Here is a 72,089-nt window from a genome sequence, read left to right as displayed (position 1 = left end):
AGGATAAAGGAGGAAAACCACAAACATCATAGCAGTGTATTCGCAATAACCACATTCCCTGCTCCTCTTGCAGAAATACACCTGACTGAGTAAAGGAGTGGTACAGTGCCAGAGCTGCCCCAGGTGCACTGGGACAATCTGTGATTCCTCCCCAGAGCAGCACAACATTGGAATTCTGCTCATGCTTTTCCAGGCATTCTTCACACCACTGATTTTCCCTGTGGTGTCTGTAGATGTTTCAAGAGAGTTCTTCCTCTGGAGCACCACCACGTTCTGGCAGTGAGGGGGCTGCTCATGCAGGTTTTTTCCAATCCCTGTGTTTTTCATGGTGTGCTACTGTGACAGTGCTGACAGTGTCTGATAGTCTCAGCCTGGCTGCTCTTTTCCCAGTTCTGTTGCTAATCCAAATTGCAGTCTGTTTCCCATCACCTCTTGTTTGTAATGGCTTGGTTAAAACCCTGATTACAAGGTCTTTTACCATGATATATTTTCAAAGACTCATTTGTTCTCTGAGCCGTGGATTTGAGGACAACCAGTTGTATATTCTTGTTTTACAAGCAAGCATCTTAATAAATCCTTACTCCCTTTGGATTCCCTCTTAATTATTTAAATTGTTTAGTAGACAAAGATGTGGTTTATCCAAATATACAGTTATATTGGTTTATAGACTCTACTTATTTTACCCAGTAACTATTTTAAAATACTATTAGGATGTTGAAGCTATGTTGCATCTACAATCAGAGTAGGCCTGCCTCTTGTATGTGTTCATACAGACATCAGTCTCCAATTAAACTTTTTACCCACTAGTGCCACTGCTCTTCTGGATAAGCATTTGTATCCAAACTCCATAAAATAAATACTTGTTATAAGAGAAACATGCAGCAGTTCCTTCATGAGCATCTCAAGGAAATGTTGTGCCCAGATTTGGTTGAAACCAACTCCACTTTCCAAGTGGATGATTGATGCCATTGTTACTGGTTATAGCATTCAAATAATATCTTAGCCATCACTACAATATGCTTTTATATATAGCAAAAACTGGATTGCTTTTTTTTTTAATAAAAAATTCAGACCTCGAATCACTTGCACCTGCGTGCTCCTTTTAAAAGCTGTACAGCCCACAGGGCCTGAAAGCCAATAGATGTTGAGAAGGAACACATCTGAAGAGATCAAGCAGCAGTGAGAGACCAAGTCAAGAGTTATTATGCTTTTTTTCTATTTATTCCCTGAGCAAGTGAAATATTTTTTTCTTGTTCAACTCTGCCATGGTAAGCTAGTTAATGGATCATTCACAGAGAAAACATAATTAGCAACAATTAATGAAGAGGAAATGGCTTGCACTACCACATATATAGGAGAACATCTTGCCAAGAGACTGCTTATGAAGCACCACTTACTGACTCCATAATTATGACTATCTGCTACTGCGTTGTATTCGAAGGTTTAAGCTCCACTGCATAAGCTGTGTACAAAATTACTGTAAGATCAAACTCCTAGCACTTGATAAATAGGTCTAAAATTTTTGGATGTATCCCTCTAGTAACACTGTGCACCACTGGGTGCTGCTGCATGTGCTGCATGAAGAGCATATGGAAACAAATTGCTGTGCCCGACAGCTGTGCCAGCGGTGGGTGCTGGCAAAACCGCAGCACGGAACAGAGCAAGTTGAGGTGGTTGAGATTAATTCAGTGGAGCAGCTGCAGCTTTGAGGCAGTCCAGGAGGCTTCTCTGAATTTATGCAAATAAACAACATTTACAGGATGGAAAGGAGACACATAACAATTTAGGGTTTCCACCATGTCTTGGCAGCAGCCCGACTCTCATGTCTGCAGTTTGTGGTTGCAGAGCATTTTACACTGAGGTCGTGAAGCGTACAATTCATGGACTGTGTAGAGCCCCTGGATGTGTGCAGGTGGCCTGATTTAAGTACCCATATGCTGCACAATTTCAGCTTTCAGAAAGTAAAAGAAATTCAAGGCAAAAATAAGGATTAGGCAAAGTGGTTAGAGGGAAAAATTAAACAGAAGTCAGTGGAAGAGGAAACAGAAGGAAATTGGGAAAGGAAGAGAGAGGTAAAGCAGCTCATGAAAAATGGGTTCCCTCACAAAGCAACTTGGTCAGACATTAGGCTGTTTGATGCTGAATTGAAGACTGGCATCCTCTGGGATGGCTGTGCCAGCACTGCCTGAAGGACCACACTGAAGATTGCTATAATCTCACATGTGAACGGTTACCAAAGCCAACAGATCACACTGAAGCCCAGAATTCATCCCTCTTATTGGAGGACTGCAGTCCTCAGCCTTGTTCTCAGACCATTTTAACCACCTTGTCCTGAACAGACATGACAGTTTGGATTCCAGTCAAGCAGCATAAGTGCATGGTCTGTTGCAGCTGAGGCAAGGGAGAAGCTGGCAATGCAGTCCCTATTGTTTGCACAGCAAAGGTTCTGGTTTTGTTTCAAAACACAATAGGTTGATTTGAAGGAATTTTCCCCCTCATCTAAATCATATGACAAAATAGATTTTGAAACAAAAACTAGTTTTCCAAACCTCACAGCTCTTTCATGAACTAGAAGCTTGGACAACATGTCCCATTTAGCACTGGTGAGGCCACACCTCGAGTACTGTGTCCAGTTCTGAGCCTCTCCATTCAGAAAGGACATTGAGCTGCTGGAGCATGTCCAGAGAAGGGTAACAAAGCTGGTGAAGGGTATAAAGTCCTGTGAGAAGCAGCTGGGGGTGTTTAGCGTGGAAAAGAGGAGGCTCAGGGGTGACCTTATCACTCTCTACAACTACCTGAAAGGAGATTGTAGCCAGGTGAGGGTTGGGCTCTTCTCCCAGGCAACCAGCAACAGGACAAGAGGACATGGCCTCAGGCTGCACCAGAGGAGGTTCTGGTTGGACATTAGGAGGAATTTCTTCACAGAAAGGGTGAATAAACATTGGGATGGGCTGCTCAGGGGCATGGTGGAGTCACCACCCCTGGAGGTGTTTAAGAAAAGACTGGTCACGGCACTTAGTGACTAAGTCACTTAGTGACTTAGTACTGTCTAACAAACAAGACCGTACAGTGGGGTAAACAATTCCCAAGGCATTCACAGAAGCAATCCTAGTTATTTATTCCCAAAAGAAACTGTGTCTGCTGTCTGCTATCTACTAACATACCTCACCCACCCTTTGCACAATGCAAGTGACAACAGCATCACCTTTAGAGCAGAGTCTATTATTGGTAAATCCTGAATTCCAGCCCTCTCTGGTATGTGAACTTATGAAAAGCAAAACAAAAGCAACTGGATATTACTCTGCTAAGTATTTACATTTCAGCAGCACCTGGAAACATGACCTAAACCACAGAAAGGCAGGTGCTCCATACACACTGAAAAGATAGTCCTTGCCAAAAAGGGTTTGCAATATCAGCATAATATGGGGTCTTGGTTAGGACTATTCACCTACTACTAACATCTCCAAGGGTCAAAGACCTGATCGTCCCTATGCCAAGGGAGGCTTCAGTGAGTGCAGGGTCTCGTCAAGGGTCAAATTCCTGCACTATGCTCAGCTAAGGAGCGTGTGGAGTAGCTGGGAACAGGCTGCTGCAACTCTTCCTTCACAAAGCAAGGTCTGCATGGGGGGGGCAGGAGCAGTACAGGCCTTAACCCACTTTTGTCAGAATAAAGAGCAAGTAAAGGAATATCTCTAATGCACTTGCCCACATTGAAAACTGCCTGGATGGTTCCATAGCTAAAACAATTGATTTAAGAAATTCAGCTACTACATAGAGATCTTCTGCATCCAAGGTACCCAGCACGTTTGCAAAGACTGACTCACATTACTCACCAACCAGGATGCATCTACAGCACTCAAGCAAGGCAGGCCACAGAAAGCATGCAGGTTCAGCTGTGAATTCAGGTCACTACAGACTCCATGGTGACGAGGCAGGTTTGAAGTCAAACCAGGAAGCCAACCCACAGGTCATATTCAGGCAGATCCACAGGAGCAAGGCACATCCAAGGTCAGGGAAGGAAGTCAGTCTGTGCATTAAGGTCTGAACCAAAAGGGTTCACTGCCAGGAAAGCACACAGCCAATCTGCAGGTCAACACACTCCTGCACCGTACCTCAGATCAGAGCTCCATGCCCCAGGCAGAGCCCTGGGATCCCTGGGTCAGTGAGTGAGGGCTGTGGGTGGAGGTCCCAGGTGAGGCTCATGAGGACAATGAAGAGCCATTGGTACCATCAGGGCCCCAACACCTGTGTAGGAGGACCAGCTTATGGACTGTGATGGCACTTTTGTCAGCAGTGCCACTGGCTACTAGAAGACAGTGATGGAATTATTCTGGGATCCTGGAGAATCTCTGCAGCCTCCTGCTTGTTTGGTGCCCATCCATATTAATCTATACTAGAGAGAGGTTTCTACAGCTGTGACTTGAACCATAAACAGTTGCCTTTGTGAGATAAGTGGAAAACTCAAAGAAATTAATAGAAAACTCCTTTCCTCTTATTGGAGTGGACTTCGAATCATCATGCAAGAGCACAGCAGCACCTATTGTACTGGGAGCCACAGGGACAGTGTGCTGAAAAAATCATTCCCACTACTCATCTGACTGCTGAATTAGAGGTTTATTTTTGCCACTGCTCCCTCTTCAGAATTCCCATTTCAGTAGTTACACCCATGTTGCACATTAGCCCCATCGCCAGCACTGTCTCTCAGTTGGTGACATACAGGAAAACAGCTCTGATTAATTTTTTTCCAAATCATTTACCCAAAATTGTATTTATTGTTCTGATTGATTTCAAATGGAATTTGTTCATACTTTTCAATGCAAAATGAGATTACAGTTCATTATTCTGACATGTTGATGAAATGCCAAATGGAGATCCACTGGGTACAAAGGTCTACAAACTAGTTACATACTGTTTGAGCAGCAAAATTTGAGTTCAGGTAAAGGAAAGACAAGTTTGATTTGAAAAAAAACAGTGCTCTTAATTCCAGAAATACAAAGAAATGTTGGAACCTGAGGGAAGAATCCTCATGATGGCACTGCCAGAGTAAAGGAAAACTGACTTGACAAGACTAAATGTTCAGCAACACTCAGCTTTGGGGGATCTACTCCACAGCTCAGCTTGGAGGTGGGCTAGGACCTGCACCTCTACCAGCTTGACACATGGAGAGACACCAGTGACACATTGCAGGTGTGCTGGCCCAGATATTTTTGTACATGTGTCTATGTGTTTACACAACAATGCAGACTTCCATGAAATTACAACTGTACTCCCTTTTCCTCTGGTGAAACACCTCTCTTTGACACATCCCAAAAGAACTTAAAAAGTGGAAAATGGAGGAGGAAATACCTAGCAAAGCAACCAAAAGCCATTTCACCTCAAAGATGTAGGGCAAATTATGGACCTAGCTTGCAGAAGATGATTTCCAGTGTTAAATTTTTATTTTCTTATTAAAAGAATCACTGAGAACTTTAGTCGAGTATTTCTTGTTTCCTCTTGGTAAAAATGTTTCTCTGCTCCTTCAGTATACTTATATCACTAAGTTTTTAATGCTGTAAAGCATGGGATGATGACTTTCACTCGACCTCCTATTTTACCAGCCAAAAATTCACATGAAAACCCTGTTGTATTTGATGCAATATAAATAGTGAACACCATCCAAGAGCTGTAAAATCTAAAAGGGATTAAATACATAAAGAAATGGATGACAGAAGTCAAAGAGCAAAGAGATGGTGCTGTACAGTGTATTTCTTATTGGTAAACATGGCTGTGGTGTCCAGCAGCCTGAGGGCTGACAGCTGAACTGCTGGGACCATTGGCTCTCAGAGAGACCAATCCTATTCAATTATATTCCTTTTGCTTGCTGTTTTGTCTGTATTCATCTTCTCAGGGCTTTTCCACTTTTAGCAGAGTGAAACTGAATTTCTAAGAGAGGTTCAGGTCTCCTTGACTAGCCACAGCACCCCACTCACACCAGTAGTCTCTGCTCTTGTCCATTAGCAAGAGAAGATGTGTGGGAGATCTGCTGTGCAGGGCCTGGGTCAGAGAAGGAAAGCACTGCTAGAAGCATTTGGAGAATGAGGACATGGAAAATAGCCATGAACAATTTCCAGAAATGTCCCAGGAGATCATTGCCTTACTCAATGCCTCTCATTTCTGCCAGATTATTTTTGTCTCAGCCCTGAATGTGTCCGTCTCAGTATGTGCAGCTCACTTGGTAATTTTTAACTCATGGAACTAATTGAATTGTTATTGAATGTGATTAATTAGAACTGAAACAAGCCTCTAACAAAGACTTTATCAGATCCTTTTTTGCTTCCTCCACTGGCTCACTGCTTCCCAATGGCTTTGAAACTCGCAAATGGGACGTGGTCATACAATCCTTGGCAGGTCCTGGGTACCTGAACTCCACTGGAACCCTTTGCCTTATGGACATGATGCCAATGTAGGCAGCCTGGCCCTCCTCCACACAAATATGAGTCACTGGGTGGACCAGGTTTTTTGTGTGCACATTTTCAATTCCAGGAGCACTGAGGCTGCCCCAGCAGACCACTGCTGGGAGCTGCAGCCCTCCAGCCAGAGTAATTGAGCTGGAATAATGCACACACCATAGCAGGACAACAGAAGGATCCTTCAGCCCATCTGGGCTTCTAGACCTCAGTGGGAACTTAGATCTTAAGCACAAATTAGGGTTTAAATATTTTTGTGTCACAAACACAGTGGCAGAAAGTTTAATATTACATGCAAATATCTTAGAATGACTTATGATACCTCTGGCAATATCTGTGTGCGTACATGAGGAGGTACAAGCACATTCATCTCAAGTCCAAGACTTTTCATATATCTTGTGGTATCCTTGACCACAGTGATGCCAAAAAACACTGATTTCCCAGCCTGATTGTACCTGCAGTGGAAAACATTGTTTTAATTAGTTTTGACCTTGGCATATTTTTTTTCCTTGGCCTTGTCTTCCTCTATTCCCCATGAGAGTAAGCAATGAATAGTTACTTCAGAGGTCCACAGGCAGGAAAATTGCTGTTCTTGTGCTGACTGGCAATACTTTGAGTGTCAAAGAAAGGAGCCCTCTGGTTGCAGGAGCTGCACATCTTCCAGACTATGGACTCAGGATACAGGCTCTGCCTGGCCAGATCAAGGTGATGGTTTTGATCTTGTTCCTGTACCTCCTGCTGAGCATGTCTTGTACAGGAGAGGAGCATAAAGATAACCAGAGGGGAGATTTTAACAGAACTGCTGGTCAACCAAAATATTATTTTAATCTAGATCAAAAAACAGTGTATTAAAGCCAAAAATAGAATTCTATTTCTCTAAACTATTGAATAACTTTTAAATGTGATGCTTTATTTTCTTATTTCCAAGTGATCTTTCAAAATGAAATAATAATTGGGTTTTTTACTTATTTCAAGGGAAGTCATATTTGGTTTTAGTTCAAATTATGTTGAAAGTACAACTTCTGAAATGTTCAGTTCTGCTGTGGGACAGCTTCAGGCCAAAAATCAGTTAAAAACTGGGGAGCTATTTGACTTTTCTATGCTGGAAATTATTTTAAGCACTGAGGTATCTCTTATGCATGCATAAAATTGGGCTTCTTTCAGGTGGTTGCATGAAACTGAGGCTTCAAATAAACTTACTTAGGGAAAGTCTTCCATCTTCTCTGAATGTAGATGAAAGAATTCAAGTCCTGGCTCAAGCAAAATCAAATTTATTAAGCTAACTCCAAAATATGCCCAGGGAATTGCTAACTCACAGAGAATTATGGCAGTTTGGAAATTAAAAACAGCAAAAAACTCCAGACAAAATAGTAAAGCATGACAAAGCCTTATTGTTGCTCTGTTTAGTGCCCAAGCAAGACACTAAATCCAGATGCATTTCACCCCTGGCCCAACCATGAAGTGGCAAAAAGTGGGTGGGTGGCACATCAAAGCTTTGGACAACACCAGACTCAAGTGCCTGGCCAAGTACGTGCTGCTTAGGAATTCTAAGAGAAGAGAGATGCAGCCTGGCATCAGCTCAGCTCAAGTACTATTTTAAAACATGAGGTACAGCACACTTAGACAATTGGACTGAAAAACAAACAGAAGTATGTTGATATGTATTTACACTAGATATAGAGTTCTCTTTTTTGTGATGTCTCAACTTACAGAAAATACACATATTTAATTCTAATTTTCCAAGACCTTTGTATATTCATCATCATGGTACTGTGCTTTGGCACCTGAGTCAAAACGAAAAGAAATGAGGATAGACAAGTATATTCTAAGGAAGTCCAGTTCTACCCACTTACTTGAGCTAATCGTCTCATGTGGACATGCTCAGCAAACAAAAGGTGATCCAAATCTGCTGTCCTCCCTGATTCACCTGAGGAATGTAGAGCAGGTAGAGCATGTCACCCAGGGGGGTAGTTCATCATCATGTCTCCTGCCAGCTCACCAGAAGTCCTGTTTTGGAAGCATTGGGCTCATGTGTGGAATCAAGGGAAAAAAAGACACTTGCTCTTAAGTCATCAAGTTTGGAATTAAAAAAACCCTCTTGTTCTTTCACCAGTGGTATGTTTAGTGGATGTTGTGGAGCAACCTGTAACACAAACTGGCAGCAGTATTTGAGCAGTCTGGGCCTTGGGTCCCCATCTGTACATGTGGGATACCAGCATTTTTCTGGCTCAAAGAGGTTTTGAGATGATAGAAAGGTCAAAGCAGGGGGAACAGGAAGGGGAAGTTATCAGATGGCATGAGATATTTTCACTGCTGCTCCATGTGCAGACTACAGCACTCTTCAGACCAGGTGGTGACAGCCCTGCCAGCAGAACAGATGTGCCACAGGGAGTTCAGGGCTCTGCCTTGCACTGGGGACAGACGCTGAGGAAACCAGTCCTCACTGTCATTGCCACACTAACAAGTGAGAACTTACCCATCTCTGGATGTGTGTCTCACAAGTTTTGGGGGTGTTTGATTTTGCAGTGCACTGTCAAGAGCTCCAATTCTCTTTTAAGGTCACAAGATGCAACTTCTGGCCAGCATGGTCAAGATCTGTCCTTAATTCCAATATGCTTTGAGCAGGCAGTGGAAGAACGTTTGCTTACTACCAGCTACTTAAATTCCTTTTTCCTTTCCACCCAACAAATATTTCTCCAAGCCAAACACAAAGAGTTATATTTTACACAGTCTTTGAAATGCACACTTCAGTTTCAAGGAGCCTGCTTCAAGGAGGGCAGCATACTTGCAGGTATTTTGAAGTAGCAGAAGAAAAGGAAAAGGATAATGCAATGGTGGAGAACTGAAGCATGACTTTTCTGATGTTTGGCTTTTTTCTGTGCCAGCAAAGATTCAATATTGTGGAGGATTTGTCTGCAGAGTCATTCTTTGCCCTCCTTCCCTTTCGTTCCATTTCGCATCCCCCCTGGCTCCCCTCAGCTCTGGTAGTTCTTTATTCTCATGATAGTTCATGAAATGCCTCATTTGCAAAATAAAGTATCACCAGCACCTGTTAGGTAAAAGAAACCATGGCCAGCATGCTGCTGTAACCTCTCCACAGGACAAAAACAGACCAGAGAAGTGCTCAGGTGGGAAATCACCCAGGATACAGAAGCTGGTGGGTGTTGAAAGATGTATTTCTCCTCTCAGTCAATTATAAACCACTGTGTTTGCAGAAGTAATACATAAGCTGCAAACACAGAGGCTGTGACTATTCATAATCACTGAGTCGCTTATTTTTGCTAAGTTTGAACTTACACCCTTAAATCCCAAAGCTCTACAATGAGTTTCAAGGTCTATGTTTGTATGGAATTTCCACATGCAGATCTCATGTCTGTAAGGACAGTTGGCTGATTAATTCTCTCTTTATCAGTTTTCCTTCCATAAAATCTGTGTCCACAAAGGCCTGGTAAAACAGTTGGCAAGAAGAGGGCAAGGCTTTCACCAACACTGCCTGAGAAAGGATAGATTCCCCAAATTCAAACATCTACTAAAGAACAATTGCAGTTACATGCATCAACCTCTGCAGATTACACCAGAGAGGGTATAGCACGAGTGTGTTGGGTGCTTATGGCACAGCATTTCACTGTATTGGGCCTCATAGAGGTAAAAATGAAATAGAAACAAGTAGATTCAGTAGGTTATTATTTTGTCAGGGTTGTTGGCAATCCTTTACATTTTATTTGTCCATAATTTCCCTAACAGTCCTGCAAAAAGAATGTTTAAAACTTTGGGTTGTTGAAGAAGTAACACATCTCAATTGAAAGCAAACTTTCTGCCAAAGGAGTGTCTGGCAAAAGATGAGGACTATTGATGTTTTACAGGACTTTTTTTTTTTTCAAATTACAAAATATTTATAAAAAACGTAGATCAGATCTAGACATCAAATTTGGTCCTGATTTACAGCACCATCATGAACCTCCTTCTAAGTATTCATGGTAACTGGATTGTTTATGAGTAAAAAAATTGCAGATAAATTGATTATCTCTTATTATTCAGGTGGAGGTGTTGGCACCTGAGTGCACGTGTCTGAGAGAGAGAAAGGAAAGAAGTTTGCATTCAGAAGCTTTATGGAAAGTCCCATGGAACAAACAAATAAACATTTCACAATCTGCCACTGTAAGCTCAGAGATCTTGCCAACACTTAAACAAAATTTTTCACCAGCTCACTTCTGAGGGATGTTTAATACTTGGGGGCGTGAGGTGGCAGAGGTAGCATCTGCTTTTTCACCTCCACATCCTCTGACTCGGCTTGGAGCAGGACACACTGTTTGTCAGTCATCACCTGTCCACCCACCTGCACAGCAGCTTTGTGAGGATCAGATGTGTGTCAGCCCATCTCACTCGCTTTCTCTTCTCTCCCTCTCAAAAGAATCAGTCTCAGTTGATTTAATTTCATTTCTTTGTCACGAGAAAAAAAGCAAAGTGTGTACAGTCAGGTCAGAGTGTGGGGTGCACAAATATCCAAGTGCAGTGGCAAGGAACACTTAATCCCACTCCCAACTGCTCAGCCTCCTCCACACTGCACCTCTCTGTCCCTGTAACACCAGAGTTACTGCACCTTAGGCAGCTCTGATGAATTATTAAATAATTAAAATCATCAAAAGGGGCAGTTGAGACAAAGGTTGTGGGAGGAGATGGGGTGTGGGGATTTGCACTTGCGTGATGCTCAGTGGGTCATTGTCCCCAAGGCTGAAGGACAAGCCATCAGCAGTGCTGGGTGCTGGTGCTGCAGGTGGCAGGATCACACCCTAAAGGACAGATACCTTCATGATAAATGGATTTCTAGACACGTGGAAAATGTTTTGGTGTGGAATCTTGTACAATGTAAAGCTGCCCTTGAAGTCCCATGGCACATACAGGTCCATCAGAGGACAGACAGGTTTGTTCCCTTTACAGTGAGATTTTCCCAGTCCCAACAATTCAATATATTGTAGAAATAAGAATTTTATTCACATGGAAATAAAAAAGGATGACTGATTTTTTTAACAATTGCTATTTATCACAGCAGAAAAAGTTGCATTTCACATACCTTACAGGGAGAGAGGTGACACACAACACACCTGGACTCATTTAATTTTTACATTTACTTTGTGATTATGCTGGAAGTGCTTAGCCATGAAGCCTTCAAATCCATTGAGGATTATCTGTGGATTTTCTGAGACTATGTCTGCATTAGCAAGTAGGATGGACTAAGAGGCACAGAGCCAGGGACCATGAAGATTTTTGCTGAGGACTTGACATTCTCAGTAAACACATTTCATGGTTCTATCGTTTGGGGCTTAGTTGTTTGGTTTTTTTCCTCTTTTTTAATTCATGTCATATATACAGCGTGGTTCTAGGGACTGATTTCCCAGTAGTGCCTGGAATGGATAAGGGGAACACATAATGCAGACACATTCCCTTCAAAGGGACAGTAATCCAAGCATCCTTAAGATGGCACCACAACGCAAACCAAACTACTTCTACAGGGAGCTGATCTGAACTGAAACACTAATGCAGACACACATTCGGGGCTTCACAACGATTTTAGTTAATGGATCTGTAATCTCAATTGATATTTAGGAAGCAAAACACAGTTAGTAGTACTAAAAGAAAAAAAAGTAAGCACTCAGCGTTCCTCAAGTATTTGTATTCTCCAGGATCACACCAGATGAGGCACTACAGTTACTAAGGTTGTCAGTTTATTAGTTTTATCAACCCTCCAGCTGCATATAAGGCTAATGTAAGAAACTTCCCATCTAGGAGGGAAAGGGGAAAAAGCAGGGAGAGAGGACTGATAAAATAAAAAAATAAATAAACAAGAAATTAAGCATAAGATAAGATCAACACTACTATTCATTTGTCTTAAGTATGTGAGATAAATTAAAGAATAGAGATCTCTATCTGGGCAAAATGTGCATCCAGAACCCTTCTTCCCCTCCACTGAAGTAGGAAATATGTAGTTTATGACCAGCTGGGACAATCTCTACTGAATAGCTTTAAGGCAATAAATCACAGAAGCTGGTTTGTCCACATTTCTTTCTTTTCTTTGGACTGTTTGGCTAAATCTCCCACAGAGAAAGTTACGCCATGCAGGAGATTCAGCAAAATGCATGAAAAATATACTCCTGTCACCCACAAATTCCTCAGCTCTGGCCAAGGTCCAGTTGTGGCTTTAGTACAAGACAATGCTTTACTGCTCACCTTCCCCGAATCCTACAAGGGCAGCTGTTTAAACATTTATCATTAAATGTTTCAAAAAGGAGAGCTCACTGTAGCACAATGATGCTATTTGAGCCCTCAGGTTTGTTTCCGGGACCTATAGAACACATGCGGGTTTGGGTGGGGTCACCCCATAGTCACACAGTTGGCTTATTTTGCTCACATTCATGCTAAATACATCTCTAATATTTTTTATCTGTGTGTTCCTGATTTTTCACAAACTGGTTCAGCAAATCCAAAGCTGTGGTAAAGACTCGGCATGTTGGGAAAAGGCCTCCTTACAGCTGCATCAAGGAGGAATTGAGCCAGAAGAAAGCTGGCTTGCTTTCTCATGCTGCTTCCAACTGTTCCTCATATCCATTCTCTGTAATTCACTCCTTAGATTCATGTATTCCTGTCTAAGGACACTGTGGATGCAACAAGTCTATGTGAGAACAAGGAAGACAGAGAAACTTCATGAAATAGAAATGTATAGAGTTACTAAAGACAGAGAAACTCCTGGATCTGACCCTCCCTAAACAAGGAGAGATATATGTCCTTGCCAAGTTATCACGTTTTCCTGTGGATTGCTTTTGTCACTGCCAAACACAGCACATCGGGATAGCTGGACCTTTGGGCTGAGGTGACCATTCCTATGTTCACAGGAGACCACTTATATGGGGTACCAAGGTCTTTCTCCTATGGACAATTAGGTTCCTAAAGGGACAGAAGTCAGCTCATTCCGCAGCAGGATACCAGGAGCCGCTGTTTGAATGACCTTCTGACCTGAACTAGGCATGAGTCAATGATCTAAAAATGAAAAGCTCTGATTGCCACTTCCAAAGGTCCTGCAGGGTTGTGGATCTTGCTGTGTTTTGGGAACGTGGTTTCAGGAAAGTTTTGGTTTCCCTTGAGAAAGTGGGTTATTAAATGCCAGTGCAGACCTCACGGCATGTGTTTGAAGGTTCCCAGGTTTCTTGTGCTGTTGCAGTGCAGCAGGAGACAACAGCATGGCCAGCCAGCCTGCACCCAGCACTCATCTGAGCCTCTGTTTTCCCTGCAACTGCCAGATTTCTTCAGCCTGGGTAGCTGAAATGAGACAGCTAATGCTATACTTAATGACCTATTTAATGGCCCATTTTCCAGAAGTGATGAGAACTTACAATTATCCCTGTGCTCAGTGTGAGTTGTGGCTGCTTTGCAAACAAAAAGTCCAGATTAAGGCATTAAACCTCATTTTAAGTTGACAAAAGTAAAAAATTAAGTATTAGATCCTTCTCCTTCCTGCAGTAACACCAATCATAGATACATCAAAATGAAATACATCCTCCCATTGACTTTCTTGGGACTCTCCGTGTGAGCTGGAAGAGTTGGTCTTTCCCAAAAGCACAGTAGCTCTATCCAGTGGCTCAGCAGCTGCTGCATACTCTGGTCTCACTCTGCACCATGTATGCTGCTCACAGCTTGTTCACCAGTCTGCTGAGAGTGCCAATTGGAGCTGGCACACACTGGTGCAAATCTGTGGACTGGAAAGTCCTGGCCTTTCCAACCTCCTTTGGGTTGTCACAGACTTCCCTGACCATTACACCCTCTCTGCTCATTTCAGGGATTTCAGGGTAACAAAAGATCTCAGCTAAATGGCTCAATGTTAGACATGTTCACAATTCAAAAAGCAACTATCATTTCTCAGCAGCCAGGCCTGAGCATAGGCTTTGTTGATTCTGGCTCAAGGCTGAGAATACTGACTCACCTGAGGTGATGTTTGTGAGCTCACTTGCCGTCTCATCTGTGGACTGAAAAGCCTTTCCTGCTCAGGAAAATAAAAACCATGCTGGCCCTCTGGAAAGGGAAACCCTGTTGCTCATATGGAATCACTTGTCAACTCAGTGCAGGCTCTTTCCACCCGGAGCTCAATCCACTGCTGTGGCACCAGGGACACCTGCCAACAGCCAAACTGTTTCTGCCATGTAAGCTGGCCCATAGCGACCTCCACCCTCCACATGAACAAGACTTACTAAGTGGCAGAGCACAGCATGAAGGAGGCTGACTGCAGACATTGATTTCAATCTTGGCGCTCAAAAACTTCCAGCCAAATTGGTTGAAAAATGGGCTTTCAGGTCTGTGAAAACAATGGAAGAGGTTTTTAAGGGTTTCACCCAAATTTGGAACACTTTGGATTAAAGCATCTTTCAATCAGCAGATTTCGAAGCCCAATATTTATTTTAGGAACACCAAAACATATCTGTTCTTAATTTCAGAAGCCTTAATATTCACCAAGATGCCGAGAATCAGAAGTCCGAGAATCAGGAATCAGCAGCACAAGTCTCACCTTTAAAGAGTCGGGGCTTCTTGCTGCATAAGCACTCTCCAAAGGCCTTTTAGTGCACACCATCATGAAAACAGTTTACTTGTGGAACAATGTCAACAGATTTTACCCCTACACATGAGGTACTTAAGGCTTCATTGGCACCTCTTTTTATCCTGATTTAGATGGGTTTTCACAAGCTTTTGAGGTCACAGCTAGGCCAAGAAAATTGTTCTGTTGCCCTGGAGTTGTCATCTCCAGGTTTTGCTCTCCAGGTGTTCTCCTATGCCTTCTCAATGAGCTTTTCCCTGGTTAGCCTCACACTGACTTCAAGGGGTGGTTTCTGATCTGTCATGCAGGATAAATGACTTAATGAATGTCCAAACCGCTGCATACATTGGGAATTTTCACCCCAGAAGAGAAAAAAAATACATGAGAACATGGCAGAGCTACTTTAACTCACAATGAGCTTTCTGAGGATGAAAAGGTGGCTGCAGCTTGCTGTTTTTCTAATACCAATACAGGGGGACATGCAATGAAATAATAAGGCAGCACAACCAAGAGGGGTTTTTTCACTCAGTGCCAAGTGGCCTTTTGTGAAAGAACACTGCAAGTAACTCAGGGCTACTGGGATGCAAAAATTATTTCAAAATTCAGGAAGAAAACAACATGTTATCTACAAAGGTCTGAGCTCTGCATCCAGAATCTCAGCCACAGTTCACTGGGAGGACGTTCTATGAAAACAGCTCAATATATTTTACCTTTGGCATCTTCTAGTAGTGGATGCTGGATGGATGCTGGACCACAAGGACCCTGATCTTATAAGATGCTTTTATAAAAGCAAAACAATATCATAGATGCAAACATTGTCCAAACCAGAAACACACAGGAATTGCAGTCTCTGGGCAAACTTGAGTATGTCCCAAATCAGCTAAGTCAGCAGTCAGGCCTGGACAGGGACTGTCCAGCTCTATCCCTGCAGGCAGGAACCCACACCAGAGCCTCATGAGACAAAGGTGAGAGCCAGGGAACCTCTGTTGTGGGTTGCAGGTTTGCCTTATGGAGACCTGCTTTGCCCTCTAGTGACTATTAAGCATAAACCAGGAAATTTTCTATTCCAATTAATAAAAATCAGGTCCAGCTACATCTGATGGCTGCTAGACAAGCAGTGAGGTTGTTCTGACTTTCTTTGGCCCAGTTAAGAATATCCCTCTCCCAGGGCAGCCTGTCACCACTGTCCATGCAGGATGGAGCAAGGGAAGGAGATGCTATTCTGAAAAGCTGAGAACAGACACCCTAAATTGGGAAATGAATGTCCAAGAGATTGGTAAAGGAAAATCCCCCAGGGCTGATACTATTTCTAGTCTGCACATGCCTTGGAACTGAAAAGAGACTATTTGGGGGAAAAAGGAATGGATGAATAATGGAAGCAAAAATAGTCGCTCCACATTCCTTTCCAAAGCTGTGTTGCCTACAAACTCTTTGCAAACAATTGACAATTCATCAGATCATGAGCTCATATTTTGTGATCTATGGGGCTATAGACTTTGTGAGCTACAGTCTGTGTAAGTGACTATTAAAAGAGCTCTTAGTTGGAAAAATAACAACACCGATCTTTGTTTAAACAGTAGCAGGGGAAGAGAAGGATTAAAGTAGACATCTAGGATTTTGCAATTACTGTGCTGTACGGAAAGCAAATTCTTGGAAACTATTGTATAAAAAAAGTTTTGCTTTAAACTTAAGAATAAATACTAATATTTTTTATTTTGAAAATGCTAGTCTGTCTTTGCTAAATTAGAGACACTTTTGGTACAGCCCAAGATAATCCAAGAATGCAAATGGAGTTAAATTCCTTAGTATCACAGAAATGAAAAAAAAAAAAAATCAAAATTCTATTTGGAAACTCTCAAAGAGCCAGCTTTTGTGATCAGAAAATAGGGTTATTATCATGTGGTTGAAAAATACTTTTCAGTGTTTTTCCGTATAAATTATTTTACAGAAACTCAAACAAAAATAACCTGGGGACCACAAATTAGTTTAACAGAAAAGTTAAACCCAGAAATAGCCTTGAGCTTTTATGCCAAGGTTGATTAACAGGAATACTTCAGGCAGGTTGGAAGCCATTCTCTCATACCACTGACCAGAGTGAGTTAAAAAACCCAGCACACAAAACACAACAACAAAATAGGACAAAGTACATCCCAAATAATTTGTGAATGAAAGAGGAGAGGCTGCATTAGATGATTTGCTCAGTCACTGATTTCTACACATATATCATTAGGATATTATGATACCTACAGTTGCACCTAAGAACTCAGTCCTAATTAGGATTTTTTGCAAAGTGTCATCAGCTGGAACATTGTTGGCAGGGGAAACGTATTTTTACACCACTTAGATGTGTTGCAGGATTTGGAAGAAACTGGGAAAGACTCACAGGAAGTCTGTAATCATGTTTGAAACTGCTGCCTGTCTGTCAGCTCCATGTCCATGCTGCACACCCAGAGCTTCACATCAGCATCTGCGTTTTTTAAGGATGTTCTTTTTCTGTGTTTTTCTACACCAAATTCACTTTCACAAATGGTTTTCTGTTAGGCTACAGCTGCCCAAGCTCTGCTGACCCCTGTCCGTGCTGGGCTCTACAGTGGATTCAGTGGCTTGATTCATACCAGTATATGATTAAGAGTTGTCTTATCTCATTTTTAATTTTATTACTCCAAGAATAACCATAACTTGTAACTCCCTTATCCAAAAAGATTGTTTGTATAGAGTCTGTGTTCCTGTCGAAGAGCTCCTGGCCCAGCAGCCACCAGGTGGCATCGAGGGAGGTGAGGTACCAGTTCAAGCATCGTCCTGCTCTTGACAAGTTTTAAAATCAGGTTAGGTATACCAAAAGGCATCTGTAAGACATGGGCTGCTCTCCGATGGGCAAACTGTTAACCTGCATTCACGGTCACCTACAGCACATGCAGGTGTCTATCCATGCTTGGCTTTACCATTCCAGAGGACTAAACACTAATGCAGACAGTCCTTCAAAATCAGATCAGCTGGAAAATGCTGATAGGCTAAAACAATGATTGAGGCTTTTAAAAACTGCTTCCTGTTTTTTGACCCTTTAGAGACATAGGTGTGACTATTCCATAACCAAGTGTTCAAGATCTTGCTTCTGATAACAACCAAGTACTTCAGAGGAAGGAAAACCACAGCAGCAGATGTTTGATAGTCTCTTGCCAATGAGTTTGTTATTGCATGTTAGTTTGCTACTGATCTTAATAGCTCATAACAGATTTAGATGGGGAAAACTAGAATGGAATCACTTGCTTTTCATAGATCATAGCCCTTAGCTCCTCTTGACAAGAGGTAGAAAAAGCATTAGGAAAAGAAATTTGTAGTTCTTTTCTGAACAGTGAGAGCTGACAGCCACCCTGCAGACCAATTTAGGAATGCCAGGAAACAATAGAAAGGGTTAATCAGAAGCAGTTCTCCTCTGAGTTCCCATATTTGTACACAAGTGAGGCAGTTTCATACCCATTTCCTGTAGAGATGTGTCCTCAGTGGCAAAAACATGGGTACAGCTGGGCAGTTCCAGCTCTGCAGAGCTGCAGGGTAGACGTGGACAGAGCTGAGGCAGCACGAGGCTCCTTGGTGTGAGCTGCAAGGATGCCATTCTCCTCATCCTGGGGAACCCAGACAACACACAGAGACAACTTTAGCCAAACTCTGCTGAAATCTGCTCAAGGCAGATCTAACAACACTAAAATTAGTAAATACAGAGGAGGCCACAAACTTCCTTCAGAGTTGTTCACCTGCACCCGAGTGCTGGTGATAAAATCACACAGTCCCATGAAGGTTTTCCCAAGAGTAGACAGGTATTATCAGCCTGTATGTACCATCTCATTCTCCAGCCCTAAAGGTTTCTTCGTGTCCCTTTTTTTTATGAGAGTCCTGAGAAGGCAACACTTTTGCCTGGTCATCCAAAAGGAGAGAGTTGGAGGCGTGAGGGAAAGAGCAACAGGCTGTGACAAAAGATGCTACTGGTCTATTGCTTTGTGGGGGAGAAGAGCAAACATGTAAAAAAAGCATGTAAAAGCTGAAGGACTCAAAATTAATTCTGTTCTATTTTTCACAAACAAGTAAATTCTAACAGGGTTAATTGTATTAAAGGAATAGTTTACTCTGAAGGAGCATAGTGGAAGAATGATTCCAAGAAATATCCAGACTTTAAAAAACTCCGTGTATTCAAGATGTCAAGGGCTGCTGAAATTCCCTCTAGAATGCTTATGGAAAGAATTAGCTTAATTAAACCTCTGAACTATTAGTGATTTCATTGAAGGAGGCAAAGATGACAGCAAAGGTCTCAAAGGAATGAAAAAGGGCAAGTATAATAATTACCTTAAAAAGAGGGAAGAGAGGAGGTCTGGAGATTAGCCTTTCCAAGATCTAGGACATGTAGGTGGTTACAGAGCATTCCATCATTAGTACTGAATGGATAATGAAACCATAAGGACCTGCTGCCAGAGATTTGATGAAAACAAGTGTATAGAACCACCCTGAATTCCTTCAGAAGGTGAGTGACCTGATGGAGAAGGAAGAACCAACATATGTGATCCTAACTGGAGATCCTTATCTTTCAATACTTTTTCCCTTCTGCCATCTCCTAAGTTAACTAAGGAATTATGCTGTAATTACTTCTGACTTGTGGGCACTGGTACTGAGTAGCTGGGCAGGGAGGTGCTGATGTTCCCGTCATTCTTCTAGTACATTTGCATCCCACCAGTTTCATTATATTGAGAGTATCTTCTGCTTTCTTACCTGCATAAGCTCATGTCTCACGTCCCCACCATAATAGATGAGGCTGGAGGTTTTATTACAGACCTTTAAAGATCAGCACCCGTGAGGCCATTGCAGATCATAAATAGAGTAAAAAAAAAAACCTATATGCAGGTGGAGATAGTCCAGAACTAAAGGCTGGATCTCCCTTGCACTGAATTTTGAGTAATTTTTTAAAAATTAAGGGCTTTGTAAACTCCCCATACCTTTGTTAGGGTTTAGAGCAAAAGCCACCTAGGCTAGATGCACACTCTGGCAGTGAAATGCATTTGTGACCCAGATCCCATTTCTGTGCCCAGCCTTGTGGGTATGTGCCCAGCGTCAGCCAAGGGATAAGTCTCCTTCCCCTTACATAGGCTACTGAGATGTTTTCTACAACAACTGGACACAGAAAATAATTCTAATCTTGATCTAAGTTCCAGCTAAAGAGACCTGCTTTGCCTACCTCTGGCTTTTTGAGAGAAAGGTGCCATACCTTGGAGCAGTACAGTGTTTTCTCATCTTCTCTTTCCCTCCAAATTGGAAGGCATGAGAAAGCAGTTTGGCGGAGCCTGCTTGACAAGATTTGACATCTAAATTGAACATCCAAGCCTCAAGTTCCTGATTTGATTGAAAAGTCAGTAGAACTGCCTCTTGGTAACTGGTGGGCTGCAAAACTGGCTGTGTGCTCCTCCAGATAAGGGCTCCTTTGTGCGGTGTTGCGTAACGGCTGCCACGGGGTTGATGTGGGCCAGGCCATAAATAACTCCTGCATAAATATTTTTAGCAAATACTTTCTGCTCTTTTGAGATCCACTGGACAGCTTGAAGTGTGTGTATCTGTGTGTGAAGTAGGTGGGGGAAGCTGGAAGAGCTCCCATCAGGAGCACAGAGCAAATATCACAGCGCTCCTGATACAATAACGCGGCAGAAGCTGACGCCTCCATGCGAGAGTGTCCAGAGCAAGCAAGATGTCTCAAAAGAGCTGCCTTATCAGAGTGGCAAGGCATGTTGTCCTGTGGCAGAAATATGAATGAACCCAGTGCCCACAAGAGGTGGATGCCAGCAGAAGTGCTCTGAACAGGATGATCCCCAGGCAAGTCCCAGTTGCTGTCCTCTCTGAAGGGCCCCCTCCCAGGTATCTACTGACCTTTCTGGCATGTGCTTAATGCAGAGAGAACTGTTGGTTGCATGCCCTGTGGGGTTAGCCTGTCTTTTAATTTGCACCTGAAGGGCACTATCTGACTCCATCTATAGAAAACACTGCTAATCTTTACAGATGACAGCAAACATAGCAAGGGTTAACAGAGAAGTACAGTGGCTAGAAGACTCCAGGCTACAAGTGGGGGGAAAAAAGTGAACCCTTCACTCTCATATATGAATCCATAATTAGAAGCCCAAGCACCCCTGAAAATACAGAACAGGACAAAATAAGCTACTCACATTTTCCTCCCACCCCCACTCCAGGGGCACTTCAGAAGGTGTGATACACTCCCAATGTGTCAAACAGCCTGTGCTAGCTACAGCTGATGGCACAGTGGGGAAGGTGCACACTGGGTATGGATTCCATGTATTTATCATTACTGATTTTCTGATTACTTCTGTGCAGAAGTAATGAACACAGTGGCAGGATTTCTCAAGATTCTGTGTGTGTCTCTTCAAACCAAATGGGCTAGGAGAGAAGCAGTAGTAAAGAGTTGGGAGGAGAGGATCAAGAGGAAAAAAAATGGTCTGGATTGATCCAGACTGGAATCATCCAGGATAGCCTGTGCATTTCAACTGCTAGGCCAAGGGAACTTCATAAAAAGGGTTAACTCCACAAAAAAATATGGAGATGGAGAAAGAACACTAAAGACTATTAAGCTCACTAATTAAAATATCAATTTGGCATGCAGTAGGACATGAGAATACACAGGAGAGAGCAATTCTGTCTGCAACTCCTGGGAATCTGGACCCCAAAAGTAAAAGGAGCTTGTTCTGAAAGCAGCAGGGAAGAACCAGCACATTTGCTTTCTGTTATTCCATATAGGCAACACAGAAGGTGTATTTCAACTGAACAAACTAAGCTTCACAGATACAAAAATTTCTGTCTCTGCTATAAAGTCTGTATGTAACCAGGAGCAATTACCTAGATTAAGGTATCTGGAAGCACTCAGATATCCACCTTTCAGTGCTTTTTCTTGAGGGAGATAATAAGTCATACTTTACCATAGTGATCCATAGGAAAAGTGATCCCTGGTGACATTCACTTCCAGCACCTGCGTCCAAAGCAGGCATCTGGTGATATATCTCAACCCAGCCCCACTTCTCAGTCATTTCTGTGAGGGTTTGCTTGCCTAGCTGTATTCTTCAGACACAGTTGGTGTGATTAATAAGCATTGACTGATTATTTAATGGGGTGACCTTAAGGGAGTTGCCTGAGGCAGTAAAGGAGTTGCTGCAGGTGGAACTTGTTGCAAGAATTTTCTCTGCCACCTGCTAGCAATGTTACCAAATTATTTGGTGCTTTCTATCTTTAAAAATTGAAGGAAAACATTAATGTAGCTAGTCTAATACTAATCTTGTATGCTCTGCTTTTGCAGCCAGGCATAAGAGGGAGCTTCAAACTTTCCCTAGTTATAAGGGGAGGGAGATTGCAGCACATGGAATTTAAAAAGAAAGGCCAAATGCCAACCTGAGAGGAAAGTAAGAAAAATCAAATAATGTATTAACTCAAACTGAGTGATAAAGGTGACAATGGGGAATGCTGCTAGGGTGTCAGCCAGGCAGCCAGGAATTCTCAACAATAGTCCTAGAGCTTGCTTTTGGGCAATTGCTCTCCTTATTCTAGTGTTTCTGTAAAAGCACTGGCTAAACAGAGAATAATAAAGGGTTACCTTCAGTCTGTGAAATGAGTGGTCACAGTTTCACTTTGTAGTAGTACAATGGAGAGCTGCTATTTGCCTGCCAAGTACTGTATTTTCAAAAAAAAAAAAAAAGAAACAACCTAATTATAAATAAAAGTACAACTGATAATGCCAGGGTGAATACTTTTTTTTTTAATTGGAATGATACGATCTATTTTCACTGCCACATCTTTCCTTGTTCCGTCTCCTTTCATAAGATCACCTACTAGAGACTAAATGTAAACCACTCACCAAACTGAAACAGCCAGTGACAGGAGGTGATACCCTGCAGGCTGTTCTGACCTGGATGCTCCAGCATTCCGCTGGTAACTGGCAGACAGACGTCTGTACACAGTTTTGGACCACACTTGCTGATGAAGTCACTGCTCAAAGCATCTGTTGTGTTGACCTCTTCACTATACACAGGGTCAGACTGAAGAAACTTAGTGTACCTTGTGGAAGTTTACTGTCAGGTTATGCATTACACAAAATAAGAGTAGAGCCCCTTTAGAGAAGAGTCTCCTGACATCTGTGTAGCATCTGGCACACAATTCCCTACCCATGGAGGATGGGATAAAAGGATACATTGGAGACTGAACTGTCCAGATACTGTTAGAGCAGAGGGGTATAAGGGCAGGAGGTAAGCTGCTGTACTTCAGTAAGAATAAGCGAGAGAAAGCAAGCAAGCAGGTAGGATGGAGTACAGCCAGATGGTGAGTCCCAGCCACCTGCTAAGTCTCTCTCCCTCTAATAGTCAGGCTGGTGTGCAGAGCAGCTGGAAATATTTGGATACTGCTTGTGTGGATAGCAATGGTTGTCAGGAAGCTTCAGATTCAGACAGGCAAGACAGAGGGGTAGCTAAATTAGAAATGAAGATATGAAGCTAAGTCATTTTGATCTAGTTTACAAAGTGGTGACCTTGGGTCCCCCCTTGGCATAAAATTAACGTAAAAGGAATTGCAAGCAGTTGAGCTGGACTGAGCAAAGCACTAAGTTTAGAGTGAACTCTGGGCATCTTCCCAGTTATGTCTGTGTGTGGGAACTTGGCAGGAGTGAGAGGCAGTGTGTGTAAGAGGTCTAGCTCACTTGTAACAACAAAACTAAACAGAAGTGCAAGGTGTCCCCAGGGAAAAGGGTAATTTAGCCCAGTTACTTGGGTCTTTTTCCCTAAATCCCCAAAGAAGCAGTAATAAATATTTAAAATTAGAACGATATGAATGGATCCTGCTGACACTGCTTGCATTTATTAAGCCATATCTTGAAGACATCAAGGGAAAAGGAACCACGAGGCCAAGCAAGCACAAAACTAGGACTCAGCATTAATAGAGCAGCCCTATGTGGGGTCTGATGGCTATCTGAGGAGCTGGGTAGTAGCAAGGTGTTGACATAGCTCAGATGCCCTCACTTGTCTTCATTCAGGTCCAACTTTGTTCCAAAGCTGTTGATCTACTAAAAGTAGATCTACTAAAAGTAGATCAACTGGACGTTTGCTATTGTTCGGGTGAAATAGGACTCTGGCAGGAGTGTGCTGCTGGAGAGGATGAAACCAGCCAAAATAGATGTGGATATCAAGGGAAAATGCCAGGTTTATCCTAGTTGGTTTGGTTTGTGGTGTATTTTTTCCCATATGCAAATCTGAAGGATATAGTGAGTGAGTTTGAAATGCTGTCTGATGTTAAATGCAGGTAAATGAACATGTGCAAGTGAGGCTGATACTGAACAGGAGCCAGCAGCTGCTCTCTCAGGCATCCCCGAATGGAGCAGATGCTTTCGAGGCAGAGATGTGAAACAAAATTATAGATGTTACTCTTGCCTGCCTCCAGAAAGGAGCATGCAATTAAAATGTAAGCATGAATGGAGCAGAATTTTCTTTCACTGGCAACAGAGTGCACTGAAAAACTGAGAGCAAAGCAGAAGGCATGGATTGCTGTCTGCAGAGACATCTCCATTTGTGTTGGCAATGTACAGGAGGAAAGAGGTAGTAAGGCCTTATTCACAGCCAAGTTCTTGGACTTGATACACAAACATGAGTGAGATTTGAGGAGCTGATACAATCTGATAGGCAAACATGTTGATTTTTTCCAGCAAGCCGTAAGAATACAGTTGGAGGCTTTTCAATTGCTAGAGGGCTGGTTAGGGAGCTCGTGGCATCACTGACCTAATTCTTTAATAAATCTTAGCAGACTGGGAAACTGCAAATACTGAAAACTGAGAATGGGGGGCCAATATGCAGAAAAGGGCAAGTTTGATAACAAATGCAGACCTGATGTGTTTATTATGATAGCTGCTTTTCGAAGGAAAATGCTGTTTTCATCTAAGTTGAAATGTTTTAAAAGGCACTAGTCTTAACAAAACATGCTGTAAGCAAAACAGAAGTGAAATACCAGACTGATTTTGACACTCTTGGTATAGCACATTTTGAGCTACATTTAAAAAACTTTTCAAAACATGTTTATGTTAAAGAAAACATAATTTTAAATGGGAATCACATGTTTTCCATTTTCATGGAAAATTTTGTTGTCATCTTGTGCTGTTTTTTTTTTCTACTTAATGACAGGAGATGAGGAAAAAAAAATCAAAGTAAATGGGATTTCCTGTGAATGGAAAATTCAAGTTCTTTGTGAATCTGTATAGCTCGTTGCAGGCTCATTCCCAGACAGGTCAATATGGAACTGCCCACATACGGAATTTCAAGGTGTTACTGAAATCATTAGTAGCCAGTGAAAATGGCTCAATGGGACCAGATATTCCTAAATTACCTTTTTCTACAAATAGAACTTCCAGCTTGGCTGGTAACTGTGGGTACATAGACATGGTAGTGTTTTGTAAGCATCACCTTGCACACACTGATAGCAGGTTTTTGGTTCTTTATCCATTAACCTATAAATCTCAAAAGGTAAGAACTTTTTATTGAACATGCCTCTAATGGGAGTCAGTGTCTTCTGGCTGATCCAGAGATAAATAAAACATCATTTGCTAATAACCATGGCAGATGGAACAAAGATTGTGTGTCATCGCTATTTCCCGCTTCACCAAGCATGCAACGTGATCTGCCTTACCTGATGAACTGGCCCCAGGCAGATACAGTGTAGTGTAATAAAAAAGTTCATCTAAGATCATGCCTGTGGAGTGCCAGGAGACACCTCAGCCATAACACCTCCTTGGAAAGGGTGTTGGAGTGGACAAGCAATGAAGTCCGGTTTCCGACTGAGATGTAGTGGCACAAAGGAAATGTCAGTGGGAAGTAGTGAATAGCTGCAGGTCAGTGATTACACCTCCTCATGCAGCCCAGGTAAAAGGAGAGATGTCTCTGCCACCCAGGGACTGAAAATTATTAAATAGCAAAGAAAAGGAAGAAAACCTTTTGGAAAACTTGTGAACAACCCTTTCACAGGCAATGGATTGTCAGATGATTTGGCAATACCATGCAAATATCCCCATAGACAGAAAAAATACCTGAGAAGTCTCTGCCGAAGCAGAGGAGTAGAACCAGTACCTTGTCTGGAAGTAAAACCCAGGCTACACAGTAATCAGGTATGATATTAAAGGGGAGGCTGATTATTCACTTGAACAAATACTGATGAGTTGGAAAAATCTTCGATGTTTTCAAGCCAAATGACTTTGTGGCAAATACCTATTAGTGAAGTACAAATCATTAGCCTGATTAAAGGCATATCAGTGTAAATGCTGTGTCCCCTGATGTCTGGCCATTACTGTGCCTGGGACTTTGAAGAATTCAAGCCATATTCTTCTGTAAACCATTCTGCAGCATTCACGTGTTTAATTAAAGTCTTTGCAAAAGGAGCCTCTGCAGTGCATTTATTATGTCATTTCAGAGCCACAGCCTTTCCCCAGCATGGCCAGTGGTGGTACATAGAGTGAACAACCATGTAAGCAAGAGTCAAATCATGGTGCCTCTTTCACAAGGATTTGGGCAGGCAGCTGCAGGGTCATTCGTGTTTCTCCCTACTTGGACCACAGTGTTTTGACTCATACATTTCCAGAACATCACCACGTTTTCCCAGATCCCAGGTGAGGCCAAATGCCTGGGTGGTGAGCAGGGAGCACTATATGCCCCAAGGTGCAGCTCCATGCTATGGGTGCTCCCTCCCTCCATATGGTCTCCCCTCATCTGCTTGACCTGGCTCTGGGTTATACTCTTAGGCTGTGTGTGCCACACAGGGAAAACACCATCCTGGAGGTGGTTCCACCCTTCACAGATATTGATAGTGAATCAACCACGGGAAAAAAAATATAATTGTGGAGGAAGGATTAAAGGTTCGAAGCACTTTTTCCTTATTTCTGGCATCTATTGGTTCCTTCACAATCTTGTCATTGTTTGGGAAAACGTCTGCTATAAATACACTTAGATCAGATGCTCTGAGATCAGCATCTAGTGTAACAGATGAGAATAAAAATCTGTTTGATGTTAGAAGTAGAATTTCTTTTAGTTCTTGCGGGTTAGTGATTCATCCAACATTTCAGATGTGAGGAGCAGCCCATTTATTGGCATGTCCAGTGAAACTTGCTAGGGAGAGACCTCCTAGATACCAGGCCTTTGCAATCACTAAAGTGAAAGCGGGTTGATGTTGAGATGGACTAAGTGACTTGCCTGTGTTCCCTGTTTAGTTATGCCTGTTCAGTGTCTTCAGGACAGCACCAACCCTCCACAGACTAAAACCATCTAGAGAGCAGTGGAATTATTGTAGAAATGGCTCTGCATGTCATGACCTGCTAGTCTTCTGCAGTTGCATGCCACAGGTAGGATATTCAGCATCGTATGAATGTTTTTGTATTAGGATATAGTAGAAATTCTACATATCTACTGACTCTGCTCCCACTGAACTGTTCTTTGGGGAAAACTCTATGGGGTGAAGGGGGTTATAACACTGTGCTGTTAACTTTGGAGATACATTTTTGTATACAACTGGCAAATTCACATGTAGCAAAGAAGAGAGCAGTGAGTACATCCATCTGCACCAGTCAGTGTCAGATGGGACATGAACAGATGTTAACAGATTTTCAGAGAGCAGAATTCAGTTCTGCAAAGAGTTTGTTCTGGTCCTAAAGCAGGACATCAGGCTGGTCCTTGGGGGTTTTTCTAAGCATCTTGCTTAGGATGAGGGACAAACACAATGGAAATTGGTTCTGTGGGTTGGTCCCTGTGTCCCTGCTCAGACATCCCCTTTAACATGGTGAGTCCTTGGGCTCCAGGACCTCGGCCTTGAGGGGAAAATTCTCTGCACACACTGAAATCCACCTTGTCTCAGTATTTGTTACAAGAGCAACCAAGACCCTGGGTCCATTTGGCGGGTAGGAAATTGCACTAGGGGCAATGGCCATTACCAGTTTGCTTTTGTTCTTTCATGAAGAGATGACAGTTTACCCCAAAAGGCTGCATTTGGCCATTCTGTACTTCTGTGAGGAGCTCCAGCTGTTGTTTCCTGTACCTTTGCATTGTTGTAGTCAACCGAGACAATACCATACTCAAGTAAGGACAGAGTCTGTAAATAAAAGCTGTTTAAATGCCAACAAATAACAAAATATGTTGACTCTGGAGGCTGACTGATTTCAAATTCTTTATATTTTGTAGCTGCATTTTTCAGCGCTACCAGACTCACTGACAGTACCATCCCACATCTAATTGTAAGCAACTAGAGCCATTTAACCATTTAATGGTATTTTGATTACTTCTTACAAAGCATCTTGCAATGTAACAGCTTGCTTTCCAAATATCTCATTCCTGCTTCTTCTCTTTGATCACTGGTAAATGGCCACGTAGGGACAAAGCTTTTCCAAGCAATTTACAGTTTGTCTACTTAAAATTAGAGAGAAATCCACACCTGGAGAGTTCTCTAGAGTCTGAATGTCTAGCTCCTAGGAGCTGGTAGGGGTTTATTGCCCTTGCTTTATTTAGACTGACTCAGCACCAGGTTTTTGGTTTCTATTTCTCAGTCTGTTGCAGGCTGTTAGGATTCAGCTCACAGAGACTTGTACCAGGAGAGCTGTCAGCTGTGCTTGATCTCAGAAGGAAAAGATCAAAAAAGTCAGGGCAATAGTGAGGAAGAGGGAAGAGGGCCTGCTGAGGGAAGGAAAGCGATATGTGAATTATAACTGGACTTCAGCACTACTAAGTGAGACATGGCCCCTTCCTTCCTCACAGCTCCAGCAATTTCACTAGGGCTTCACCTGAGGCCATCAGATAAAGGTCTGTCCTGGGGGCCACCAGATCCTGTACCCCAAGGACTCAGTTCATATTTCCAAGGCAGAAGAAATATAATTACTTGCCAACTTGGCAGGCAATTATTAGACTGACCAGAGTGGTGAAGGAGACCTTTTTTTTGTCTCAGGGAAAGAAAACAAATGCAGGATATTACCAGGTCTGTCATCCTAGAGCATCAGCTGAAGGGAAGCAGCCGACTCCCAGGATTAACACCCTTCCTCTATGGGGAGAGAAGCTGTTATACAAAGTGGATTGAGGGAAATGAAATTTTCATTGCAGAAGAAGAGTGGGAAACACTGCTGACAGCCAGCTCAACAGATTGATGAAATAGTAGCCCCAGGGATACTGTTCAAGGCTCTTTTGGTTATTTAATGAAGCGTGGTTGAGTTTTGACCCCTCAGCTTCAGCACTGGAGGTTTTCTGTGAGCATTTGAGGTCTTGCCCTATCCCTGAGCTCATTGACTACTCAAAGAACTTTTCTAAAATCAGATTTCCCTAGATTTTTAATGGCTTTCTTTCCTGCTGTGTGAAAGGCCACTCAACTAACAGAACAAATTCATCATGTGGTGAAGCTGGGAGAGGGACCAAGCCTAGGGCTCCACTGAAGCTCTGGGAACAGGAGGGGACCTGAGCCAGCTTGGGTAAACCATTTCTCCAGGAAGCACCTGGTAATCAAGGCTCCAGCATTTACCAGTTCCCATGGCACTTTTAACAACAGCAGGTTAAAGAAATCAGTTTTATTTGAAGAGAAAGGGCTTGTCTTAAAACTTTTGACCAAATTCTTTTAAACCACAGTGGATAACTGGACTGGCAGGGTTCCTGTCACCCTCATTAGCAAAGTTTTATTCTTTGCAAAATGCAGGCTTGCTCCCCTTCTCCAGAGGTTACTTGCCAGAGGATGGCTCCTCCCCGCTCCCTCCCTCCCAGGCTCCAGCTGGGGACCTTCCCTCCCACGCCCGACCCCAGCAGGAAACCTGCTGCAAACACGACCGCGGCTGGGGAAAAGCAATGCCAGAGAAATACATTATCAGCTCCACTCTGCAATTTAAATTCAGCAGAAGGACCCGGGCAGGAAGCCCCAAGCCACCGCTCTGTGCATGGCTGCGGGTCCGTGGCTCGGGTCAGCAGCAGTGATATTGCTGCAGTCCTCCACGCTGGCCCTGGACTGACACTGAATGGCACCACGCCAGCCTGTGATATGATAAAAATTTCCTGCGGCTGCAGTGAGTTTCTTTTGCTGGCCCAGCACCAGCAGTGCTGTCAGCCCATGGGTTAGAGTACATAGAAGTCATTGTTGTTTGACAGGTCGCTGTAATGGCAGAGGGCAAGAGCGGGAGCCTGTGCTGGTGGGGGCTCGGCTCGACCCCTGCCCTGAAGCCCCTGTGCCGCAGGCCTGCCCAAGCCTGGCTTGCAGAGATGAGTGTCCCACCTGGGCTCAGCCACAGCCTGATGCTTGTGCTTGAGTCTGCTGTTGTCATTGCAATAGGTCCCACAACACCGGCATGTCAGGAAGCGCTTAGCTCGGTGTTTGGCCTTTGACTCGGGGGTCAGGGCCATCGCTCCGTGAGTGAGAGTCACTGCTGCGGCGCCCCGTGGGTCAGGCTGCCCTTTCAACCGGCTCCTTCTCCTCTGGACGGGATCCAGGCTGATGTCTGACTGGGAGGAACAGCTCTCATTCCAGCCAGCACTGGCGCTCAGGCTGCGCAGGGGCAGGGCGAGCCGCAATGCCTTCCAGAACTGGGAGCCGGAGCGCTTGGACTTCTCCCCCTTCCAGGTGACGAAGGAGACAGACTCCTTCAGCTGGAGGATGCTGGGGTGGGTGCACTGCAGTGGCCTGTACTCCACCACGATAAGTTTGGTTGCTATGGCGTTCTGGCACATGATGCCCAGCTTGAACTCCAGGAGACTGATGCTCTTCTCTGTCAAGTAATCAGGACTCAGGACCACGATCATCCTGCGGCTCCTCTGGATGAAGTCGAACACGGCTTCGGTGGTATCTAAGAGTACAAGGACAGAGGAATTGGGGTGCACAAGAAGGGAGTGGGGAGATAAAAACTGAATGAAGCTGTTTGGTGGCATACCTGCACAGAACCCCCTTCCCACAGAAGGAAACCTGGCACAAGCCCTGTGACTTTCTAGTTGCCCACTCCTGCTGGCAGCATTTTTGCTGTGCAGGGTGTTTTTGAGAAGTGGTAAACGAGAAGCCAGGATATGCCACTGCTGTATTCTGACTTCTACACAGCATCACTCCTTCCCATTTGATAAAGGGCAGGTCCTGTTTGGGAACCACCTGACCACAGCTTGAGTAGCCCTTTGCATCAGGGAAACAAAGCGAAGCAATCACGTCACCTTGCCACAGCTCACACTACCAAGGCTAAGACCCACCTCCTTCTCTGTCATGCTCTCTCACCTAGAAGTGGAAACCTCCAAATTTAGAAAGCAAAAAAGTCAGCCTTAAACCTTTCCATCAGTTCCTCTAGCCATCATGTGGGGTGGAAATACCATCCTTCAAAACGTTTCTTGCGATTCATTGCAAGTTGTAAAGCTCAGCAAGATGCTTAGCTGGAATGGTGCCAGGCAAGGGCAGCATCTCTTTTATTATGAATGTTGAAAAGCAGTAAGCCTGAAGGATGTCCTTGGACTTCTACTTGTGGCTTGGGATGCAGTAAGCATATTGAAGGTGTCATGGCTAACGGGTGAGCAGTGGAAACAATGGGAATTATAGGGCTCAGGCACTCAGCAAATTAACCCAAGCTGATTAAGAGAACTGTAAAAACTCTAAAAAAACCATACACTGGCTGGTGTATGCTGGTGCCTGAGATGAGGGGGGACCCAAGGACAAGCTGGTGTTCAGGCAGGACAGGGAACATTCTCGCACATTCAGAGAGAAAAACCTGCCTGTAAGAATGTCTTGCAAAGATCTGTTCTGGGAAGAAGAGGTACTTGCTGCTTCCCTTCCCTGTCACAATGCTAAAACCTTCATTCCTCAGTCTGGAAACTTCCCTCTCTCCCTGCCAGTAGAACACTGGTCTTTTATATAAATAAAAATCCCTGCAATGGCAATGCCTCTTATTCTTCCAGCACTTGGCTGTCTCTAATCTCACAGCAGAAAGTCCACCATGTTGCCTCTGGATGAACCTTATTTTAATATTGTACAGAGAAACACTTTTCAAATATGTATGAGTAGCTGTAAAACTCATTATCACTAGATTATTTGGAGACCAAGAACATGGGACAGAAAAAATGATGACACAGTAATATCCTAACGGAGCAAGTAAAGTACTATTTGGTTCTTTAACATAACACTGGAATTAAAATAAAATTATTTTGAGGGGGTTTTTTTCTGGTATACAAGGTCTAGGGGGACTTTCCCCCCAACACACCCAGGAAAACACCGATTCATTGAAACCAAAAGTAGATGATAAAGTCAGTTCTGTCAGAATTGTCACCTAACGCTGTGACATGTTCTTAACACCCTATTTCAAAGGCACAAAGAATTGGCAGCAATGTCCAATGAATGAGTCCAGACCTCATTCAAACCTTTCTGCAACTGATTGAGATCTATTTTGAAAACAGCCAGGCTTCAAATTTTGTGAAAGAAAAAGATCTTTTGCCGGTTTGAAAGGTCTTTCTTTTTGAAACTGGAATCACAGAACCATGATGAAATTTAGGCAGGAGCAGTCCCTGGGAGGTCACCTATTCTACCTGCCTGCTCAAAAAGTCCAAGCTCAATTAACATGAATGACTCTGATGCTGTTGAATTGAAATGTTTTGATTGAGGTGACAGTGCTGGTTTTATCAATTTTGAATTGGCAACACTTTTTGAGACTCGACACTTTTTGGCGGGGAAGACGCTCAAATTCCCAAAGATAGATTTTATTTCTGAGAATGGGATGCATTTAGACTTCTCTGACCAGGATACCCTGGGATGTTCAGTTTACAATGTTTACCTAGCTCATGAAAAATCCTGAGTGGCCACTTCACAGTGTGCAGGTCGCAGTGACACCAACAGCACGGGATAGGACAGGCAGCAATAACACTGCAGGAGTTTGGGGATTTGATACACTTAGTTATCTGCTTTACACTACAAAAACTTCCACCTTTACTAAATGGTTACAGAATATTTTCATTGGTTTACTTGTGTCTTCCCTAATGCACCCCAGAGGATTATAACAGAGGAGTATAACTAGGTCCCATACCCATAGACCCCAAATCCATAGATTGTCACAAGTATTCATTTTGCTAGTGGTCTGGAAGTGCTAGGCTCTCTCTCAACTTACCTGCTAACAGGCAAACAAGGGAAACAGACAAGAAAGTGGCTTGGATGAGAAAATATGAAGCTGACTGAAACTTTTCTACCCAACTGCCTGGAAGGCGATGGGCAAAGTAGCCTAAGAGTGAGTTTCATTTCTGTGGTTTGGGCAGATTTCCAAGATTTCTGTTCAACATTCTGACTTGATCTCTAAAGCAAAGAGATGATGTTTCCTTTCCATCTTTCTTTCTTGTGATTGCCAGGCACTCTTCAGATCAGGGATTTTCTGTGTGTGTGTTCACTGCTGTGAGACACCTCAGTGCTGTGTGTCATTCTGTTTTTGCTTGCATGGCCCTGGTAGCTCAGGTGCCTCTGCAGGCACAACATGAAACAGCCAGGAAAATGCCCCCCTCTGAGGAGGTGTCCCAAGTCATCTTGATGCTTGGACTACACACAATTATCTTTCTTAAACGGCATTTCGCAGACATAATGGGGAGGAAGATGGTACTTATGAGAAATGCACAAGGACTGAAATGCAAAAGTGAAAATGTTTTATTGAAAAGCAAAATAAAATAATACTGACACTTCACAGACCAAATCACACAAAGGCAAAAACATGCAGAAAAGAGAAGGGAAAACAACTCTGGAACAGCTGTACAACATCAAACAGCACAGGGAGGGGAGATATTTTTTCCAATTTGTGCCACGCTGTTTCCCCACGAAATAACAATGAGGAACTTTGCATGAGGTGCATATTGCATAAATATTAGGTTAGAGCACAGAAACTCAAATGAATCAACTGATTCAGACATGTGCTGTGACAGAATCCCACAATGTAAACCACAAGGGGCTTAGAATGAAATGGCAGGTGGATCTGAGGTGCTTGCAGATCTGCATTATAGCTGAGACTGGGCTTTACCCCTGGCCTGACAGATCCCAGCAAAGCCAGTGGTAAAGCTCCTGGGGGAGTGGAGCCTGCTCCAGTGCTATTCCTTCCACACTGCTCCCTCTGGACCTCTCAGGTCCCTTCCAGACCATCACACCTTTCACCTTGTGGGTGCTCTGCTGATGTCTCTCAGTAATCCTGTTCTCAGGTTGCAATGGCACCAAAGGCCACTGCAGTGGTGCCGGAGATGTATCCAAAGGCCAGTGCAATGGTGCCAGAGAAAGTTCAGGTCTATTAATTATTTGGAAAACTCTTTGAATAAAATCAGCAAAATATATGAGGTGAATTTAACTTTCTAAAATAATCAGACTTACTGAAACATCAGCAGAAGTTCTCTTGGTAACTCAGCCAAAGTGAGATGTGGTGTTGTGAGGTCTGGGATGTCAATTTAATTTATGCATATTTTGGAATCAATTTTTTAAAAATCATCTAGGAATCTTAACACAGCTCTGCTTTGGCCTCAGGGCTTTCCCTCTGCCTGCAGATCTGGCAGCTGGTTACAGAGATGCTTAAAACACAAAAAAAAGGTGAAGCTGGGCAAAATGACACAGTTGCAATGGGTTCACAAAGCTGAGCATGGTTTTGGGTACTATCTCTTATAAATGTCCCTCCTCAGACAACTACAGTAGAAAAGCTCATAATAAAGCTTTTAAGCACCTATGAGCAGATGAGAAGTTCCACTGCCTCCAGTGAAGCTGACTGCAATTTTATCTGCTTAAAGCAAAGCTTACTTGGGGTGGGGAGGATGAAGAGGAAGGTAAAAAACCAGCTCTATTTGTTTCACATTTGTAGCATCCTGGTTCCAGCCAGGACAGGGTTAATTTCTGCAGTAGCCAGGAAGGGGCATGGCCAGGATCTGGAGGTTATTCTGTATCACCTCCCATCACTGCCAGGGGAAGGGAGCCTCTTTCATGGAGAAGGGGTCCCTTCTGGGTTGGTGGGAGGGAACGGTCAGGTATTGTCTATTGTCAGGGGTGTTCCATGTGAATCATTTATTTCTTGTACCCTCTGTCATTAGTATTGTTGCTGCTACTGTTTGCTTTCTTATCTCCGTGCTGTTTCCAGTAAAATGCTCTTATTTCAGCCTGTGATCTTTACCTTCTGTGCCTCCAATTCTCTCCAGCCTGCTGCAGGGGGAGGAGGAGGGGAAGGGGAGAGGAGTAAGTGGCACATGGTTTCAGTGGGAGCATTAAATTGGGAAATACCATTCCTAAACTATGGCATACAGTACCTGACCAAGGGCAGAGCTCCCCACAGCCCTGGAATAACATTATTAATCATAAAATGCTAAGGGCAAGGGGTTTCCCTGATGCCAGGATTCAGTCCTGAATCTTTAAGGCTGGGCTTTTTATTGGGATGCCCTTAAACCTTCTCAGCTGGGTGAGTAGTGCGTAGACACCAAATTGTAGTGGTTTTTAATGCCATTATGAATGCATATGCTTCACCCCCTGAACACCAGAGTGAATACATGAGTCAAAGGTGACTCAGCATCAACCATTATCAATAAAAAATAAGCATGCACTTGGTGTGTATAATACTGAAAGTGGGCAGGTCCTTGCACTGGGAGCTACAGGAGTATGGAGACACCCCCAGTTTGCAGTTTTATTTGAAAACATTGTGAGCCATAGCACCAGTCAATGCTGGGGTCCCACTGTGCTTTGGTCTCTCCTACAAGGAAAGGGACACACCCCTCTTCTGTCTTAAAAGCCTGTTGCTGGGGGTTAGCTCACCAGATCCTTTCCTGCTGCCTGCCACTGAAGCAAGGACTGGTACACAGTGGTTTTTTGTGTTTCCATTTTGTGCAAAGGTTACAGAACCTGAGACACATCCTCTGTTCTGCAACTCTGGGCTGGAAACAAGATAGGGGGAGACTTGCTTTGTAAAGCAAGTTTAAACCTGAGTCCTGAATTAGAAATGGTGATGGTGTTCACAAACAGGCACAGAAGACAGATTCTTCACAGAATCATAGAATAGTTTGGGTTGGAAAGGACCTGTAAAGGCCATCTAGTCCAATCCCCCTGCAATAAGCAGAGACATCTTCAACTCAATCAGGTTGCTTATAGGCCTGTCAACCTGATTGTGACTCTTTCCAGGAATGGGGCATCCATCACCTCCCTGGCCAACCTGTGCCAGCATTTTACCACCCTCGTTGTAAAAAATGTCCTCCTTCAATATGGTCCGAATCCACCCCCTTTTAATTTAAAACTGTTACCCCTTGTCCTGTTGCACCAGGCCCTACTAAAAAGTCTGTCCCTACTTTTCTTATCAGCCCCCTTTAAGTATTGAAAGGCCACAATAAGGTCTCCCTGAAGCCTTCTCTTCTCCAGGCTGAACAATCCCAGCTCTCTAAGCCTGTCCTCATAGTCTTATCCAGCTGGACAGAGCAAGTAGCTTTTAGTAAGTTCAAATAAGTTTGTAGGGCCTCCTGGTGAGTCGGATATATATCCAGTGTCATCCCAGAGGCCTCGGCAGTACCTTGCATGATGCTGTCCCCCAGCCAGTGGCAGAGGCAGTAGGCAGGTTCAGTAGTACACTGGGGTTCCTTGTAGTGCTTGTGAAGTCCCTGAGTTTACTCTACAAGAAACATCTCTCAGATATGCTCCATGGCCTGTACTAATGAGAGATTTCCCCTGGATTACAAGCATTACAGCTCTGAATGATCTGGTGTACTCATGAGACCACAGAGTCCCAGAGATTGACCACTTGTTACTAGAAGTGCTACAATACAAATATCACCCAGCAGAGTGTTGCGGGAGGGGGGGTTAATGTTTTGTAAAAGCCATTCCCCATTGCCAAACTATTTGAATGCACCTTCAACAGAAATGTGGGGAGCAAAGATGAGGAGCCTCAAGAGTCTATGCTCCCCCCACTGAAGCAGAAGTCTGTGATCCCACAGTGATTCAGATTATAGAGCTGGAGCCACTTTTCAAACTGTTCCTTGGCCCCTGTAAGAGGGACCAAGGAACACAAAGGAGTGAAGTCACTTAGGAGAGGAAAGGAGCTCTGTCCTGGATGCTAATGAAGGTCCCATAGGAACTGGATCTAGGAGTACTGGCCTATACAAATACCACACCATCACAAGGTGCTGGATGCATCACATCTGTACAGCTCAAATTTAGACCTTAAGCCCAGGGCTTGTGTGGTTGATAACAAAAACATACATTTGCAGAGAGGATATGTTTACATCTTTGGTCCCTCTACTGCCAGAGCAATACAAAACTGCATGGAAAACATGACAATCTTCCAAAAAGGTTGGGACATGGTCCTTCATGGAAAAAACCCTGAGCTCCTTCCCACTCCCTGGTATAACTTGTGGGTTTGTTTTGGTTTGTTTTCTGATGGTGTCAAACATTTTTCAGGGATATGCGTCAACCCATCAAGACTCAAACTCCTGCTAATTTTTTTCACTGGAATTTCCACCTGCAGCTGCTTCCAGAACCTGCCCTTTGGGTACTTGGATTTCTCGCCTTTCCATTTAATGACAGTCAAGGCCGCCTGGGCCCGCTTCAGCTCCTTCACTTTGCTCTTCTTGATGGCTTTGTACTGCACTAGAATGACTTTGATGTTGCCCTTGGAGGCCATATTCTCTAGACCAGCTTTGAGCTCCAGCAGGGCCTGTGTCCCCTGCAAGACGTAGTTGGGACTCAGGACAACAAGCAGACGTCGGCTTTTCTGGATGAAGCTCAGGGTTTCGTCTGTGACAACTGGGAGAAAGAAACATTGAGGTCGTTAGTGATGCCCAAGAACATGCTGCTGAGCTGCTAGTGTGACACCAAGTGTCTCTTGAAGGGGACAGTAAAACACTCTGGAGGCCCTCTCTAGAGACTACGCTGGTGCTTCCCAACCCTGCAAGTGACTCTAGGTAGGATCTCCTACACCATGGCTTGTACCCACTTCCCCACACAGTGACATCTTGTACTCCCAGCCTCAGACTGCCTGGAGATGCATTTCCTCCTCCCTGTGCTATGTGGAGATGCCCAAGAGAGCTACATCTAAAAGGCATGGTACCACATGTCTGTGACACCAGACAATGCTATGAGGATGCCTTGTGGCCAAGAGGGCTGCTGATCTCATAGAGAGAGGTGAAAAGAGGCTTTCTGGAGCAAAGCAGGGAAATTGGCAGCTGAATGACACATGACCTCAAGGGAAAAACTCAGCTTGAAGAGGTATCAGGAAGCTTGAATGCCTATGTTTACATCCTCCTCTGGCAGATGTCCAGAATGACTCTGGATATTCCTTTCACTCCTCTTGCCTCAGTTTCTCCACACCAAACACACACAATATGTATCTACACGTCTACACCCTCTCTGAGTGTCCTCCTGCTTTGGTAGTACTACCATCCTAACTCCTGTTACTCATCCATCTGTTCCCATTGCTGTCATCTATGAAAGCAGATTAGAGCATTTTTAGAACATAAAAGTAAACTATTCTGAGGCCTTTTAGTGAAATGTCCCAAAAATAACATCCCCCAAGGAAGGAACATGTCATGGTAACTGTGGATCCTCTTTAATATTCTAATATCTGCAGGTAGACTGTCCTTAGGCACCCTCCTGTAATTAATGTGAAAATCCCTTGTAAGTGTGAATCTCAGCGCTTGTACTCTCTGCTGCAGGATCTCCCACACTTCATTTACAAGGGAACGCTCTTGACTGGTCAGAAATTACAATGGAGAATAAAGTAATGCTGACAGGCAACTTCATTTAGCTGTCAAGCACGTTTGATTAGTTCCTGTCAGCTAACTCGCAGGATAATCCATCCCCCACTGTTTCTTCATCAAGGACAACATAACTCTAACCATGACACAGATGCACACTCTGGAGGCATGACATCAGCTGCCAAAAGCTATTTCCTGGCCTGCCGTGCTTTCCCAAGAAGATTAGTCAAATCCTGGCTAAGAAGCTGGGAAGCCCCAGCAGCATCGCGAACGGCAGCGTGGTGACAAGCCACTCCAGCAGTGCTCCAGAGGGCTGGCACTGGCTTGAGGTTGACAGTGACTGGCACGAGGGGCAGAGATGGGAGTGTTCGGGGGTAAGGGTGAGGGAGAGAGAGCCCAGGAGAGCTGTGGTGGGAGGAAAATGACACCCTCCAAAGCGAAAGGGGAAGGATGGCAAGAAGCGGCAGAGGGAACAGGAGGAAGAAGGACATCTGGTGAGAACAGCTCAGAGCAAACCTGTTCTGAGTCTGACACTGCATCAAGCAAATTGAGCCTGGAAGGTTCCCTGCCATGTCATCCAGGCTCTCTCTAGAAGGAACAGCACCAGGATTGCATCTGTCTCCAGGTCCCCCAAGGCAAACTTACTCATTTATCTCCAAACTTTGAGGTGCTCCTAGATCCTAGCAAGCATCTAGGAGATAAAGATAACAGTCTCCCGACTGATTCTGCTCCCTTTGCCACACAGTTGGGCTGAGACTCCAGCAGTCCCTCCTGTCCTTTCCAAAAGGGACCCCAATGGACTTTCTCAGTATGGGTTCTGTCATCAGTGGGGTCCTGACCCAAAGGCCATGAATTCAAAGTAGGGTGGTCTGCACTGGCAGAAGTTCAGACTGAACTTTTAATAGGCATCAGGGGTCACACAGCCTACTGAGCCCCCAGGACACTGAAAATAGAGAGTGTTGGCTAGATTTGTGCCCTTGCTGTGGCACCTGTGTGAAGGTATACTTATCTGGGGAGTTTCAGAGACTTCTATTCTTGATTCCCTGCATCCCTGAAGCAGACACTATGTCCAGAACTTTATATGATTTAGCTCAAAACAGGGAAAAAAGACTACATCTTACTGAAGAGATAGTCCCACTACCTGCAACAAAGTACTTTTAATTATAGTAGCTTAATTGTATGTCATATTAGACACAAACTCCTTAATTAATGAGGGTGAGTGGGAGGCATGTTATCTTCTCACTGATTTTGGCATGGTGCTCTCCACACCTTCCTGAAGCAGACACTCCTGCTTTTTACAGGCATTCACCATTACCCTCTGTGAGCTACCAGTCTGGTCCAGTGTAACACTTGCCCTGCTTCTTTTCTTCTAGCCTTGACTTTATCCCCTTTTTTAAGGCAGCTCAGAGGGCTTGCATGAAGGTCAGTTGTCTGGTTCCCCATGTTGATAGAACAACCACTCCTGCACATCAGTCCTGGAGAGAGCAACTGAAACAACCAACCACCATCACTTGCCCACCACAGCTTTTTTGGAGGCCAGGAGCATCTGCAACACTGTCATGTGAAGCAAAAACATAAGAAGATACCAAAAAGAGTTCATTAATAGTGATGAGGGGAAAAAAACAAAAGGTAACCTGAATAGGCCTGTTCCAAACTACCAATACCTCAAAGAACAATAAAGAGAGGAGGTGCATGGAGCACAGTCCCCTGTGAAATACTCACTTCCCCCAGGGAGGCTGTCTCTGTCGAAGATACACAGCTTGTACCCAAACTCATTCTCCAAGACTCCCCGCAGTGTCAGCAGCACAAATTCCTCCTCCTCCGCGTTGCGGGCGTAGGACACGTACACGTCATACTCCTTCCCGTCTGAGCATTGGGAGCACAGAGAGACACAAATGGCAGAAGAGACACCTGTGATACTGCACATGCTGGGCCTTTGACTTGCTTCATGGGAAAAGCAGGTATGAAGGCTCACTTTGAGCCCAGGCACTGCAGGTTAAAACAAATCTATTTCCATAGTTACCAGAGAGCAGCACTGCCTGTTTGACTACCCAGCCTGAACATGCACATACTCAGATACTGCTGGGTCGCTGAAGTTAGAAAAGCAAAGCAAGATGATCAGTCTGTTCTGTCCAGGCTCCTTTTGTCTTTTGACATCTTTGACATTGCTCCCTGTCATTGCAGTCTATCCACATGAGCAGTCCCACCAGACAGAGACTTGCACCCTGCCTACACCCTACGAGAGCTGCCGCACCCCCATGGCAGGTTCACACCCCAAGCTGCAAGGGCTCAAACACCCTCCTCCTCCAGAGGAAGAAATCTCACCTCAGAGTCCCTAGCGATGAACTCCCAAGTAACACAGGGAAGCTGTGGAAAAGCTGAGGAGAGAAGGGTGATTTCCAGATGCATCCTTTTGGATGCCTTCCTGCATTTTAAAGCGGATCACTCTGGATCAGATCATGTATTCTTACACAGAGTCACCAGAGAAACCTGGTGACTTGTCTTTACTGTCTAGATTGGATGAAACAGCCAGCCATCAGCAGGGCAGTGCCCCAGGGAGCCCGACATGTCCAAGCTTCACCTCAGCAGAGAATATAGAGGACTTCTCTCTCCTTTCCCTTGACCCAAGCCTGACTCCTCTTACTCTACAATGACTCACACAATTGAATGTAGGTATAGAAATGGAAGGTCAAAATGTCATTATGCTCTGAAGAGGGTTAAAAATAGCTTATAGGAAAATTCCTGTATGAAAATGAAGGGCCTGGTCTGCAGCAGGATAAAATAAACGAAAACTCTTTAATATCTTACCTAGAATGGTTTCATCTGTTCCAAAATGAGCCCGATAGAAGAGGACCATTTCAAGCCAATACACGTGATAGACGACAATCAGCACCACAACGAGCAGGATGGTTGCCCCCAGTCCACAGGCCAGCTCCACGGTGTACTTCGGTGCTACAGCTGGGTCCAAAAAGAAAGAGAGGGTCAGGTTTAAAAACAGATTGGGCCTTCAGCTAGGCAGGAACAAGTTTGTGTCACATGCAGCCAAACACCACAAAGGAGCAGCCAGGAGCCAAGTTGGCCCTTCAGAGTAAGGTGGCTAAGGCAAGGCTCTCTAGCAGGACACACGATAGCTGCCCACCCTGGAGAGCCCATTCTCAGTTATTAGGTCTAGTTGAGCTGGCAGAGCAAGTCATAGCACAGGCTGGATTTCTGTCTCTAAGCAAGATCCTGGGAGCAGCCAGATGGTAGAATGACCTGTTGATGGAAAAAAACCTTCATAGTCCAAAACCAGCTCATGAACATGACCTTCTCAGCAGTATACACACTCTTGGGGCAACACAACTACACTTACTTCTAGGACAGCCAGATAAAGTTCATCTGCAGCAAAATAAAGGCAATGGCTACTATTTTTGCTCTCCATCAAACAGACAAAGGTCTTGTGGCTTGTACCAGACTGACAGCAAGGATATAACTAGCCATGGCCTGATCGTTTTCTACCAGGAAAGAAGAATCAGAGTTCATTAAAGAAAAGTTGAAATGCTTACAAACAAATAGGACAACCTGTGGACATCAAGCCAGAACATCACAGGCCCCCTCCAACTCATACACTGTCTGTCACACCACTGCTGCTTTTTTGTATTAAGGACAGAAAATAACTCTTCTCACTGTATCCCTGGGCAACTCTCCAGGTGGCAGTTGACGTGCACAGTGGCAAACTGCACAATGGAAGAACAGTAGGGAGTGGAAACACCACCAAATTCCAATATTTAATAAGTTTCTAATAAAAGTGAAATACAAAAAATAAAATGGAAAGAATTTATCAACTTTCATTAAGTGATGAGCAGCTGAAGTACATGAGAAGGAGAGGGAAATAATCCAGAAAAAGCAAGAAATGTATGTAACTTAATGTAATGAAAGAGTTGGAGCCAACATATATAGCCACTTGCTAAAAACTCGAAGATAAGTGCTGAGGGGTCAGGTTCAGGCATTCTTAATGTTCCTATGCACAGTAGGATGGGCTGCAGTGAGCTTAGTTTAAGGTAGCTCTGCCAGCAGCAGCCAGGGATTGTTCTTGGATTTTTCTGTGGAACAGAGCATGAAGAAGGGGTTGTGGGTAACCACGTCTGCTCAGAGAAAACCCAGTCAACTATTCAGAAGCAAGATGGGGAAGGAAGAGAGAGGATGGTACACATGAGTCCACTAGAGAACAGCATTTAGGCATTCTTATATAGAGAAAGAATCTGAGTATTTTAGATTCACTTCTGCTACATGTACAAACATTATCACCCCAAAAGAATTATGTATGGAGTATGAACACACTGGCAGATAGTTTTGGCCTTTCTCACTTATGTGTTTGATCTATTGTTCCTTTCCAACAATTCAGGAGAGGTTTGTCTCAAAGGAATGGGACTAAAAAAGAGGGAGGACAAGTATCAAGAAGAAAGAAAAAAAGATCTTCCAGTAAAAACTTGTGTGAGCCTTCCCATGCTCGTAGGGCAGAGTAGGGGGAAGAAGGTGTCTGACATGACCCACACAAGGCAGGGCAGCATTCCTTATGGGAGAGGGGAGGTCTGACTTACAGTAAAAGCAGATGTTGAAGCTCTAGATGAGGTTGATAAGGAGGCAGAAAGATCCACCTTAACCAGGAAACCTCACATAGCCTTTATTGCTGAGAGGTGGGTCTGGGAAACAGGAACAAAATCTTTGATGAAAAAAAGATGTAGGAAAAACCCACACTGAACAGAGCTAAATCAGTCCACACCATCCAGGCTGAGGTGGCTGTATCTAGACTGAAGCATCATCACAGCAGGGAGTAAACCACAGAGCACCATGGTTTGACCATCTCGTTCCCTGAGCCATGCCAGCGGGTGCCCCGTGCCTTCTCGAGGATGCAACTGGTAGCTGTTGTGTCACGCAAAACCCTCACCCAGTCAAAGTAACCTGAAATCATTTCAAGCAGCCTGTCTCCCCCCAGGTCTGCTTCAGTTGTGTTACATGGAGAGAATGAAGACCTATCCACCCCTCTTTCCTCCCAGGCACTTGACCACGGTACCCCGTCTGGAAGAAGTACTGCAGTATGACAGCAGTGATGCAGCAGTGTGTACAGAACAGACTGTGTTAGGCAAAAAGTCCTGATGGAATTCTTTGTCCCCTTACTGTTTTGCAGGGCAAGGCTCAAGGCAGGACCAACAGCCCCCACTGAGAACACCTCACTTCACACCCAGGCTCTGCAAGTACTTTACCTTTCATGTGCACTATGGCCTGGCTCTGGTCCTCGCCTTTGGCATTCCTGGCATAGCAAGTATAATTCCGTTTTAACTCCTCTGGTGTGGCCTTTGCAACTGTTAGAGTCCTTATGACAGTTTTGTCTTCAAAATCTCTAGTAATTTCACTGTAAAAGAAAAACTAGAGCATTACATATGTGAAACTGCAGCAAGTTCTTAGTGGAAGATATTCCTTTCCCTGATATACTCTCTTTCTTTAAAAAGACCAAAACACATAAACTGATATTTATAAATCAATACACACTTCAGATTTTAATACAGCTGCAGCCATTCCTTTATCTGATTTCCCTTAATAATTATTTTACCACTCAGAATTTTCTCATTGCAGCTGTGTCACATTGCCTTTTAGAGAAAATGGAAGTTCTTGCCTATAAAACAAGATCATCTCAGGAACTCAAGATTCAGAGCTCACATCACATTCCCCATGCAATCCTGGATGAGTCACTTTGTCTCTCTCTGCCTGAATTGACCATCTGCAAAATTGGGGATACAGTATTTCCTTTTGCCTTTCCTTTTTCTACACTGGTTTGCAAATCAACTGGGGCAGTGACTTCCTTCCACTTGTAATTCAGTATCCAGCAAATGGGACTTTGATCCTTGTTTGGGTCCTTCATGTAACTGAATCCTTATTCCTCCTAATCAAAACTACATATAATACTACATTTTTGTTTTCAGCCTCTGTTTTCTTGAAACATTTTTATCATTTATGCTATTTTGGAACATTCCTCTAAATATAATTGTCTGCCCCTGTTTCAGAAGTCCCACAATGGCACCAGCTACTGGCAGCACTACCAGGTCCTGAACAAAATCTTCTTATCTAAAGACAGATAAGAATAAGACTGATTAGTTGAAACTTCTTTACTCCTATAGCAGTGGAATGAGGAGCATCATAGCGCTGATGTGGTAGATACAGTCTTAGCTGACTCATTTATAAATGGGAAAGAAAGCCCCATCAAAGGTGGCCACAGAAGCTCAGAAAAGCCTATAAAGATGACTAACAAGCAACATCCACTCCCCCGCTGGTAAAGCAGACCACAGGGTCAAAGACACAGACAAGAGACAACATAAGATCATCACCCATGATGATGTGAACTGGATAACAAAGCTCCCTCAAATCCTTCTGTAATATATGAAACTGTCTGGGTCTGGAGGCCTTCTCCTTAGAGCTCCTGGTGCTCATCACAGCATGGTGTAGACACGGGGGTTTCTGATTAACAGGGAAGCAGGGGACTCCACGCTCCCCTGGGACTGTCACATGCCTATAGCTGCACCCCTCTGCAGGACCCAATAGAGGATTAGATTCAAATGAAGATTCACATTTTCCGTTACCTTTGTGTGACTTTTATCTTGGGGTCTGTGATGTCATCTGTGTTTTTTCCATCTATGGTCCACCACACCTCAGTCCGGGAGTCCTTCAGGAAGGTGAAGAAAACCTCACAGGGCAGGATAAGGTCATCTCCTGAAAAGAAAGGACCAACTGTGAGGTATTGCAAAACAGGAACAGCGCCACCCTTATTTTGTGCTATCCAGGGATCCTACCAGCCTGAGCTCTGCCTCCCTTCAGGAGGGAATGAGGCATCCACTTTCTGACATCTAGTAACACTTTAATGTCTCGGACATGATGATTTGTGACAGACGCATAAACAGAAAAAAATATCCTGCCTTCTCAAATGTGTTACAAATTCTTTGACTTCACAAAGTGACCCACCCAAAGGGAGAAGCTCCATGCCAACCACTTCCTTGGAAAGCCAGGCAGTGTTAATCATCCCCACTGCACAGGGGGAAGATGCCAAAAAGCGAAGGATTGAGCTCCACAAAAGCATTTTGATGTGGAAACACTTCTTCAGGAATTTGACTTCTGCTCAAGATCAGACTTGGGAGTGTGAATATCTTTGTGATCAGCACATTAGTGATTTTTTCTTACAAAGCCATTACTGAAGAAGTCTGACCTTCTGAGCCTTAAAAGCTGTACTTTAAAGTGAAGATTCTGAGGCTAATCATCATCATTGGCACGACATTTATTAAGCAGCATAATGGCACACAATCCATTCAATATAGGGAATTGCTCCAAAGAGCTATGAGTTGAAACCGATGGAGTGGGGGAAGGGTTTGGGGAAGGGGCGTGGTACTCCATTACCCAACACTCAGAGGCCAGCAGAAGGAGAGCTGTCACTAATTAGGAAGCAAGAAGTGGATAGAAGGCTGAAGCCACTATGGGGGTAAATGAGGGAGGGTGGGAGCAAACCACAGCCAGGGCCAGGGCCAAGAGAAGGTCCTACAGGAATTTTCCTAAGAAGCTCAGTGTTCCCATTTCATCTGCTTCTGCAGCTGCAATCCTGCATCTCCATGCCTGAATATCTGTCTTTATTTATGCTTGCAAAAAATCAACTTTTAAAGCTGTGCTTTCCTATTCTGGCATCGGGAACTGGCATCCCACACTGTCTGCCAGGCAATTTGTGGCAGCTCGTGTGCTCTGCGAGGGAAAGCACTGGGGATGCGGCAGAAGGGGAGAGTTCCTGTGCCTGGCTGGGTCTCCCTGACCCACAGTCAGGGTGTCAGCAATTTCAGGCAGCGAGTGTTGGAATTTACCTGCTTCCAGTTCGTACACAACTTTCTCATTTGGAGACATGAACTGCGGTGGCAAGGCCTTGTTTGGAGATCCTGCAGGAAACAACAGAGAGCCCCCCGTAGGGACCCAAACTTCATGAGAACCTGGAATCCTTGCAGCTTCATTCATGATGCCCTCGCACCCCACTGTGCATTCCCCAAACTAACTTGTGATACAGTCCTGCTGCAGAGTTCCACGCACAGAGAAATCTAATTCTAGTCCCCAAACTGAGGGCCAGATACAGATTTTGAGGCTTCTCCGAAGTTTAGGTAAGCTAGTTTGGGCCTCTCACATCCGAAATCGTCCATATCCCTCTCCTCTCCCACAAGGCATAACCTGTACCACTTTCTTTTTACTGCTGCTTTTAAGAACCAAAATACAAACGTAGTTTCCTATTGCAAATATTTAATTCAGTTCTTAAAGCAGCTGTTGCCACGAGACTCAGAATGCATCCTACAGATCACTAGGTTTTTAAGCTCTGTCTACAATTCCCTGGCAGGTAGGCTGAGCCCTTGTGCCTGGGACAGACCTGTCCAAGCAGTGGGTACCTGGAGCTCTGCCTGGGTGATTAACAGTCCCAACCTCAGCACACAAGGTTTTGAGATTCCAAGAAGACCAAGACAAGTTGGCTATAAAGGGACAATCCTACAAAGAAAGATGAGCAAAGGGCACTGGAGACAACAATGAGCAGGAGTGCCAGGGCTATGCACTCACATGCCAGCAGAGGGTACCCCTGGCCATCTCATGGGCTGAACCTCACCAGCCTATGCCTGGCCACTCTCTGTGTTTGGGGGCATTTGATATGGTGGGGGGTAAGACCTCTAGTGCAACATGTTCTGGGAAGTCACACAAAGCTGATACCAGCAAGAAAAAATACACCGGGTCAGTTGAGTAATGCAGATTGAACACAACCATAAATGGATCCTGCGACAGACTCTTCTAGCTGTTTTTACCACTTCTGCAGTTATCCACATGCATTTTACATATTTTAAAGTCATTCTTACCCACCACCTTCATCGTTATGGTTCTGGTGAGATTATATGTTCTTCCATGGTCCTTGAATGTCACAATACAAGTGTAGTTCCCTTTATATGCACTGCGGACAAGGACGATGACAAGCCTGGGCCCTTGGGGATATCGCTCAGAGAAGCCATCCACTGAGTTGCAGTTCTGGAGTCAGGCAGAAAAACACTTGAGTTTGGGATTCCAAAGTAAAAGACATTGGTTTAAATGCTACAACAGAGATCTGATCTTCAACTATGAATATGGTACTTGGGATTGTGATGCAGATCAGACCTATATACCATGAACTTTGAGCATGCTGGAATACAGACTGCTATGTTCACCTTGAAAATGAAGTGATGAAGCAAATGACCCTAATAGTTTTATCTCACCTTAAACACAGGCAGTTTTATAAAAGAGAGATCTCTAATCCAGAAGTACTTTTGCAATGAAAGTGAGCACCTCAGCAGAGTGAAAAGTAAAAACAGACAGGAAGAAAATGATGACATATTCACAAATGGATATTAAGACTAAGGGACGTGTCCCCCATTGATATCCATCTTTTGGGACTAATCAAGCTGCCCTGACTGACTTCAGCTGAGGATGAGGCCCCAAAATTGGCAAATGGCAAATGAGAATCTGCAGTACAGAAATCTTAATAACTCCTCTCTTTCTGCCAGGCAAGGCAGGAAAACTCTACCAAATACCAAGCTAGAGATCCCTTTTCAGAAAGGGGTTATGCAGATAACATCTTGATTGTCATAAAACCCAGAGATGTGCACATTTTCTAAGACATTATTTCTGAATGGGACATTTCCAAATCAGATACATCCTAATAGGGCAGTTTAAGACAGGGGTCACATACCATTTTTAATGATTTTTATTAGGTATGAGATGACTCGCTGTCTGAAAAATCACTTCCAAGGGGCTTTTTGTTTCATTCTGCTAATTGATTGCCGAGATGTGAATTTCAATGAATGATACAAGTAAAGTATTTAAACTACTGGAGTGAAACTGCTCCTCTTGGATACAAAAGTAATTTTTTCTAAAGGGTTTTCTTTTGGGTCTTTTTTTTTTTTAAATTAGCAGATATATTTGTTGACAAATTCTTTTATTATTAATTTCACTTATACAGAACCTTCTATCTAGAAAGCCAAAAGCACTTTCTAAGCAGTTATTAAAGAATTCACTCCCATAACTCTCTGGCTGTACATCCCCTGAGACTAAACAGAGAATTTAGTCCTACCTAAGACCTAGAGAAAAACAGTGAGGTCAAATTTAATAAAACTGAGCAGTAATTCTGTAGGCAAGAGCTTGAGGATGGCTAGAGAAGTCTACTCATCAGAGCAGTATGGAGGGTGGAGTAGAGATGTCTTGATCTTCAGAAGTTTGCTGAGTTGTGTCAAACAGGGTCACCCACGGGCTTTGCAGAGGCCTCATTTTCTGATCTCAGAGGATTTTAGAAAGGGTGTGATTTTAATTAACAGGTAGGGGTTTTTTAAAGAGTGAATATGAATGATAATTTCCTTTACAGACATAGTAAGAGGCTCAAACAGCAGGTAAGGCATACTGCCCATAACTGAACTGAGGCTCCTAAATCCCCGCTACAGTATTCTCCACTTGTGCACTCCAGTCAAAAGAGCTTCAGCATTAGCTCTCAATTCCCTTCCAAGAGCACTTTTACCCTCGAACTCAATGGAAACAAAGCTCTTAAAATTAGTAAAGTTTCATTTGCAGCATCATCATTGGGGAGACTCTCAAACACAGCTCCATGACTCTCATGTCGACCACTGCTTTTTCACATACACCACTGCATTCCACCACTGCCCACGTAAGTCTTTCTTACCAAGTACCACTTGACAGTTGGTGTTACACTGGCAGGGTAAAACCCATCAATATCTGGACATATGATCTTCTGATTGGCGTGCTCCAAGTAGAACATCTCCTCAGTGGGTTTTATCGAACGGCTCACACAAGAGTGCTGGTCTTTCGGAACAACCTCCAAGGGAAACGCAACTTTGCTGCAGTAGGTTGTATTTCTAAGGACAGATAAGAATAAGACAGATTAGTTGAAACTTCTTTACTCCTATAGCAGTGGAATGATATAAAAATTACATCTGCAATAAGGAGCATCATAGCACTGGTGTGGTAGATACAGCCTTAGCTGACTCATTTACAAATGGGAAAGAAAGCCCCATCAAAGGTGGCCACACAAGCTCAGAAAAGCCTATAAAGATGACTAACAAGCAACATCCACTCCCCCGCTGGTAAAGCAGATCATAGGGTCAAAGACACAGACAAGAGACAACGTAAGATCAAAAAGAGCTCTTGTGCATAGTAGATGCTATGTTCATTTTGTACCATACTCAGAGACACTTTTAATTTCCTAGAAGTCTGAATCTCATGAATCTTTGCCAAATTAGTGTGCAGTCAAAACATTACCCCTGCATCTGAAGCTATTTTTACTCTAGACATCCAGATCACTTCTTAATGGTGAGCGCCTGTGGATTTTGCCATGGGCTCAGCAATAATATTTTCACGGACACTTGCAGCAAGCAAGGAGGGGCACACTCATTAACGCTTGCAAGGCTCCAAGCATTATTGCAATGTAAATTGGCTCAGCGCTGAGCAGTCTTATAATTGTAACATTCTTTTCCCATTAATGCTTATACAAATGACTGTCTCCCTACAGAAAGATCTGGTGCTAACAGCCTAATTTCCCCACCTCCACAGAAGTCCTTCGATTGCACTGAAGACAGGAGCTGCACCACACAACTTACCTGAGCATGCAGGTATAATTCCCAGTGTCATTGAGGAGAGCAGGCCAGAACCAAAGGGTGTCTTTATCCTTACTGATGTGATTGTCCGGGAGACGATAATTAATGGGTTCCTCCAGATCCCGGTCCTGCGCAATCCTGTACCAGATCAGGGTTAAGCCAGCAGAATGGGCTGTGCTATAGTTGTACTTCAAGAAGGTCTCAAAAAGTGGGCATTTGATCTTGGCAGGTTCCCCATCATAAATCTGGATCTGCTTCATGGTATCCACACCCCAGTCATCGCAGCGTTCTGCAGCCAGGAAGAACAAGGTACCTTAGCTTGCGAGTCTGCAGGACAAAAACTGTTCTGCCCATGCTCCCCATAGCCCTTGGTCCTGTCTCCATTAAAGTCAGAGGTAAAAACATAGTGTTTTCAGTGAAAGCAAACTGGGATTTATAGAGCAGAGCAAGAACACTGTGTTCATTTCTGGAGAACCTGCAAACCTCTGCTTTCATTTGTACAACTCCTACACTTCTTCCAAGCTACTTATCTCTCATCAGGACAACAGAATAGGATATTCCTGCACAAAACCAGGCTTCCTAGAGAGCTCCAAGAAAATGTAACACAAAAATCTTATGTGGGAAGATAAAGTTTAGATGAAAACAATGCCAGAGGTGTGTGTGCATCCATACACAATGGTAGGGAAGATGGAAATAGATGTGTTAAAATAAGAGGGGGGGAAAAAAAAAGTAAAAAACCCAACACAAACATCAACCCTCCCCTAGAGCTATGGGTCACTGCCCCTGACAGAAGAAGCTGGACTGTGGGTGCCAAGAGCAAGAACTGTCTTTTCTGTGATGGATTCATGTGACCCCTGTGCACACTATGGTAACATAAAGAGTACAAGCACTAATAAGTGACACAGAGCAACTGTTTATAGTGAAGTTTAAGAAGGGAGGTTGAGGGGCAGAAGAGACAGTATGGAGGATGCAGCAGCAGGTTCTCTTGAGAATTCCCAGGCAGTGTCCAGGTGCAATTCCCCAATCACAGTTCAACAGGCTCAGTGTGGCTCACAGCAGACTTGGATTGACACAGAAATTGGTCAACATGAGAAAAAGCTGTACAGTGCCTTTTTTTTAATTATTTCTTTAAAGAATTTATTCTTCTCATTAGCAAATAGTTTCAGGACAAAAGCACAGTTCAAACCCAACTTCCTTCTGGGTAGTCCTTTCCATTCAGTTCCTCCTACCCATCAGGATCTCCAGTCAGGAAGGGAGTCAGTGCAAGCAAAGCACGGTACCAGGGTGTCAGCAAACCTGAGAGCAACCTGCACTGTCGGCACCAACTGAGACACATGGAGAAGCTGCTGTCAGTGCATCTCCTGTCTCCCCACGCTGACGAGGCAGAGCACAGCATGGCACGCTTCCCAGTGCATCTCTTGTAGCTGCTGAGAGGCATTTGCTAGGGCAGCCTGACGTCTGAGAACCCAAAATGAGTCAAACAGGAGAGGGGTGTGCTGCCTGCAGCAGTCCCTGGGAGCAGTGTCTCAGCACATCACAGGCTTACCAGAGACGACACTGCAAAGCCTCTCCCATTTGCAGATATTAGAAGAACTCAGACCAAAAGGAAAAACAGAATACAATATGCTCTTTGAGCCAAATTCTTCTGAATTCTTCTGAACTGACTTCACAGGCCCAAATCAGGATTTCTGGCAATTATTCTTCCTTAAGTAGACAGTGGGATGTAGCTTGGCCCCAAATTCATACTTAATTTAAAAAAGCAAAGTGATAAACCTTTGAGAAGATAGGCCCGCAGCACTTAAAGGCAGCGATGCTAACTCCTGTGGCTCAGCAATGGTTAGTCATGGGGAGGAGGAATCTGGGCCAGTAAGAATAGAAATGTTTTCTGGCGAGTTTGCACATAAATGTAAATGCAAGCTGCACTGCTCCTCCTGTGGTATTCTGAACACCCATATGACAGAGTGCTACTTCTGGAGGAAGAGAACGAATTGGGCTAGGAAGAGGCAGTGAAGCTACCCAGAACACAAATATTTGCCTGTAGAAACCCCAAACCCAAGTGGTTGGAGAGTGCCATAGCTTATTATCTAAAAAACGTCTTTCACAACCACACAGCATCTGTTGTAGTTTTAGTTAAATGGGAAAGATTTTTAGTGATTTTTTTTTATACCATCATGTAATTTAGAGCATGAGGGACTGCCCACCCCCCCATCCAAGCTGAATCATGGAAAGACTGTCCCCAGCATCTTGGGACCTGCTGAAAAGGTGGGTCCCTGAAGTGAAGCATTCTAGGAACTTGATAGACAAGATAAAAACAGGTGTGCCCCAGAACTCACCCTCTCTTGGTACCTGGGATTTTGCTCACTGGAGCACTGCTGACCTTTGGAGCCTCTTCCCCAGGGACCGACCACTCATTAGAGGTCTCACCTCCCGAACATCTTGTAGTTAAACCAAGACAGCATCACACATTATGGCTGCTATCACAGCCAGAGCCAAGGCTCATTCTGACAGATGAAACCATTGTTGGAAGCCTTATACCATGGGAAGGTGTATGGTCACCAGTCACCACCATGATCAAGGCCAACTGGAACCAGTATGCTGCTTTATGCTGGAGGGGTCAAGCTACTGAATTAGGTATGGGCAAGTGTCCATACAGTGGTAATGAGACAAATGAGCCTGCAGAGACTCTGCTAACTGCATGATAAAGCATGGATTGCTACTCATGGAGAGAGGGCTTCTTTGTTTGTAAAGAAAGGCTCTCCCTCTGGAAGGAGCAAACCTGGGTCTGTAAATCAGGATACCTGGGTTCTCTTCCTGGCACCTGACTTTGCTATCTTCTCTTGGGTTGCATAAAGGCAAACTGTCCTTATTATTTCAAATGGCAGGACTGGGGAGGGAGAAAACTATATAAAACATTACAGTACTGAAATTCTTAGAGTCAGGATCAATGAAATTTGCAACCATGAGCAGCTCTTGCATTTTGCAACAGACCATAAATCAGCACTGTAAAACTACTTACCCATTCTACCTGAATGAGTTATTGAAAATAAATACAACTATTTTATTTTTTTTCTTCCTACATTTCTCAAAAGTAATGCACAGGCCTTTTCTTCTTGGCTCAGGAAGAAGTGACTGTTATTGTTTTACTATAAGACCTATACCTGGAGATTTTGCCTCAGAGCTGGCTAATTAGCCTGGCTTCAGGAACACTGTCACAGCAAAGAGCCAGTGTTAAGGCTCCCCACGTGCCCTTACCTGGAGTGCTGCAAGCTCTGAGCTGAACCCCAAAACCAGAATATAACTGTGCTGGTACTGAACAGCTACACCCAGACCACAGGAGCAGCCGTGCAGTGTGAGATCACAGGCTGTGTATGCCACCTGGCTGGCAAGGATTCCTCCTGGCTGCCAGGGCAAAGACACCAAGCACGGCTCTGAGGGCTCAGGGAGCAATGCCATGACCCATCACTTACAGAGAGATGGAAGAAACACCCCAGGCTGCAGCAAGAGCTCCTTCAGACACAAAACACCAAGGACAGAAGTGGTGGTCCTTTGCAAAGCTTCCCTTCTCCCTGTGCTGTGCTGACAGCAGTACTGCTATTTCTACTTTTTGGGGTGTTTTATGACCAAGATAGCTGGGCTCTGCCTGACATAATGTGTGAGGACTGCAGGGCATCCCTCACACACACCTTTGTGAGCCTCTTGCTCCCCAGCTGTGAGGGTGTTCTTCTCCCCGTGCCAAACAGCAACCTCTGCTGTGGGGGCACTTCTACAGCAGACCCCAGCAGAGACCAAACCCAGACAGCTGGCTGCACTCCACACACATGCATAGAGGGGATACTCACATTATTATTGCTATAATTTTATTGTATCCAACAGCTCCCTGCAACATTTTGTGTCCCTTCCACTATTTTAAGCTCTATTGGATATTCAGAGCCTATTGGCTGCTAACATCAGCATGCAGCTACTTGGATGTCAGACTGAACTGGAGATAGCCTGAAAAAAATGGTATGACTTCACAGTGACCCTTCACTGGCATAAAGCGGCTACCACTATGAAAAAAAAATACATATACACACACATTGATATATCCTGACTCCAGAAATGATATTTGAGGGAGCACTGCAGAAAGAAGATCCAAGGATCCAGTTCTCATTGTGAGAAACAGCACTAACTTCTATGGTGCTGTGCCCATTTGCAGCAACTCACACTTGTTTTCACTGGCTAAGCCTAGGAAGCCAATTTCTTCTCTCTCGAAACATTTCCTGCATAAAACAGCTGCTGGAGTTAAGAGCAGCTCCTGATTAAATCAAGTGGGATCAGCATTCATGCTGTGACTTCAGAGGTTTGCTAACAAATAGAAACCAGCACGGAGATGGAACTATAGGTAACTCCATGGTCCCTTCCATGCTGCAGCAAATGGAGCACTACACACATACCTGAGGGACACAGTAAAATTCTCTAAAAATACACCATCCCACAGATGCATCTTCCTAGAAACACCTCTGCAAAACACTTTTGAAAGAAACCACCTTGTTCTCATTACCAATGAGGTGCACTGCAGATGCCTCAACTGACCCCTCTTACTGCTGAATGCTCTGCAATCACACAGCAGGGCAGCCTATGACCCATAATACCTACCTGTGACAGACAATGCAGGAAAAAGGCAAGAAATGTTCCTGCTTGCACAGCCCTGCTTTGGAAAAGGGATGAGGATTATACAGGGTGGAGGGAGGCTAAATGGTAGAAGGAACACTCCTGCCTCTCCAGCATTAAAAGACAAAGTGCAGGCGGAAGGCTGAGGGTAAGGATGCCTATCTTGAAATCATGTGCCCTGACATAAAGATACGAGCAGGCTGTTGCACTCCTCCTTAATGCACACTGGGAACAAGGTGAACTGGCAAAGCTAACTCCAAGCGTCTTCCTTGCTTGGACTGTACGCTGCAAGCTGTGTTCATAGGGGTGTCTACTCCTGATACAAGGGATAGAAACTGCTTCTCTTACAGAAACTGTCCTCTCTTCTGGTCACTGGTTGCCTGGGAGAAGAGGCCAATGCTCGCCTGGCTACAATCTCCTCTCAGGGAGTTGTAGAGAGTGATAAGGTCATCCCTGAGCCTCCTCTTCTCCAAGCTTTGGAACAGAGCTCCTGTGTGAATACAAACACCTGAGATGCACCTGCAGCACCTATTACAAGAATTCACACTCTCAAAACAGAGATGAAATTGGTTCAGCTGTTTAGATTTTTCAAGAAAAGACAAACTGGACTAAAAAAAAAAAAAACCAAACCAAAAAAAAAAAAAAAAAGAGAGTAAAGCCACATCAAGAAATGCTGTTAAATTTTGTCCACAGTTTGGCACTTTTGTGCAGACATTTTAAGTACTTCTATTTAAAAGAAAAATCTCAATCATCAAAACTCTACCAGCTCCACACCACCTCCATCCCTTCCCTCCCATAGGGCTACAAGCAAAGGCTTCTCTTAGTTAAAATTTCTATGAAGAAATAGTAAAGAGCCATCCTTATGAGAGGACATCTATCATGCTGGCACAAATTACCCTGTCATTTGCCAAATTGATGTGCCCTTCATAATCATCTCTAATTTTGGGAGGGGGCCTGCCTTGTACGCAGACTGGAACTGTGCAGGACACGAAGCCATCAATGCTGCCAACTGAATGACCCTGCCAGTGAATGACCCCTGTCCTCCACACCACTTCAGCTGCAGCATCAGATGGGGCTGCACTATCACAGCATGGTTTGGGTTCAAAAGGACCTTAAAAATCATCCACTTCCAACCTCGCTGCCAGGAACACCATCCACTAGACCAGGCTGGTCAAAGCCCCATCCTACCTGGTTTTGAATATTTCCATGGATGGGGTATCCACAGCTTTTAAGGGCATCCTGTTCCAGTGCCTCACCACCCTTACAGCGAAGAATTTCTTCCTAATATCTAATCTAAACCTACCCTCCTTCAGCTTAAAGCCATTACTCCTTGTCCTATCGCTACATGGCCTCATGAAAAGTCCCTCTCCAGCTTTCTTGTAGTTCCTTTATGTACTGGAAGGGACTCTATGGTCTCCTCAGAGCCTTTTCTTCTCCAGGCTGAACAGCCCCAACTCTCTCAGCTGGTCTTCACAGGAGAGGTGGTCCAGCTCTCGGATCATCTTTGTGCCCTCCTTTGGACCTGCTCCAACATTCTTGTGTTGGGGACCCCAGAGCTGGACACAGCACTGCAGGTGGAGTCCCTCAAGAGCCAAGTAGAGAGGAAGAATCACCTCCCTTGACCTGCTGGCCACACTGCTTCTGATGTGACCCAGGGCACAATTGGATTTTTGGGCTACAAGCCCACACTGCTGGGCCCTATCTCAACAGCTTCCTACTTTCTTTGTCTGCCCCTGCTGCATTATCTTAAAGCAAAGCTGGTATGAGTCAGCCTCCACCTGGGGAGTAGAGCAAGGCCAGTGGTTAGCTCAATGCACGAATCAGCATCAATAAGGCAGAAACAGCTGATCACGCAAAGCGATTAAGCAAGAATTAATCACTACTACCTTAAAAAAAAAATTTTCCTCCCCATCATCTTTCAAGCTCAGTCAGTGAGAAGGAAGCAGAGGAAGCCAGGCTGAACGGAGGAGCTGCACTGTGGGCACAGGAGGTGCCAGCTGTGGCCACCATCACACGTGGGTGCGCCTTCCATTTATGCCAGTGCCAGGAGCACCCTCTCTTCTACCACAGTTTTCCTTTCACACACCCACCCTGCACAAAACCACACCATGCTCCCTGGCTGTGTTCTCTGCTCAGCAGCTGAGTAGAGCAGTGCTCCCCATGCTGCCTGTATCCTATCTGACCATCCAACACGGTGGAGGAAGAGAAGCATGGAACAAAACAAATGAGATCTGCCCTTAACTGGGAGAAGAGGCACAGAGCACACTGAAATTGGTGGGAATGACACAAAACTAGGTTAGACATAGCCAAGATCAGCTAGCTCTCACCATTTGCTCACACTATTTCTGCAGCAGTGACAGTGGTCAGAGATTGACTAAAAGCTGGTCACAGCTCAACTGCCTTGAGGCCATAGCTGCCTTGGAGGCTCAGCCTAGCAGCTGTGTGAACTCTGCAGAAATTCATAATCTGACATCCAGTGGAAACACATCAAAAAAGACTTGTCATAACCTCACTGCCTTTCTCCCACTGCCTCTCTAGCAGAACAAGTAAGTGGAAGTGGTCCTGGCAGATACCTCCTATCAGAGCCCAGCCCCATCCATGTGGTTCTGCTGTGACGGCACTGGCGATATGGTCTTGCACTTCTCCCAGGTCTCACCATATCCATCCTGTTTTGCCACTGAGCTGTGATGACCCCATGAAAGTAGCTCCTCCAGATGCTGCACACAAGGATGGAGTCTCTACCTGCCCAAGTGCTTTAATCATTTAAATAGGCAGGACAGCTGAGAAAGGGAGAAGAAAAAGTACTTTCTGATGCAGAACGGCTCATCATTTCAAAAAGCACTTGTACATTGTGGTTGATTAATTTTAGACCCTGAAAGTCTAGTTTAAACAGGTGTGACAGCCTGTCTCTCTGCCAAATTAATGAAAAACAAGCTGACTGCATAAACTTCTGTTGACTTCAGAGAAAGCAGCCAAGGCATGACATTCAAAAAACTGTATGGAGCCCAGAGCTTCTGACTCTGAATCGCCTTATCTCATCAAGCACAGCCTGTAACATGGGGTAGTTATTTGTGTCTTTTAAAACTCCTCCACAGTGAGCTTTATGCCTTCACTCTCTATCTGTGCATAAAGCTGTTTACTGTATGTGGCACAGAGTATTTTGGTTACCTCCAGCAACTGGGCCAAAAAAAAAAAATTATATTCAGATTCCTCTAGCAAGCTTGATACATTTTCCTGAAGGCTTTCTTTAAATTTGAGGTCACAACGATAAAGGTAGGGGTATGAACTGCTTCCCTGAAGGACAAGAGGAGCAAATAGCTACTTTCCATTCCACTTCATTGAGAAAATTTTTGTGTGAAGCAAAGAAGAGCAGCATGGGAGGAGGAGAAATACAGGAAACAGAACATCCCATTGCAAACTCATCTGTAGGAGAGGCAGCATAAAAAGGGGGTTTACCCGATTAGCATCACCACTGAGCTGTGCTCAAGCTGGCAGGGGCTCTTTTGTGTGCCTGAGACACCAAGCTGGGGCTTGACAAGGTCCAGGCTAAATTCCTGGCTCTGCCAACCCATGCAGGCTAGTTACTGTGTTTAGCCAGGTGCTCTGCTGCCTGCTTTAAAACAGTCAACGATTCTGTACTGTCCATCCACAGGGATGTCTGCATTACAAAGGTGCTGCAGCAACTGTCCTCTGGCAAGGATGGAAACTGAAAAAACACAGCAGGCAGTAAAATGCACTGCAAGGGTCTACAAGCCCAGCAGAGTCACTTGTGTGCAATAAAACACAAATGTGCAGCTGTGGGAGAGGGACATGATGGATAAGGTGGGTAGGAGACAGGACCCCGATGTCCCCTGATGCTCTATTTGATACACACAAAGGAGCAAAAGTGACTATTCAATACCAAATCAGCAACACACTCAAAAAGGGCTGCCTTCCTCCACACATTTCTGCACTTCAATGCAGATAGGTCACATCATGTTGACGCCTGCACAAAACTCACCCCTCACAACCTATTTCCTCAGCTGACAAGAAGCAGACTGAGGTCTTATCTCCTCAGCGGGCACAACTGTGGCTGGTGCAGAGGGAGGCTGGCAGCTGCACTTACACGTCTGCACCCAGGTCAGCTCTGCTCTGCAGGCTTTATCTTCATCCACTTCAGGACTGGGCACCTTTCAACACCCTCGGTGTCGAATAACTTCATGCCCCCAAGTGCCATAAACTTCTACAATGACAGTAACTCACAGATGGGTATGGATGGTTATAAAATCATGTCCTAAATTAGGACAGCAAGAGGCTGAGATTGGAAGAGTAGGAGGAAGTCAGGAAATCCCAAGAGAAGATGATGGGGGAGGGATTTAGTCTCTTTAGAAAACAATAATGCAGTTTAATCTATTTTTCTTCTGACTTTACACACCAAAATAAGCTTCTCAGCTTCTGGGGCTGTCACAAATCATACGGAAAATAAGGCCACTGGAACCCCATCAGTAGAATAAGAGTTATATAGTAATAATCCTGAGGAGCTGCACAGGGCTTTCCATCTTCAAAGTGTTTTACAGACAGTAATTTATTAATCTGCAAATTTCCCCCGGCCATCAGCAACTGCTCTGCCTCTCTGCTCAGTGTGACAGACACGGAGCGCAGATCGGCCCTTGGGAGAGATGGCTCAGGCGGCAGCTCTGACCTCTGGAGCCTGACCTCTGTTTCTTTCTCTCTGAAGCTGCAAGTTCTCTGCTCCAGTCACCACCTGAATCAAGAAGCACTGGTGACATCTGGCACCTTGGAGCCAACTTCAGAGTGGACAAAACCAGTGCCTGAAAGCCCCTGATATCAGGGAGTGTAAAAGACACGCTCACAATCCAGCAAATAACAGCAGAGCCTGAAATAAAGCTCCCAGGACAGAAGCTCCTGGCTGCCTTACAGCCACTGCCTGCCATGCTGGGGTGTCATTCTGGGTAGAAGCTAGCCCCAGTTCTGGGCTCATCCTACCACACAGCCTGTCCGAGAGTCTGATAGTTCCCCAAGGGAGCTATCAGAGGCATTCCTATGCAAACACGATGATTCCTCCCACCAAAGCACTATTTATGCACAGCAGATACCTGCTAACACTTTTTACTGTCCTTCAGATAATCAGCACGAGGCTGCTCCTCCTCTCATGGCAGCAATATTCTTCTGCTTTTGCAATTCCCTAAGACAATACTCCTAACCACCATCCCCTCCCCAACCCTCTCCCTGCAAAAGCTGAGAATTCTTGGAGAGTAAGAGAGCAGCCTGGTTAGCAGAGAGAGGAAAATGGAACAACTACAGCTATATCTTCTACATAAGCCGGTATCTAACATCAGCTAGCTTTGTTCAGAAATAAGAACATAACATTATTCTGTATTCACACTGTTCTTTGTCCAACTGCTTTTTCATCTCTTTTAAGCCAGTGTATATTTATATGACTTCAGTAGTGCCAAAGAAATAATTTTAAGACCAGAACTGGGTCCATTGGTTTTTGCAATCCTTCTCTGGATATCAGAACATTGGGTTCACTAAGCATCCTACAACACAAGTGGGGAGCCTCATTTCCAACTTAGGGATGGTTTAGCTAGGCAATTAAAGCAAAAGACCCCAAACACCATTGCAAACACTATGCCAAAGGTCACAAGTAAGGAATTCAAACCCATGCACTGCAGATCATGTACACTCTCAAGACCAGAAAAGATCTACCCTTGCATACAGTATGAGTGAATAGAAGACTCAGGCACCAATTCAGTCTCAGACTCCACATCTTTTACTCTACGCTACTGAGATCACATTCCTTTCCTCGTACAGTTTGCACCTCCCTTCCGGCAAGTGATTTTGTTGCAGCACCAGCCTCCATACGCAGCAGAAACAGCAGAGCCCAAAGAACAGATGTTTAGAGCCACAGTGCTGTAGGCGAAATCTGGGGGGGAAATAAAGTTTATGGATTTATCTCTCCAGTAAGAAGCAGGGTAAAGCACAGTGCTGAAGCTTTCTGACACATTGCCAGGGAGACTGTCAGCTGTACTGGCTGAACTGGATGGAAAGGCTGCTTGCATCACAGCCAGAGCAGTGCTGGTATTTTAAAGCTGAAATTTAGCAAGTGTTGGCTCCTCATCTCCCCTGCAAGCTCAGAGCCTAGGACTCAGCAGAACTGGTACCCCTGGCTTGGGCAGTCTCTGGTCAGTGTTGTTGACCACACTGCTCCACCAGGAAGGATGGCAGAGGCAGAAAAGTGGCAACAAACCACAGAAGGACTTCGGTCCCTGCCTCCAGCCTTCCTCAGTCCAGCCTTGGCTGGAGAGAGAGCTGGTCCTGACAATACAGGATTACATGACTTAATAGTCAAAGCACAGAAAGATATTCATCTGAAATGACAAATCCCTACCAAGTTACACATGTTAAACATCCCAGGAGCCAGGTTCCTCATTGAGAGCTACCCATCTCCATGGCCTTGCTTGGTGTTAGGCGACCACCAGGGCAGCTGTAGACTGGGCACAGCCCTTCTGCATTCACTCCAGATAACCTCAGCTCTGGTCCCCTCACCCATGCTTCCTGTTCCTGAAAGAAAAAGCAAGCCCAAATGCTGCAACATTACCAGAGCAAGTCTGGTTTCCCATACTGCTCTGTATTTACAACTTTGCAAGGGTGAAATGAGCTCCAGTTGCCCTTTGGTGCCAGCCTCAGGAAAACCCCACAGTGTAACAAAGGGCTGCACAAACAGCTGCCCCTCCATCCATCTACAAACAGCCATCCAGGCCCATCGTGAATAACAGAAGACATTTTGACAGCCCAAACTGGTTTATGATGTCCATGGCATAAAAAGCAAGCTCTGAACTGAAGAGTGTGTCTGACACCACAGACCTCCAGATAATTAAATGCATATACTGTATTGGATTTGCAGGAGAGAAATATTTTAACTGATCACGTGTCTCATGCATCACCCTTTGACACTTACGTTCTTGCAGCGCTCTACACGGGCTCTGAGCATCCTGTACAGAAAACCTCTGCATGGAGGGTTCTGGTTCTGCCAGATCCATTGGCATGAGCCTGTGTTTCCCAAATGCCAGGGTGCTCATTTTCACGGCTCCCAGATGACTGTATCAGCTTTTAGGGTAGCTCTAACATTTCCTGGGCGATCCTGGTTCAGTTGCACATACCTCCCATTTCTGAAAAAGCCCAAGATGACTGCACGTGGGGTGTCATAATGCTGCCTCAGCAGGAGGAAGATACTGCGTTGGTGGAGAGTAGAACAGCATGTCCAGAATCACATGCAAAGCAGGGATTTTCCCAGCGAGCAGCAAAGATCCATGTCACTGGATCCCTCCTTATCCTGGTGCTCCTGCTACTTGGGGTTTAGCAGAGGAGACCCAGGCCGCATATTCTTTCTCCCTTGCTGTTTCCTCATTGCTCACCACTTCCACCCAGTCCCTCTCAGCCAGGATGGGACATCCCCTACCAAAGACCACAGCCTACTGTGAATGCCTGCAGCCCTTGGGCAGCCCAAGGAAGAGAAAAGCCTCCCAACCTCTGTGATGAACACTGCACTGAAATGAACCTTGCTGAAGTGCATGATGTGAATTCGGCCATGATAATTCAGTATAGTCCAAGAGGGAATGACACAAGAGCTGTTCATCTGCTCAGGATATTATAACTTCTTGTTTGTCCCTTGCTGCAGAGGGACAAAGGTTCATGGGGGGGGCTTGTCAGCCCTAATTTCTGAGCATTTCCCCCCACAAAACCAGTGCCTGTTCTTTCCTCCCTCCCCCTTTCCACTCCCCTCCTGTAAATCATGCTGTCTCCTTCCGCCCCCAAATAGGAAGTCCGGAGCCGAGACATGCACAATCTGCCTCTTCAGAAGAGCTGGGCTGAACGTGTGCCAGAGGAGCTGCGAGCATGACAACATATTTCCTGTCAGGAAAGTGACTCAGTGAGACGGGTATCAGAGCTCCTCTTACTCCACAAGTTCCCCTCTCCCCTTGCATTGCTGAGGCATGAGTCAGAATTGGAGAGCCGAATCTCAACCCCCTCCGGATCCAACCAGGAATAGCAGAGTTCAGGTTCAAGTCAGTCCTTGCAACTCAGTGACAAGTCAACACCACGTGCCAAGCCCTGGTTTCATCCCTCACAGAAGGGGAATAAAGATACTGACCAAGTGGGCAGCTTGAATTTACAAAGCACTTTTAGGTCGAGGTGGTGCTTTCTGCTATTTGCTAATGCACCCATTTACACCACACTTGTAGCCTCCACACATGAGCATTGTACAACACTCCACAGAACTAGCGTTGTGTTCAATACTTTGCTGAAGCATTTTACACACAACCCTTTAATCCAGAAACGCTGTAAATTCTTAAAACTCGCTGCAGACAGTTTTGTTCTCTGGCCTCAGGCCATCTCTTCCCACAGTAAGTAGGCAGACCCACTGCATGCCATGTCCTTACCCGAGCCTCTGCTGAGGGTGACCATGGACAGCCAGAGTGTAACCAGCAGGACACTGACCATCTTCATCCTGCAAGACAAAGCACACAGAGTTTCTGGTTATTTGACACTGTTTCATCACTGCAGGCAATTTTTCAACTCTGAGTGTGTGTGTTTATCCCTCCATCCACCCAATGATCCTTTAATTCTGGTAGGTTCTTTTTTTATTTCATGAAGATGCCTTGAGAACAGTATCTGCGTGGCAGCATTGCTCCGCCTGTGGCAGCTTGCCAAGCCTGGGAGGTGATGGCTCTGAAGAGGACAGCCCAGATCATTGATTCAAGTCACTGGAATAGTCTGTATCTGGAAGCACAAGGAGTAAAATAGGTGCTTGCAGGCTAGAAATCCTGACCTTTGACTCCCCAAACACCGAGGTCCTTTGCCAAGACCTCATTTGGCTCATTTCTAAGAACAAGTGCAGAAAGCACTTGTGATGGTGAGCAGCAGCTGAAGCACAATTGCACTGAATATGTGTTTGACGGTTCAACAGGACAACCACACCAGTGCAGTCCAAACTGGCAAGGTCTGCTGTTGGTGACCTGCAAAGAGGCTGGTTGCCAGGGTCCTGACTGCTTCACTCCGCTCCTACAGGCAGTGGAGGCAACACAAGGCTTCACCAGCCCTTTCCAGTCAAACTCTTCTTTGAACAGCCACATCACAGGAGTAAACAAGCATCAGGTTTGTAGGCTTTTCAGAAATGATTTGAACAAAGGCTTATACTTTCTAAGCAGCTCTGATAAGCAAAAAACAATCCCAGACTTTTCCATTCCTGCTACAGAGTACAATTTCCTGTAATTTGAGATAAATGTACATTGCCAGAGTTTCACTGGCTGACCGCTCTGGTATCTGGCATTCAGCTCTCAGAGCTGCTCGCTCACTGGAATTAAATCTCCCTCTGTTTCTAGGTTTTTCAGGATGCAATTTATAAGCTGGTAGTCATGAAAACTGACATCTACTAGATGCTCTCATTAACGGGGTGAAGGTCGCATTTGATATTCCTAGGTGCTGTCAGATCACAAAGGGAGAAGAGATGGTTAAAAGGCTGAACTTCATCAAAGCATCTCAGCTCCACCAGGCAGATGCAGTAACGAGCATGGTGATACTGTCAGGAGCGTGCTTACGAGATGACAGGGAAACCTGTTCTATCACAGTGGGTTAAAAGTGTGGGGAGAGAAGCCACAGAGTTCCCTTAAACACGTCCCTCATAAACCTGTCCAGAATATATGCAGTACACAGAAGGGCTTTGAGCCTAAGCAGAGAGCACCTACGATTGCACAGATTGCAGAGATTAACAGGAATGGGACACGTGAACTGTACTTCTCAAAACCCAGCAGCGGATATTGAATCCTTCCTTTTCAATGCTTACATCTGAAAAGCCTTTGTGTAATGCTTTCCTTCTGCTGGGCTCATCTCAAAGAGACAAAGGAAATCCGGAGCGAGCCTGCTCTTCCCTGCACAGTCCATGTGAAGGGCTGCAGATTGCCTCTGAAGCCATCAGGCTTTAAAAAACGGGCAAGAAGCAGGGAAGAAAGTGAATCTTCTTCCCTGAGGTTTAGTTGAGGGCTGGTCATCCCCTACTGCCTTCCTCCAAACTGAAATACCAGCTGCTAATCAAACCCTTCTCCAATGCCACCTACAACCAGTTCCCAATGTTACTTAAGAATATTCATAGAGAAGAAACAGCATTCAGTACTCCCATCCCCCAGAGATGTTGAAGAAAAATAAAACATCTTTACACCATCAGATCGGACAGAGAGAACCAACATGCTGCACTTCTGGTAGGAACTGAGGATATTTTGGTAATTTAGATGCTCAAAGAGAGGGGGTGTAAACAGCGACGGGGAATCATTCCCATAATAAAAATCCCTCGTGATTCCCTCTCCATTTGTCATTACCTAAATGCACGGCGTGTCCTAACTCACCCTTATTTTCCAATAATTCTCTCCTGCATTTTGCACAAATCGGACTGAATTCAGCCCCGAAGCATGCAGGAACAACTACTGACTTTGGATGAGTTTATCTTGTATAGAGCAAGGCCATTTATGTGGCCCGAGGCCAAAATAAACTACTACATTTCACTCAGTGATACATGAACTCTGCAGCGAGCTAATATTTACATCCATTAGCTATGTTCACAGGAACATGCTCCTTTCAACTGTCTCAAAGAGCCACCAAGTCTCTGTTCCCACGAGCAAGGTGTCCAAGATTTCCATGCTCCTCCTGCTAGTAAGAAAATCCTTCCTTCTTGCTCTACCGAGCTATAAAATCAGAAGCCTTACACAGAGTGATTTACTTCTGGTTTGTTCCAGGCTCTCCAGAGATCTTATCAGTGAAGGCAGACAGACACAGAGCCTGTCAGATTGCAGCAATTTCTCCATTACAGGAAAGGGATGCACTTGACCACAGCCCTGGCTGCTCTCACAGTGTACAAAATGCAAGGGTCCATGGAAGATACACATACAGAGTCAAGGGCTGGTCAAGAGGAGCTGTCGCAGCCTCCTGGATGCCCTGGCTGGGCCAGCATTTGCCAGTTGAGATAAAGGAAGAGGATACTCTCTGTTTGGTAAAGAAATGGAAAGCTCACATACTCAGTGAAGAAGATAAAGGGGACAGCAGGGCAGGATGGCTTCTGCAGTCCAGCTCCATTCCTGTGGCACACGATTACTCAAAAAAACCCTAAAACCCCCAAAAAAACAAAGTCACAGGATCTGATGGTTTGTACTAACACAGGTTCTGTGTACTAGTGCTGCTAGCACTGGGATGCTTTGCTTTAAATAGCCCCAAATCTGTGATCTACCCCAAACAGAAAGGTCTCCCCACAGCAGTCCTGTTGTCACACAGAAGGGCATTGCATCCAGTTGCAGAGAGAGGGGGTGGGTTTTGCAATGCCCTTAAGAACCTGACACCACAGGACTACAACCCACCCCAGTCTTGCCAGGAAGGGAAGAGTTTTCTCAACCTTCTTTGTTTCGTGACATCAGAAAGCATGTTGCCATTTTGCCTGTAAATGGTGCAATTCCAGTGGTGTCTGATGAACTTCTTATGCAATTCCGTAGCACTGTGCTGAAACACCAGCATCTCTGGCTGCAAGCGAAGGAGCCAGAGGCCAGGGAGTGCAAACCCAGGTGGCAGCAGAGGAGTTCACCCAACTGCATCCACCCAAAGCAAATAAAAATAAAAGCAAACACTAAAGGGAGTCAGGAATAAAATCAGAGAGCAGAAGAGCTTACCAGCTCAGAAATCACATTACAGCTAGGAAGCAGGCAATCAGAGCAGCCAGAAGACAGCTGGAGAGCTCTGATACATCCTCAGCACTTCAGGAACTTCTCATGAGAGCAATATACTCTGAGGTGTTCTTAATATCTCCATAAATTAACATTTCAATAATAATAATTCATAGAGTGGTTGGGGAAAATGATCCATCACAGCCACTGTTAGAATTTTTTTTAAGGAACTTACTTGATATGTTCACTTTGTTTCAAATCAGAAATTGTTCCCTGAGCACTTTCTTCTTCAAACTTTCACCTTCTTTCTACTGAGGAGCAAAGAAAAGTGGGGTGAGGAGAAACACAGTCACAGAACTGTCTCCTTAACAGCAAAGAGGGTGGAAAGGTTTGTGGGGTTTTTTTTCGTTTAGTACTGGTCACAAGTGGCATTTATGTCAGAAAAAAACATGAATATTTTCATATCAAACACCTTTTAATAAAACACCCTCTCCAAACAGACCTCAGCAAAGAATCATTCACTTTTGCCTTTAGCAGCACAGACCCCATAAAGCCTATGCACTTTCTAAACAATTATAAAACCCAAGATAGATGTCAAATAATTAACAAAGAAAGCTGCACTCTAAGTAACTACTGCACACCTATTCTCAAAGACACTGTACCAATTCTACAGAACAATGTTGCATTTTCCAAGAAAAGTACCTTTGTCCCTCCTAACCACAGGCATCTAGGGAGGGCTGGTAGGTTTTCTGCTTTTCACTGAGAAGTCACACTATGGCCTGCAGAACAAAAGCACCCTTCAAAACCTTGCCACTAAGTGCTCTGGCTGAAAGGGCATTTATAATAAAGCACTTTCAGAAAGAGGAAAAAAATAACTTCAGCCAGAGCAGCTTTTACATACTATTTTCTTTCTATAATTCTGTCCAAAGTCAGAAGCATTTGAGAGCATAGGACTGGCCCCAAAAAATGGGATGTAGACAGAGGAAGGCTAGCAAAATCCAGAGTGGGATGGCTTAGGAAATGCTTTGTTTCTAAGCCACATGGACTTGAGGATGAAGGCTGAGTGATGGGCTGCAGAGCCAGGCTGGTGCTCAAGAGAGAGGCACAGCTCCTCTGCTCCCACATCACAGTGTGCTCACAAGCCCTGGGTCCCTGCATCCCCATGCAGCAGCATTGGAGAAGGCTGCTCGAGGAGTCTGCTGTGTTTTCTTATGGGGAAAAATAAATGTACAGTTCAAGTAAATTCAAAGAATCCAAAAGGCAGACAAAGGGTAGCCTGCAAAAGCAACTGCAGAAAAGTAACAGCAAAAACACTAATGGAAAATGGGAAAAGGCCCTTCTGCCCTCCAGGAAACACTTTTGCTTTTCAGTACGTGCAGGAGTAAGTCAGACAAAAGGGGGAATTACTGTAGCATAAACCATCTCGGTGCCACTTACCCGGGATTTGCGCAGTGTCTCCCTGGCCCTGCCCCTCCTCTGGAGGCCATTTGGGCACTACATGGCACCACCCTTTGCTGTGGTGTCAGCAGTTCCACTCTGCCCAAAGCGGAGCTGCTCCTGCAGAGAGCTGGCCAGTCCCATGGGCAGCCCCCCAGAGGAACGGAATGTTACACCGCAGTCTCTGGGAATGGGGGTAGAAAGACAGGTGACGGGGTTCAGAAGTCCAGCCATTACTCCTCAGGAGGAATAAACACGTTCATTACAATTTTCATTCCCAGACATCTTCCAGGAACAGAACGGGGAGGAATCAAGCAGCAATTTGGTGATGAAAGCCATAAGCAGCTCGGAGCACTTTCCCTGCTCTAGTGCATGCTACGCCACACTCATCACTTCAAACACAGGCACACTGACCAAAGGGCCCCCAGTGCTGTACTCAGAAAAACATTTGCATCTCCCCTAAGGGCAGGGAGTCCAGTTTATCTTGGCAGGAGCTCCCTAACAGCCAGCACATTTCAGCAGGAATCAACCAGGGCTGAAGCCTGCCCGGCAATCAGGGATATCGCAGGAGCCATAAGTGTGACCCAATCAGCACATCTAATGGTGACACATCCAAGGCATGTGCAGGGACCTGCAAGATCAACACTGAAGTCCCACTTCTGCCAGGGTAGCTGCACTCACCAGGCTATCACATGCCTGACAGCAGAGCGGGCTGAAAGGAATTTGTTCTGAAATGTTTCTATTATAAAAGTAATTTATGTCATCAGAACCAAAGGAAACATTTCAATTTGAGCAGCCTGAAAGTTTTTCACCAACTAGAATTACAGCAGATATCACACACCTACTTTTGTAGAGGGGAAAAAAAAAATAAATTACTGGGAGTCAGATGCAAAGTTGCCCTGGTGAGAGGTGTCCCCTGTCACTAGCACAGAGCATCTTCTGTCTTGCTTGGCCAGAGCTGGCCACTTGAACACAGGACCTGGAAGCACTGGCTCCCAGCACTGGGGAGATACAGTGCCCACACACACACCTTTACACCAAGGTCTACCAAGTACCCTGAAGAGAAGGGGGGAAAAAAATTAAAAATAAAACCAAACACACAACAAAAAAATCTGGAAACAGTCTTCTCAGTCAGTGGCTCAGCCAGCTCATTGCCAGCCAAGGACATGACATCAGGCATCTGAGGTGGTTCCATTTGCTTGTCACCCACCACAGCCCCTACCTGGCCTCCTGCCTGCCCATCCAGGCCAAGGGCTGCAGTCTGATGTCTTTTTAATAACTAATTTTCACTAAATCCCCAACATGGGGAGGAATGAACCCAGCAGTGTGCCACCCCAGAGTCACCACAGGAGGTGGTCCCAAGCTATTTCTCCCTCAACAGAGCAGCACAAATCGCGTGAGCAATGCTCCAAAAGCACCAAGAGCTCCTGAGGACAGAGCAGGCAGCAGCCTCACCTCAGGCTCAGAGGCTCGGGAAAAATTGCAGAGATTTTCATTCACAGTGAGTCATTTCTGGGAGCTTCCTTGGTAGTGCAAGATTTGCCTCTGCCAGTGCCAATGTTTGGGACATGGAAGCAATTGCCAGGCAAGGAATTTGTGATTTGCTATTGACATTTAGATACCATCTCCTGGCGTCCTTTTGGCTCAACAGATTTAATACTAATAATCAGAATTCAGATGAAGAAACTATTTTTCTCCCTCTCAAAAGGAAAAACGTGGAAAGGCAGGGGTGGCTTGAAAATATGTCTAAAGAAACTCAGTACACCCTGCTTCTCTTTGCAGTTCTCCTGGGGTCCTCTCAGGACTTGGCAAAGTAGAAATGCTACAGATCTTACACACTGCTCTGCTGGAAGCCAGGGTGCCACTGATTATACTCTGGCAGCTATTTAGGAGGCAGAGCACGCTGCATTTCATACATCAAAAATAAACTAGCACAGTAATCTGTCATCTCTACAAAATATGCACACCTGGACAAGACAAATAAACAGCTGGGGCTACCACCTAGAGATCTGTGGAGTGGGCTGAAGAGGGGCAGGTAGAGCCACAGCTATAAAATCAAACAGCACAGACTACAAATGCATACATGCTGGCCACCAAGCAGTTCAAACACCAAGCTACAAGAGCACTTCTGTGCTCAAGCAAAAGGTATCCAGCCAAGATAGTCTATTTTTTAAGTCTGAATAGCCAGGGAATGAAAAGTTTCCAACAGAGCTTCAAAGAGAGTCCAGATCTTCCATAAAGCCAGACACAATGCTTCTATTTTGGACAGCAATGTTATAGTGAAAAGAGAGTTCTGAGAAATACCCACATATTGCACTACCACAAAATAAACTGATAAACTAATCTTCACACAGAAAAAAAGAAAGTTGTAATCAACATAGCTCAAAGACTTGAGAAGACTTAAGGAATCCAGAGCGAGATTCCTCCCTTGCTGGAAAAATTCCAATTAGTTCTCACAGAGCACCTGGAGACATCTGACGAACATTTAATTTACACATTCTGCCTCCTGACCTTTTTAATGGTTTTTCAATGTAAGCAGCTTCAATATCCTCCCTAAGAGGTTCTTCCACTGCTGTGGTGGACACAGCAGCACATCCACATTGTGCAACAGATTGCACAGCAGCAACCCCAAGTTAGCTCTGACCAAGTCTTTAAATCCAGAGAACACAGTGCAGATTCGAGCAGGTTTATCAGCTGGGTTTACTGCCTTTCACACCACCAGCCTGTGACTCTTGAACCCCAGAGCAGCTTTCCCAGGAGAGGTATCTCCTCATAAGTCCAGCCTGGCACAGCCAGTGCTCTGCTCACTCCATATCCCCACCATCACACCAGGGCTACACCCAGCCCTGCCCAGCGCTACCTGCAAGAGGGTCTCAGTCTCAAAAAACACTCCAAGAGTTTATTTTCCTAAGTTCAAGCCCTTGCTGCCAGCTATATACCTGCTCCTTCATTTCATCTCCTCCCCTTATAGCCCTCAGTGCTTGCAGACCAGATTCCCACGGTGGCTGCTCTATATTCAGCCATCATCTTCCCCTTCTTGTTCCTCCAGAGAGGGACACAGCAGGCAAAAATCCTCCAAGCACCACCATGCTCCAGAGCACATCATCACTCTTTCACTTCCCTTTCCAGAAGTGCCACAAATTCCTCAGGCAGCCTGCAATGTCTCCAGCACCGCAGCAGGTTTGCCCATGCTGTTGCCAGTGGGGAAGACCCAGCTTTCCCCACAGCATAAGAGAAGGATCTCCTTAAGTGACTCTTGGTATGCTGGGATAAGCAACATATTCAAGGGTAAAAGCAAGTCAGATGAATTTTTCAAGTTTGGGCCACACAGCATTTCCACACTGATACTTATATTAATCATGTTAATTTAATCCCATTTAGCCTTATACGTAAAAGCAAACAAGAATAAGACATCAAGATGCTTCTATCCCTGTCTGCAGCTCAGACAGGCTGTTCTAAGTGTACTTTACACATCAATCCATGGCACAATTTAAAGCAATACTAAAACAGAAAGCCCAGGAGCTACTGGCCTCTCCCAGGACAGCATCCCACTTACAAACAGATCTCCAGAGGTCCTTCCAGCCCTCCACATTCCCAGCCTACCCACTTGGTCCTCCTGGTGACTATTCGAGCAGCTTTCTTTTGCATACTGCCCCTTCCTGGTAAGCATAGTACAGCTGCACTCTGCAAAGGGGACTAGAAAAAGCCGGGTACACACAAAAAAAAGAGGAGGTAAAGAGAGACAGAATGAGATAATCCTTCCCCTGTGATGTGTACTGGATTTGCTCCCCATGTCTCTAACATTTCCTTCTGCAAATACTCAGTTGCACCATCACAAGGAACTTGTTCAGGCTCTGCCTGCACTGACTCCAGCAGTGCAGCTCAAA

At 44.7% G+C, this 72,089-nt stretch overlaps 1 protein-coding gene across 2 annotated transcripts; it reads right to left on the bottom strand.

The window, feature by feature from the left end:
- Positions 1-30,158: 30,158 nt before the first annotated feature.
- On the bottom strand, positions 30,159-63,570 carry IL1RAP (interleukin 1 receptor accessory protein). 2 transcript variants are annotated; one of them, XM_029960812.1, is made up of 10 exons: positions 63,505-63,570; positions 50,414-50,699; positions 49,480-49,672; positions 47,636-47,801; positions 46,613-46,684; positions 45,353-45,482; positions 43,982-44,130; positions 41,547-41,696; positions 40,461-40,604; positions 30,159-30,883 (listed from the first exon to the last, which is right to left on the bottom strand). In XM_029960812.1, the coding sequence occupies exons 1-10, from the start codon at positions 63,563-63,565 to the stop codon at positions 30,159-30,161; spliced, it is 2,076 nt and encodes a 691-aa protein (XP_029816672.1). In that variant the 5' UTR covers positions 63,566-63,570. The 2 variants fall into 2 exon arrangements, with proteins under 2 accessions (XP_029816672.1, XP_029816673.1); XM_029960813.1 differs by lacking the exon at positions 30,159-30,883 and adding an exon at positions 36,163-37,788.
- Positions 63,571-72,089: the final 8,519 nt, after the last annotated feature.

The sequence above is a fragment of the Manacus vitellinus genome, unplaced genomic scaffold (genome assembly GCF_001715985.3).
Source record: "Manacus vitellinus isolate BGI_N305 unplaced genomic scaffold, ASM171598v3 scaffold_29_pilon, whole genome shotgun sequence".
In the NCBI taxonomy this organism is placed as follows: domain Eukaryota; kingdom Metazoa; phylum Chordata; class Aves; order Passeriformes; family Pipridae; genus Manacus; species Manacus vitellinus.
This window is presented reverse-complemented; position numbering and strand designations above follow the sequence as displayed.

Bases quoted from the DNA above. Each gene is read 5' to 3' on its own strand.
- IL1RAP (XM_029960812.1), bottom strand. From the start codon at position 63,565: ATGGTCAGTGTCCTGCTGGTTACACTCTGGCTGTCCATGGTCACCCTC. The intron at 46,685-47,635 runs GTAAGAATGACT...TGTTTCCTGCAG, and splicing joins CATAACGATGAAGGTGGTGG to GATCTCCAAACAAGGCCTTG. The intron at 40,605-41,546 runs GTAAGATATTAA...CCCAATGCTCAG, and splicing joins AACAGATGAAACCATTCTAG to ACGGGAAGGAGTATGACGTG.